Consider the following 72,089-nt stretch of genomic DNA (forward strand, 5'->3'; position numbering starts at 1 on the left):
TGTGGGAGAAAAATCATGCTCTAAGACTGATGACATAGCGTCATCCAGTACCCTTTCAGTGAGCTTAATCACAATCCGTGGACGGGTATCGTCATTAGGTATGGTGGATCGAACACACAGTCGATAAAAGTGTTTACTGACAGCGCTCTTCTGCGCTGAGTCCGCGAATGTCCACGAGGAATCATCCATCCATTCCCATAGTACGGCCAAAAGCCGACATGAAATCTCTAAATGCAAATTATATAAATCCTTGGGTATAAAATCGTGCAGTGTGCCAGTAAAACTAACGTGTTCAAATACTAGAGCAAAACTGGCACGCTTCTTAATCTTATTAACCGTTTTTGTATGAGTGTGAGGGTACCTCTAGTTTATTTAGGGATTATACCTTCATTATGGCATATCAGTAAAAATATCAGTGTGCTCAGCAGCTTTCCTTTCTTCTTGCCAAGTGTATAAAAATTCTTGACAAGATTAATCATCTCCTCCCGTAAAGGCTCTTGATGTGATTACGTGGACTTTATTGGCGTAACCATTACGGGGAGGAGATGGTTAATATAAGAAGAAAGGAAAGCTGCGTATAAAGGGTGATTCACCTAACGTTACCGCTGGATATATTTCGTAAACCACATCAAATATTGACGAATCGATTCCACAGACCGAACGTGAGGAGAGGGGCTAGTGTAATTGGTTAATACAAACCATAAAAAATGCACGGAAGTATGTTTTTTAACACAAACCTACGTTTATTTAAATGGAACCCCGTAAGTTTTGTTAGCACATCTGAACATATAAACAAATGCGTAATCAGTGCCGTTTGTTGCATTGTAAAATGGTAATTACATCCGGAGATATTGTAACATAAAATTGACGCTTGAGTACCACTCCTCCGCTGTTCGATCGTGTGTATCGGAGAGCACCGAATTCAAATGGCTCTGAGCACTATGGGACTTAACATCTACGGTCATCAGTCCCCTAGAACTTAGAACTACTTAAACCTAACTAACCTAAGGACAGCACACAACACCCTGCCATCACGAGGCAGAGAAAATCCCTGACCCCGCCGGGAATCGAACCCGGGAACCCGGGCGTGGGAAGCGAGAACGCTACCGCACGACCACGAGATGCGGGCAGCACCGAATTACGTAGGGATCCAAAGGGAACGGTGATGGACCTTAGGTACAGAAGAGACTGGAACAGCACATTACGTCCACATACTAACACCTTTTTATTGGTCTTATTCACTGACGCACATGTACATTACCATGAGGGGTGAGGTACACGTACACACGTGGTTTCCGTTTTCAATTACGGAGTGGAATAGAGTGTGTCCTGATATGTCAGGCCAATAGATGTTCAATGTGGTGGCCATCATTTGCTGCACACAATAGCAATCTCTGGCGTAATGAATGTCGTACACGCCGCAGTACATCTGGTGTAATGTCGCCGCAGACTGCCACAATACGTTGTTTCATATCCTCTGGGGTTGTAGGCACATCACGGTACACATTCTCCTTTAACGTACCCCACAGAAAGAAGTCCAGAGGTGTAAGATCAAGAGAACGGGCTGGCCAGTTTATGCGTCCTCCACGTCCTACGAAACGGCCGTCGAACGTGTACCTCACCCCTCATGGTAATGTACATGTGCGTCAGTGAAAAAACCAATAAAAAGGTGTTAGTATGTGGACGTAATGGCTGTTTCAGTCTCTTCTGTACCTTAGGTCCATCACCGTTCCCTTTGGATCCCTATGTAATTTGGTGCTCTCCGATACACACGATCGAACAGCGGAGGAGTGGTACTCAAGCGTCAACTTTAGGTTACAATATCTCCGGATGTAATTAACATTGCACAATGCAACAAACGGCACTGATTACGTATTTGTTTATATGTTCAGATGTGCTAACAAAACTAACGGGGTTCCATTTAAAAAAACGTAGGTTTGTGTTAAAAAACATACTTTCGTGCATTTTTTTTTAATGGTTTGTATTAACCAATTACACTAGCCCCTCTCCTCACGTTCGGTCTGTGGAATCGATTCGTCAGTATTTAATGTGGTTTACGAAATATATCCAGCGGTAATGTTAGGTGACTCACCCTGTATATGTTTTGAGCCAACTGACAGAGTTTCTACAGAAGTCCCCTTTCTCCATACTACCTAATCTTTTCTTTGGAAGACCTTGAAGACATGATGCTCAGGACTTCTCTTCTTCAACCACCTGTTTTTGGAGATGCGTTGACTGTACTTTAATGGTTTGGCCTCAAGAGTTTGACACTTTGAGTAGCTTTTTACATAATTTCAACTGTGTCCATGCGAGTATCAAATTAAGGACGGAAGTTAACAAAGGTGGCAAAGTTCCTTTTCCTTTTGTCTTAGTTCGCAGAAATGACGATGGGGCTTTGAGGCCTTGTGTATAGCGTTCACCCTCACATATTATTCGCTATCTTTATGGGATAGCTGCCGTCCGTCACACCAACGCACGGGGTTCTTGCGGAATTTGGTGAAGAGAGCCTATGGCACTTCCGACGCCGAAAATTTTATAAGCGATCGGACCATTTTCAAACTGTTTTTAAGCAGGCCGGTTGTACTGACCAATAAATATGTCCTTTCCCTCACTTCAGACCATCGGGGATAGCGTCAGAGGATGGTTCCAAATATTTCGCTTTTTTTGCATCTGTCAGCAAGTATATCTACATCTACATCTACATCTACATCTACATTTACACTCCGCAAGCCACCCAACGGTGTGTGGCGGAGGGCATTTTACGTGCCACTGTCATTACCTCCCTTTCCTGTTCCAGTCGCGTATGGTTCGCGGGAAGAACGACTGTCTGAAAGCCTCCGTGCGCGCTCTAATCTCTCCAATTTTACATTCGTGATCTCCTCTGGAGGTATAAGTAGGGGGAAGCAATATATTCGATACCTCATCCAGAAACGCACCCTCTCGAAACCTGGCGAGCAAGCTACACCGCGATGCAGAGCGCCTCTCTTGCAGAGTCTGCCACTTGAGTTTATTAAACATCTCCGTAACGCTATCACGGTTACCAAATAACCCTGTGACGAAACGAGCCGCGCTTCTTTGGATCTTCTCTATCTCCTCCGTCAGACCGATCTGGTACGGATCCCACACTGATGAGCAATACTCAAGTATAGGTCGAACGAGTGTTTTGTAAGCCACCTCCTTTGTTGATGGACTACATTTTCTAAGCACTCTCCCAATGAATCTCAACCTGGTACCCGCCTTACCAACAATTAATTTTATATGATCATTCCACTTCAAATCGTTCCGCACGCATACTCCCAGATATTTTACAGAAGTAACTGCTACCAGTGTTTGTTCCGCTATCATACAATGATACAATAAAGGATCCTTCTTTCTATGTATTCGCAATACATTACATTTGTCTATGTTAAGGGCCAGTTGCCACTCCCTGCACCAAGTGCCTATCCGCTGCAGATCTTCCTGCATTTCGCTACAATTTTCTAATGCTGCAACTTCTCTGTATACTACAGCATCATCCGCATGGAACTTCCGACACTATCTACTAGGTCATTTATATATATTGTGATTTTTAGGTAGCTACGTCATCAAAAGCGTATTATGCCACCGGCTAAGATTAGAGCCCTCCTGGGATCTATAAGGGTTGACTTGGGACTAGGAAACTCGGAGTATACAAAGTTGTCTGTAACTGTGGCATGATTATAATGGCCAGACTGACCGTGCTCTTCGAGACTAATACGTAGAACACCATTGTTACATTTGTTAGTTCTTACCCGAGAAATCTGCAATGGCAGAACACTCAGTTAGTGAAGGACATAAGACGTCATGTCAATAGATGCAAGTGATCGCTCTTCTTCCCACCACTGGGAATGTGTTCCAAAAAATCTATTGAAGTTCGACTACCTGATTATCTTGTTGACGGGGATAAGGGTTTTCCTTTAAGTAAGGTGTGGAGTTTGATTTTATCTTCTATTAAAAACAGTCTTCATTTCGACAAGCGGACTCTTTTAATTAGAGTTCGCGAGCGATACGTCTCTTGCCACATTTCTTCCACTGGTGCGCTACTTGTCCATTGCTGGTGCTCACGCGCATGCCGCGGGCCGGCCATGGTGTGTAAAAGAGCTCCCGATTATGTTGGATACTCAGTTCCAGCGATATTGTGCTTCAGAAAACTCACCTGTAGATGGCGGCCAGCTCGTCCGTTGAAATATTGTCTCAAGATGACTACATTATCCAGCTGCATACCCAAGAAGAGTATTATCAACATTCAGTCTTCTTGGATCTGAGTGTCGATCTCTAGGGACATAGACAAGTGCAGCAAATGCGTCTTCACAACGTCTCCCACCTCAACAACCACACAGTACCATCTTTGTCAGCAGCAGCACAGGTCCTGTGATACTGCTTGAGGACCCTAGAGATGCCTCAAGTAAGCATCCCATGTCAAGGCTGAGCTGCGACGTCTGCTGTTGTTGTACAGAAGATGGCATGGTAATCCAACTCCCCAGAATTTTACACCGGAGGACGGATGGTAGCCAAGGGCCTGGGCAGTGTGGCTGCAGTTGAGGATTGGAGACTCAGTGTCGGTGGTGGCTCCTGTGACGTTGTACGTCTTTGTCTCCACGGTAGCATCCAACAGAGGCCGGGTGTCATAATATAGCATACCTGTCTGATGCCGAATTGATGGCACCAGGGAAACGAATGATATAAATAATGCTAGCTGGAGCTGACCACGTGGAAGATGTTTTTCCCACATTCCTACAACATACAAAACGTTCTCAAAGGGTGGTTAGTTTCCATGCCCCCAGTAATTGCCTCGCTGAAGTAGGCTGAAGCACAGTAATTGTACACGGTGGGGGGTACTCTGTCAGGCTTAGGTCATGACGGCAGCTGTCAGTGCCAGAAACACAGTGTTCTCGCTACAGGCTCCATTTGTTTCATGACACCCAACCTTATTTAGCTGAATTCGGCCAATATATATGTACCCTTATTTACACTTTGTGCTCCCCTACTGAGGGCGTTAGAGATGGTAGACTTCACTAGCACCCACAATATCGCCTTACAACGTTTACACTTTCTTCATTGTTTCACTAGTACCAGATACAATCACAGAGACTTCAGTACATGATATGCACTGCCTTATGAGAATCAGTAGTTAGTTGGAGCTCATACTACTAGTTTGAAGCCTTCAAGGTGGGTAGGGAAGTAATTCTGGGAAATTTCATGCTGAAATTGGCAGTAAGTAATGCCTGTTATGACTAGAATTATGCATGAAACTCACTTTCTGGTTCTAGGGTTACGAGTTTGTGATGATGCTCTGTGTGATAGTTTTCACATGATGTAGTAGGTTTTCCCTTAATAAGTGGTCATTTTGTCGGCTAACTTCTGATCTAAGGAGGCAAGAAGGTTCATATCTAAAGTGTTACTCAGGCAGTTCAATTTTTCAGCATGTAATATCTCCTATGATATGTCTGGTAGGTGAATTAATACACAGGTGATATTTAGTGTGGTGGTGCCAGTGATGGTAACAGGGTGTCTGAAATTTTGTCGGAAATGTTACATTGGATTCTACTGATCAGTAACCCTGGTCTTTGTAGCTCTGTGCGCTCTGTGCCATTATAACGTTCTTGGCTGTAACAAGTACAAATGATGACCACAGAATCTGCCATGAAGAGCAAACAGTTCACTGATATCACTTGGAAAAATTTCATTTGATCTGTGATAATCTCTTTACGGAATTGCCACACATTTCTTTGACCGCAACAGGATGAATTTACGACGTGGTGACAGAGTGTATGTAGCCTTTGTGTGGGACACGGTGATGATGTTTGGATTGTGGCGCGCTCATCTGCGCCTGTACAAAGTCCCAGTTTTTACACAACCCAGTTTTTGTCCACAGCCTAGTCTACCCACCGTCACGAAATACGATGATGAAATGACAAGGACAACACAAACACCCAGTCCCTGGGCAGAGAAAATCCCCAACTCGGCCGGGAATCGAACCCGGGAACCCGTGATCCAGAGGCAGTAACGTCAGCCACTAGACCACAGTTGTGGACTTTGTGTAGGACAGATGGTGACTGGACCATGGTACCACTCAATCCCTTAGAAAACCAAAATTACAATCCCACCACAGGTATTTAAAGAAAATTAGGAAGCCCGGGATCGCTGGTGATCGACAAGCTTGTGATTGTCTTACAATTTTAACTTAACTCAAACAGACTTTATTATAAACTTCAATTCGGACACTTGCCCTCTTACTGATGCAAAATACAAATTTTCACTTTAATTGAATTACATAAACACGAATAAGAATCATATCTTGCATCCGCAACCAAAAACACTGATGGTAGGCACGGTGAGGATCATAACAATCGTTCTTCTTCAACCATATCTCAAAAGGCTAGTAACATTAAACACTTCAACCCAAAATTACACAGACACATAATACCACAACTTCATTAAAAAACAAAGATCTTAAAGATTAATAAAACTGAACTGCCCACATAAAGGCCCACAGTGAAACATGCTTATACTAAAAATGCAAGGTGGGCAACCAAGGTCGCAAAACTGGCATACAGGAAAAATAACGAGTGGCACTTTCATTAAAGATACACAAATGATTGACGAAAGCGTTGAATAAGAATGGCTAGTAATAACCAGTAAAATAACTCACAGAAACCCCAATATTAAGAATGTGTCCTCACTTAACTTGAGAGAACAGCGTTAAAGCACACAGCAGTATTTGGAAGCAGTAACGCTACGGCCGGCAGGCAATACGAGCGTTCACTTCTCACAGCTTGTGCACAGGCTCACTAGCAGGCGGTTTATATTTATACATAGTCAGGCCGGCCTCACAATGCGTGGTCCTGACAAGAATCCATAACCGCACCGACGCCATTAAACGAGCAGACTTAACAAATGGCCTGCAGCATAAATAGATTGCAAATGAAAACAAGGTCAAATCACAGCCACACTGGAATATGTAATAAGCATGCCCCCAAATTATTATGGAGCAATACTCTAACATTACCAGTCTCCCAGTAAATTAGCAGGAAACTTAGAGACCACTTGCAGTTGCCTTAAAGGCACTTTCAACGTTAAATAAGCATACCTAATGCTGCCGTGACAAATGATTAAATCATTAACTCTGCGAATGCCGGGCGAGTACACAGCGACAACCAGTCCCCAAGCGGTCAGTATGTCCTAAAACAAGTTAAAACTTGCATGAAAACCACTTAAACCACACACTCCACAAATGATGAGAAACGAAATGAGGAGCATCAGCCTCCTTAAAATAGCCAGTGTGGAACCCAGTTCAGAACCATCTCCGGCAGCTACCCATGCTACAATAAGTTTCAACAATCTCCTTAGTTAAACACAGAGTAACTTGGAGCTTGCAAATTACGACCTGGGAAGCTGTTCAGCGTGAGACGACGAACCCACCGCAATTTTGCACGTCAAGGCGCCAAACAATAGGCACCGTATATCTGGAGCGACAAAAGATAAGGACGGCAAGCACGGCGAGGCCCATGCACCACGCTTAGGGATGCCGGCTTGTTTTCCACACAAGTTGGCTCGATGAACGCTGACCGGAGACTCTCCGTCACACGTTCACCCGGAAAACTCGCCAGGGGGGGAGCAGTCAAAGATGGCAAGACAGCCGAATATCGATATCAGTGATACAAGTAGAACACCCTAGCGCCTGTTGCCACGGCTCAGTGACTTTGCCCTGTTCGGCAGTCCAGTAATTTCTACGTGGAGAGCAGTTTGTGGGCTTTCTCGTCTCTAATATCCGTCATGTTACATGAATAAGCTGATCTAGCAAACACTCACTATTATGAATATGTAAAGCTAAATACTTACGAGCAACACACATGTATACTGACAGAAACTCAGACTAATTTGATTATATAGTTGATACTACAAGCCTGTACAGAATCGACAGCTGCTTTGACATCAAGCAAATGTATACTCTTCACGAAATAATTAACATAGTGAATGGCGTGGATGTCCCCTCCGCGGCAAAATACGCTAAGTTTCCACTACGATTAACAAAATTGCAAATAAAAAGTTCACACAAAAGTTTCTTCAGCCTAATAGCTTTTTTTATTTTTCCCAGGTACCACTCCTCACCATTCAAAGGGTGCTGCTGTTAATGTTGGACGGGCCTCTTGGGTTGTTCTATATAGAAGAATGTTGGACGGGCCTCTTGGGTTGTTCTATATAGAAGAATATAGTCTATGTGCACTACTTGTTGTATGTCGTGAGTTTCAATTTAACATTAACAACTGAGGTCATTTCTGCTACTTGGTGGGGTCCTTGTTAATGTGAAACGAGCCTTTTAACATTACCTGCAGTCCAATATGGTACTTTGGTTATGTTACTCTGCTATTCTGGGTACCTTCCTCTACATTCCGAGCCCTTAGCATTCATCCTTTTAACCTGGCACAAATATTTCTGTGACACTAGTATCATATACCACTATAAGACGTAATTTCATTTTCTGAAACTATTTCAGGGCTGTTAATTCATGTGTACTGGACGTGCTTGGGAGAAACTATTTGCGTTTTTCGTATTGGGCAAAGCGCTACCTGTGTTGTTTCAGGGCCGTGTTGCTGTCAGAAAGCGGTCAGGGTATCGGAAAAGGAGAGTCAGCGCCTCCCTAGAGAGACGGGCAGTTTTCACTGAAGTGAGTCTGCTTCGTGCTTTTGTAAACACAGCCGATGGCCTGTTATAGATGATGGAAGGGAATACCAGGCCGCTATGAGGGTTCCTGCAGAATAACTGACATTTTTACCTTTGCTACGCGAACATCAAAGACTGAGACTCCACGACATTGCCTGGCCAGGGTGAGCTTTCACTCCATAATTATTTCAGTTATCCGGTCGAATTGACTCACCACACCACTGTCATTGATGCAAAGTGCCCAACCAATCAGCAAAACACTGCTACAGGCTGGCACTAAGCTCGTATTTGTTAAAGTGCATTTTGTGCATCAACAGTGGGAAGTTTTTGCTGTGTTCAAAAAATGGTTCAAATGGCTCTGAGCACTGTGAACATCTGAGGTCACCAGTCCCCTAGAACTTAGAACTACTTAAACCTAATTAACCTAAGGACATCACACAGATCCATGCCCGAGGCAGGATTCGAACCTGCGAGCGTAGCAGTCGCGAAGCTCCAGACTGTAGCGCCTAGAACCGCTTGGCCACTACGGCCGGCTTTTTCCTGTGTTCCCCTCGTTTCTTGCGAAATAAGCGATATTCTTGTCTATGACGTTGACAACGATCTAGAGTCGTTCCCTCCATTTAGAGGGTTTTGAAAGCAGAGCTGTGAATTTAGACGATGGGCGTACTTCTCCGGCGATCATTGAGGTATATTCGTCTCTGTGCCGGAGTTGAAACGGACTTGTGTCCTGCGACCGTGTGGTGCAGATTGGTGAACAATAATTGATTTGGAGAAATGCAGGTGCAACAAAGTTTGATAACGTGATCTACATTATGAGCAGTTTATTACTTTCTCACTTAGCACTGCAACATAGTTGTTTAGCTCAGTTAAAACTTGTAGCATATATTTGTGTCATTAATTTTGATTTCACAAGCTGTGCAGATGAGCAGATCTTGTTGCGCCTTCTCCCTATAGTCTCCCACACTTTTTTGTACATCCCCACATGCCGTCATGCCGGCACTGTGCACTAACTTTGGTGCCACTAACCTCCTTTGCCGGCCGGGTTGGCCGAGCGGTCAGGAACCGTGCGACGGCTACGGTCGCTGGTTCGAATCCTGCTTCGGGCACGGATGTGTGTGATGCCCTTAGGTTAGTTAGGTTTAAGTAGTTGTAAGTTCTAGGGGACTGACGACCTCAGAAGTTAAGTCCCATAGTGCTCAGAGCCATTTGAACCATTTGAAGCATCCCCACATTCCGTAATAGTTTCTGAGCTGATTTCTGTACTGACTTTCCAACAAGTTTCATGAATAATCCAACACTTTTCCCAAGGTTTTAAGGAGATTGTCTCAGTATGTTAACAGGTTGACTGATCCACCCATACTTTTTGTAAGTAGTCAGCTGGTCATATATACCTGTGTCGCTGTTTTAGCTCCTCTGTTGTTTTACTTATATTTTAATCCCTAGGGTAGTAGCTTTTACCCATTCTCTGTTGTCTTAAAGCGTATGAGGTAGAGTGTGTGTGAGTGAATGCGAGGAGGGTGGGAGTGCATCGACGAGTGTCGTCTTGTAGGTTTCTTCTACAGTGCGTCCAGCAGTTTTAGCGATTTTATGCTCATTCGATTGTTTTAGCATGAGTCAGGTCGCTGATAAACTCCTCGTTGAGCGCATGTAAAGTTGAAAATACATGGAAATGGCCGGGTGATACGGAAAGATTTCACTTACATTACATCATGGTCAGACAGATATTCCGAAATCAGATATTGGATTGCAAGGCGTGCTCAGGAGCAGATATAGACTCAGATCACAACTAGTAGTGATGAAGATTAGGCTGAAGTTTAAGACATTAGTCAGGAAGAATCAATATGCAAAGAAATGGGATACGGAAGTACTAAGGAATGACGAGATACGCTTGAAATTCTCTAAGGATATAGATATAGCAATAAGGAATAGCTCAGTAGCCAGTACAGTTGAAGAGTCATCCCTAAAAAGGGCGATTAGAGAAGTTGGGAAGGAAAACACAGGTGTAAGGAAGGTAATAGGTAACAGAAGAAATACTTCGATCGATCGATGAAGGGCGGAATTATAAATATGTTCTGGGAGACTCAGGAATACAGAAATATAAGTCGCTGAGGAATGAAATAAATAGGAAGTGAATGGAAGCTAAGACGAGAAGGTTGCATGGAAAATGTGAAGAAATCGAAAAAGAAATGATTGTCGGTAGCACTGACTCAGCATACAGTGAAGTCAAAACAACCCTCGGTGATAACATTATTAGTGCAACGGGAGTTCCTCTGTTAAATGCAGAGGAGAGGGCGGAGAGGTGGAAAGAATACATTGAAAGCCTCCCTGACGGGGAAGATTTGTGTGATGTGACAGAAGAAGAAACAGGAGTCGATTTAGAAGAGATAGGAGATACAGTATTAGAATCAGTGTTTAAAAGAGCTTTGGAGGACTTAAGATCAAGTAAGGCAGAAGAGATGGAAAAAGTCCATCAAAATTTCTAAAATCGTTGAGGGAATTGGCAACGAAACGGCTATCCACGTTGGTGTGTAGAATGTATGAGTCTGGCGACATATCATCAGACTTTCGGAGAAACATCATTCACACAATTCCGAAGACGGCAAGGGCTGACAAGTGCGATACTTATTGCACATTCAGCTGAACAGATCATGCATCCAACTAGCTGAAAATGGTTCAAATGGCCCTGAGCACTATGGGACTCAACCTCTGAGGTCATCAGTCCCCTAGAACTTAGAACTACTTAAACCTAACTAACCTAATGACATCACACACATTCATGCCCGTGGCAGGATTCGAACCTGCGACCGTAGCGCTCTCGCGGATCCAGACTGTGGCGCCAAGAACCGCAAGGCCACGCCGGCCAGCTCCAAGTAGCTGACAGGAGTAGTATACAGAAGAATGGAGAAGAAAACTGAGGATGCGATAGGTGACAATCAGTTTGGCTTTACGAAAGGTAAAGGCTCAAGAGAGGCAATTCTGTCGTTGCAGTTCATAATGAAAGCAAGGCTAAAGGAAAACCAAGACACTTTCGTATGATTTGTCGACCTGGAAAAAGCGTTGGACAGTGTAAAATGGCGCGAGACGTTAGAAATTCTGAGTTAAATAATGATAAGCTATTGGGTGAGACCGGTCATATACAATATGTACAACAACCAAGAGGGAATAATAAGAGTGGACGACCAAGGACTAAGCGCTCGTATTAAAAAGGGTGCAAGGCAAGGATGTAGCCTTCCGTCCTAGCCCGCATCTCGTGGTCGTGCGGTAGTGTTCTCGCTTCCCACGCCCGGGTTCCTGGGTTCGATTCCCGGCGGGGTCAGGGATTTTCTCTGCCTCGTGATGGCTGGGTGTTGTGTGATGTCCTTAGGTTAGTTAGGTTTAAGTAGTTCTAAGTTCTAGGGGACTGATGACCTAAGATGTTAAGTCCCATAGTGCTCAGAGCCATTTGAACCTTCCGTCCTACTGTTCAATCTGTACATCAAGGAAACAATGATGGAAGCGAAAGAACGGATCAGGCGTTGAATTAAAGTTCAAGGTGAGAGGATATCAATGATACGATTCGCTGATGACATTGCTATCGTGAGTGAAAGTGAAGAAGAATTACATGATCTGCTGAACGAAAGAAACAGTCTGATGAGTATAGAGTATGGATTGAGAGTAAATCAACGGAAGTCGAAGGTAATGCGAAGTAGTAGTAATGAGAACAGCGAGAAACTTAGTATCAGAATCGATAGTCACAATGTATATGAAGTTAAAGAATTCTGGTGCTTAGGAAGTAAAATAACCAGTGACGGACAGAGCAAGGAGGACATCAAAAGCAGGACTAGCAATGGCAAAAAGGACATCCCTGGCCAAGTGAAGTCTACTAATATATCGGTCTTAATTTGAGGAAGAAATTTCTGAGAATTTATGTCTGGAGTACAGCACTGTTTGGTAGCGAAACATGGACTGTTGGAAACTGGTAACAGAAGACAATAAAAGCATTTGAGCTGTGGTGCTACAGACGAACGTTGAAAATTAGGTGGGCTGATAAGATAAGGAATGAGGAGGTTCTGTGCAGAATCGGAGAGGGAAGGAATGTGTGGAAAATACTGATAAGGAGAAGGAACAGGATGGCAGGACATCTTTTAAGACATGAGGGAATGACTTCCATGGTACTAGAGGGAGCTGTAGAGGCTCGTGACGGGCCTAATCAAACTAGTCAGAGGACCGATGACACACCTGCCCCCCCCCCCCCCCCCCCCCCGAAAAAAAAGTCCAACTCACTCACACACACACACACACACACACGCACACACACACACACACACACACACACACACACACACACACGCTCAGGAGAGGAATGCCTTGCCGCGAGAACTGGCTACCAATACAATGACTAGTTTGGGAACACACTGCACATCATGTATTGTTGTCCGTGGTGATCACACACGCCATTAATAACCATGTTCCTCTTTTTGTAATGTCCGGGGTGCCACGATAAATCACGGCAAGACCAGTGCAGTTATTATCTGAATAACAGTGCCATTTCTAGTCGTCTAATTAGTATTTATGCTTTTTTTCTTCTGTACTGTACTTTGGCAGTTCTTATTATGTATGGTGATGTTTCATAGAGCTAAGTTACTGCATAGTGACGGGTCATGCGTAGGTTGCTTGCGTCTTTAAGGTTTCCATGCCATAACGTATACATACGCATGGCCACCGACAGTTCTTAGTGCAAATACACGGTACAGACATTAGTCACTGAAGTGCAAAGCGCCATGCGCTGCAGGTCGTAGAGCACCGCCGTAGCCTCGTACAGGAGTTACGGCCGCCGTCCACGCGCTGACGCTTGTCCCAGCAAAGTGGGGACCCAGCGCCGGACGCCGGGGCCGAGCCCGCATTATTTATTCGCGACACAGAAATGCAATAGTCCATGTAAATGAACCCGTGCTATATTTACGTTGTGGCGGCCCGTTTTATGGGGTTCGCACTCAATAGCAATACAGCTGCGCCAGGGGCACGCTAAACGCTGCCATGCGTCACCGTGGGAGCGGCGCGCCCCCCTTAGTATGCACCGCGTTCTCCCAACGAACGGTATCCGCACGTTGCTAACGGTCTTCACGTTTTCACCTGTTGAATTGTACGTAGCTGTGCAGAATATGTAACCTACCCCTGAGAACCATTTTGGAAAACAAGTCGATTTGCACTGTTTACTGGTGACGAAATTTAACAAGATTTAATTGCAGGTTTAAGTAATCGTTTCCACCTGCGACTGGTTTTATTTTGGGCATTTCAAAGACTCACCAGTACCAATTTCTATGACCTTGCATATAAAGTATTGATCAGCCGAGGTCGTAATGATGGTTTCAAATCTGTAACACACGCTGCCCGACAAAAAAATATAAGAAACACCCGGAAGGAAAGTTCAGTTTGCAACTTAATTTCTATTACGTACACTTCATTGACAGGTATGTCGATGATTAGCATTGCAGTTCTCTGTCGCAAGTACAACGGCCACTAAAGTGACGTTTAGTGTTCTACTGTTGTTACCATATGGGATGTAAAGGGCAAGAAATCGTGAGACGTTGAGTGATCACCGGCCGGAGTGGCCGAGCGGTTCTAGGCGTTACAGTCCAGAACCACGTGACCACTAGGGTCGAAGGTTCGAATCCTGCCTCGGGCATGGTTGTGTGTGATGTCCGTAGGTTATTTAGGTATAAGTAGTTCTAGGTTCTAGGGGACTGATGACCTCAGTGGTTAAGTCCCATAATGCTCAGAGCCATTTGAACAATTTTCTGTTGAGTGATCACCTTGAAAGAGACGTATATACCGTGCTGTCATGGGAGACACTACTATCAGCACCTCTTGTACGGTGCCGAGCCGGCCATTGTGGCCGAGCGGTTCTAGGCGCTTCAGTCTGGATGCGCCCTGCTGCTACGGTCACAATTTCGAATTCTGCCTCGGGCATGGATGTGTGTGCTGTCCTTAGGTTGTCAGGTTTAAGTGGGTTTAAGTAGTTCTAAGTTCTAGGGGACTGATGACCTCTGATGTTAAGTCGCATAGTGCTCAGAGCCACTTGAACCATTTTTACCATGCCGAATTGTAGGCCTCCATTTGCCCCCTGTTCCAATGGTACGAAATTCAGATTTGTGGGGCATTCGCATGTGACAGACGCCCTTGTTGGACTTGCAACGTAACTACCCTTGTATCTCGCGAATTATATCTATGAACGATTCAAACTCGATTACACTGAGTGGGGCGATCCATGACCCAAATGTTTAGCTTCGCTAGCCGATGTCAGTACTGGATGGTCGAGCACCGTTGCTTTTAAGCGACAATCCTAATACAATGTTAATCCCCAGTCATTTTACTATCATTAAAAAAGTAAAATAAGCAGCAATTAATATTTGAATCAGTGTGAAATATGTCAAACCGATCTCGTAGAGTAATATTGTTACCTGACTCAGACTGTTTTGGATTTTAAAGAAAAGTTTATCTCAATAACTAAGTAATTATACCGATCAGTCAGAAAATTATGACCACCTACCCTCTAGCCTGCACGTCCACCTTTGGCACGGATAACAGCGGCGACGCACTGTGGTTTGGAAGCAGTGAGGGCTTCGTAGGTCCGTGCAGAGAGTTGGCACACATCTGCACATGCAACTCACCTAATTCCTGTAAATTCCGTTGGGGTCGAAGGGCTATGGATTGGGGGGGGGGGGGGGGGGGGGAGTGGGAGAGAATGAGCTCTAACGCTGCGTTCAATCATATCGCAGAAGTGTTCGATCGGGTGCAGATCTGGCGAATTGGTGTAGCCAGCACATCAATTACAACCCGCAACTGCGTTCCTCTTACCAATCCATCAAACTCCCGACCTGGTAATATGGCCCATTAACTTGTTAAAAAATTCCACCGCCTTCGGGAAACACGATCGTCAGAAGGTGTGTAAGTGGTCTGCTATCAGTGTACGGTACCCCTTGGCTGTCATGCTTCCTTGCACGAGCTCCACTGGACGTATGGATGCCCACATATATATTCCCCAGGGGTTAGTGCACACACTGCCAGCTTGTTTCCGTCCCGAAGTCAAAGTGGTGAGGAGCTGTTCCGCTGGAAGATGATGGCATGATGAAGAAGACATTGGAAAACATCAGACCATGCAGTGCTCTGCCACTGGGCAAACGTCCAGTGCCAATGGTCACGTGCCCCAGTCAGTCGTAGTTGCCCATGTCGTGGTGTTACCATTGGCACGCGCATGGGTCATCCGTTGCGGAGGGCCATCGTTAGATGTGTTCACCACACTGTGTGCTCAGACGCACTTGTACTCTGTCCAGCATTAATGTAACATGTTAGTTCCGCCAGATTTCGCCACCTATTTTATTTTCCCAGTCTCTCCAGCCTACGACGTCCGACATCTGTAATGATGGGTGGCCGCCCAATCTCATGAATCTGGAAGTGCTTTCATCTTGGTTTAGACAAGCGCTGAATAAACTCACCACAGCACTCCTCGAAAACCTGACAAATCCAGTTTCCGAAATGCTCGTACCGGACCTCCTGGCCAACACAGTCTGTCCTAGGCCAAACTCAGACAAGCCGTGTGCCTTTCCGATTCTACACACGTACATCACCCTCAATTATACTACATGCACAGTGCGTGTGTCTGACTAGCAGTCATTCCTCGCCAGTTGACGCTGTTATCGGCTAGACGAGTTTATATCGATAGCAGGTCGGTGGTCGTAATGTTCTGGCTAATTACAATATATTTGTGAATGGTGGCCCTACATAAAATTGATAAATCGACTGAAAATTATTGAAATAACAGTGAAAACTGCAGTTGAGCACTGCAAGCAGAGTATTTAGTGACTATAATATTTGCAGAAAATATACGTAAATCCGGTCATTAATTCACCAAGAACCAGTAGCAAATGCTCAGAGGTTGTTTGCACGAAATCTCACTAACACTTACGGCGAAATACAAAGTTCATAAACATCAAGACTATGGCGACTATTGCTGAAGAATTTCATCACACAATATGAAATCATAAAATTCAACAAAATTACGAAAGTTCTCAGCTGCTTCTTTTTTTTCTTAAGCCTCTAGATATTTACTCCTGGACGTACGCTTCTTCTTAAGATTTCCATGCCGATCTTTGCTGGGTGGCCTGGTTCTAGTTTTATCTCTTCCAGCATGTCACTGGATTTCGTCTCCCCATCTCGCCAGATGACGTCCGACGCTCCTATCTGACTCTCTCGGATGCTTTTGTATCAGTGCTTTTGTTCCATTCGAAGTTGATGTTGGCATCTACTTACCAATGTCACTTCAGTCACGCTATCCGTTTGATACCGTCGTAGACCTTCGGTCTGCTCCTTAGCAACTTCTTATTGATCCTCTCTCAGAGATTCACTCAAAGCATTGGTCTTTGTATTCCGTTTTGATAGACTCGGAGTAATTTGCATTGATTGTTCCGTCATAGTTTGGAGCCCGTTTATTGTTGCAGGCATGGGGAATGCGACAAAAATCTACCTTTTTAAATTTTGCAGGGCTTCTAGTTTTATAAAGAATATAATCAAACTTCCTAAATACCATCCACATGAAGCTGATTCGCCGTTTCAGTGGTTTCTTCCTGCGTTCTAGACGCCAAATTGCTTTACCACGGCCTATCCGACCAGACAGCCAACCATGGAATACTACACACCGCTAAATGTTATTACCGGACATCACTCACCTCGTAAAATGTACTCATCACTACCAGAAACTTTGCAAGCTAGCCACTTGTAGTGTCAGAGACTGTATTGGAAAGTGAGGGCCAACCCGTTGTCATGGTTGAGTCAACCACGTCTGACCACCACAAGGGAGGACCACTATATTGTGCCCGAAGTACATTGTAGGCCTTTCAAATCAGCACTTTCCATCGAGGAACAGCTAACGGACTTCGTGCTACCTTCTGCGTTATCCCATACGAATAGTCAGAGTCTAGCAGCAACCCGACAGCGATATTACCGCCGGATGCATAGTCGTCCTCTCAATGAAAGAAAATAAGGGGAAAAATCGTGTAGTAGCAAACTTTCGTACTGTGGAAGCAGGGAGTGCAATGAGACACGTACTAGCAATTCCTACCGGTGGTGTGTGAGGTTAGGGTTGGGACGGTGGTGGTATTTAAAGGTCGCTATCTGATGTATTTCTTGAATAATTTCTAAAAATGCGGCATCTAGTAAAAATGTTCCCTCTACAAAATTAAACTAAATTCAATTTCCTACAAAAAACACCTTACTCATGTCATTTTTACTCTGACACTAACAGTTTGCCCTTTGCAAGGGAAGTGTAAGTCGCATATTATTGAAAATGGTATTTTAACGGTATAGAGTTACTGTCTACTATTGTTAGCAGCAAATATGAAATGTGTGTACCACGTTTAAGTGGTATATAAACGTAGATTATTACAATTAGTGATTTAATGCTACATAATTACAGTTTACTGTTTTAAGGAGTGGGCTAACATCAAATATTTAATGTCTTTACCACGTTCAAGTGCATTGGAGCCGTATTAAGCGATAGATTTTGTTCTGTGTGACATGAGGGTAGGATGATGAAGATCATGCTCCTAGACTTCGTCCCATCATACGTCTGCAAAGTGAAGAATGGGCAAGTGATTCTTCACCCTGTCTACGCCACTATGTCACGAGAAGCAATGACAAAGTGAGGCACAAAAGTTTTACCTATCTTCCGCAGTGCGCCTTATGAATCACAGGCGATGCAGTGTGGAGACATGCATTGGGCTGCTTATTTCCGCAAACTGCAGTAACAGTGCATGACTTACAACTAACATTAACACAAAAGACGCAAAAGGGCAGAATCTACGTAAACCTCTGCAGACTGTTCTACACTGCTAGAGTGAGAAACGATTCTTAGTCGACGTGTACGGCACGCGTTTCTACCACTGTACAAAAATTTGTGACTACAGAACTTTGTCCACTATTTAGCCTTTCTTTGGTCTTCATTGAGTGGGCTGTAGGCTGGCATTAACACCACAGAACGGGGGAGGTCGTATTCTGTCAGGGTTATAGAGGGACACAATGATGCCACTCCTTGTGACGTGGTGTGAGGGTCACGAATGGCAGTGCCCGAAGATACTCTGATGGCTCAACAGTACACACCACGGAAATCATGCGCTCTCATGTCTTACCTCTTATGTGACAGTATAGTCGTGCTACGTTTCAGTAAGAGCATGCTTTTCCAGACCTGACAAGCACCTTTATGACCTGTCTGCTTACATTGAGGTGCTCCTGCGACCAGGAATATACACAGCTCTATCTCCTATGTAACACTTGTGCACTACCTCATATCTCCATCCCACTGCCAGTGTTCTGGATGCCAACTACTGCAGATGCGGGCCACCTTACCTTCCCTGAGAGAATGTGTGGCCAGCTCATTATGCAGGCCCAGTGCCATTGTCCTGGATATCATCTTGCCTCCCCCAAGAGAACATCTGTGGGCAAACTGTGATGTTAGTCCCAGTGCCAGTGTCCTGGATATCATGTACTGTAGGTGCAGGCAAGCATGTCTTTCCTGAAAGAACATGTGTGGACAAGCTCGGATGTCAGTCCCAGTGGTAGTGTCTTGGACGTCATGTTTCTACAGATTTGCGCCAACTTACCTTCCTCGATCGAATTTTTGCGGGACAAGCTCAGCTGTCTGACCGAGTGTGAGTACCCTGGATTTCGTGTGCTAGTTACTATAGGTGTGGACCAGCTTGACTTAGGAAAGGATGGAGGATGTAACTGTTCTAATACATCCTTCTCCACCAAATCGTTGAATGCATCTAGGTCAGTGTGTAAAGTAACAGCACATCCACAAGTCTCCATATCAAGTTGGTTTTCTATTTAGTTTCAGTTTATTGTAGTAACTAAGCATATTTGGTTACTTAGATTATAAAAAATTATATACATAAGAAGTCTTTATACCTTCATTAAGCTGGTTACCATTATCTCAGACTGCATAAGATTTTACTTTCATAAGATCATCATAAAGATAAGAGGTAGGGAACCAAATGACAGTAGCACTAATTTTATACTTCCATCACACTTTTGTCCCCTATGTGTAACATTTGAATGAAAAATTAAGAATAGTACAAGTGAAATCAAATTACAAATTCAAAATAAATTTTGTGGTTTAGTACATCATAATAGAGAAGATCCTCAATGTGTTCTAAGTCTAAACACTTTCCTTGCAAGTAGAAATCAATACAGCCATAAAGTCAATTTTTAATCTGTTTCTAATATACTAGCAGAAAGTGGTATTACCTTTTGTGCTTATCTGTTCAAACTTTATTGAAATAATATACTTTTCCATATATGATCGTGTTGCAAAGATTTCGCAAATTATAGTGTGTAGAATCATAAGACAAACAAGACATCGGCGTATAGAGCATGATAGGTACTGTGAACAAAAAGACAATTAATAATATAATTTATAACGAAGGTACTACAAATTCCAATATGATGTCAAGTTCTGGGAATATTCAATATTCTTGTACGTCTGTATGATGTGACACACAAATTCATTGACAGAGTCAGATATTGTAGGGAGAGCCATTTCAAATCCATGAGCACAAACCTGGGGCTGTCCCCATCACGAAACATAAATGTTTGCATCGTAGTTACAAAAAAAAGGAAGAAAATTTTGCTGTATGTGATAAAATAACAACATGAAATATCCATTCAACATAGTCTTCAATGAGAACTTTAGTTTACAGATTGGGAGAAATTTTAGCTTTTGGAGAAAGAGTAGGTCTCACATTCACCCAGTAAAACTGCTGTAGCATATTTATGTAAGTCTTTAGAAGGTTAAATACATGCCCTACATATCATTAGAACATTCAGTAACTTTAGGAAAGTAAAATAGAAAAATTTTTAAGAATATTTGTGAAAGATTTGTAGAATTTATGCATAAGATTATGGTGATTAAAATACAATTTCCAGGAATTTTCTTGTACAGCAGACAAACTACGAATGACTACAACTCAATCAACTGATAAACAACCCACAGTCACTCAGTTACAAAGAAGGGCACAATTGTGGTATGAACACTTCTGCAGCACTATGTTTCTTCTGATATTGACGAGCTCCATCCACATGGTGAGAATTGTGCTGGTCAAAAATCTACATTGCTTCAAGGATGCATCTGTATTTACAGTCACAGAACTGGGCAGATACTAAATTATGACATTAAAGTGTCTTGTCGCTTGAGACACTTTGATAAAAACTTTGTTATAGGTAATCACTAAGTAGAGAAACGTAAAAGGTTTTTCACAATACTGACTCACAGTTATGCAATACTTTTTAGAAGAGTAGATCTCCATTTGGCTGTGCATTATTACATTTATATGTATTATAGAATATATAATTCCTAAAAGCTTTTAAGCATTAAAATACTTTCGATACATTATAAAAAGAGAGCTAGGTCACAGCATTTCAAAAACTTATATATGTTTAAGTTTTTGCATTTAATTAGAGAATCCACTGTTAAATTTCTTCCTAAATTAGAATGTATTTAATCAAAATATTCATAGTTCTGTGTACAATTCTTGTACTTAGTAATGTTCCCTTAATTTTCCTTATTATTTTAAGAAATTATTTCACAACTTTTAATGTTGAATCTTTTACATGATTATATTTTAAACAAATAATGAATAAATTATGAATGTAATTTATCAATACCGTAAGATATGGTTCATCTCATAGTGGCTCATAATGGAAAATAAAGCGTTCCTGAGAAATCTCGTGAAATTTATAAACCTCACTCACAACAGTAAAGAGAGATCATGCCATCATTTTTCTTTTCGACGTTCCCACCATCAACAAATGACTGACAGGTTTTGAAGCAGGTACTTCAGGGAGTGCTGGTGATAACATGGAACCTGTTTATATATTAACGTATTCTTCAGTATCAGAATATATGTGTCAGAAACACATTAGCATGCGACTGACTAAGTTAACAAGTTGTGATTAAAACCGTCTTGGCCACTTAATTTCTTTATTGCACTGTTTCAGCTACTGCTATTATCAGATTTCACAAACTTGAAACTTAAAAACGAAGGTTCAGTGTTAGTTTTAAAAAGCCATATGCTAACACAGAATCCCTGAGTCGGTGTAGGCTTGTAATAAAGATCTGGAACTTGTTTTCCAAGTTCTAAGTTGGTAATATCTGATGATAACAATGTGAAAAGTAATATATTAACAGATAGGACATTTTGTTCATAATATTTTTCACAATGACTGCAGATTCATGTAGGAAATTAATTACCTTTTTAATAATGCGACCCATGTTAATTGTGTAATATAATACACTGTAATTCTCTTATATAGCTTGTTTCGGGATGTGCCACTCTCTGGAGTTCATGATGTACTTTACAAATAATAATGCATGCTAGATGATTTACGTCGTATAGCATCTGCAACTGTGGCTTACATGCTGGTACTACATCGTATTGTGTTGTCGTTTTCCGACTACCAGTAGACTTTGTTTCATACATAATCACTTGTGATTTTCAGGCACAGCTACGTTTCTAGTGGTAGAAGTTTCTCTTCAGTCTAAAGAATTTATTATAGAAATAAGCCATAAGGTTGAAAAGAGTAATCGAAAAATTAGCTGGCTGTTTAAAATTTTAGAGGTAATTTCTCAGCTTTTCTAGTAAATAAAAATACATCTGTGTTTGCTGTAATATGGGATATAGTGAGACTTTAACGTATTTCGTTCATTTTGTGACCCACTCACTTCAGTTGTAAGATTTTAACGAAGGTTCTAGCTCCTCAACGCCCAGCTCGAAGTGGTAACCATCACAAAATTTCTGCAAGCGTTAAGAGCAAAAAAAACCATCTGCGATATTCTGGTCGGGTAGTAAGAGCAGTAGCAGTTTCTCGCTATCTGACGCAGATCATGCAAAGGTACTGTAACTGTTAGTTTCGGGCATCGTTCCATAGTCGGTACCGTTATGACGGCTTAGGTCGTAATAAACACTGCCAGTCCTAGCGAGGAGGGTGCTACTGGGCTGGGCACCGGTGAGTCTCCTGGGCTAGCTGCAGCGTCTCTACCTGTAACAAGCCAAGGTCGTTATATGAGTGGTCAGTTGATCATAAATCGCTTTCACAGTGTAAAGATTTTGGTTGGGTTTGTTTGCCTTTAATTGTACAATACGGCTTACCTGCGTTTCTGGTTGGTCGTCTGGTTTACAGCTGGAAGTGCCATTTAGCTTTGCTGCACTGCAGGGTCTCACCTGAATTTGCTACGTCTCTGTGTTGGTGCTACTCAGAGGTGGTTAATTGTCCCTAACTTGCAGTATTTTTGACGGTTTTTCCACCTATGGCTATGATCGTAGTTTCCCAGGTTCAGGTTGAAAGGGCTGTTCGAAAATCTCATATTCCTGTGCAATCGTGTGGCGAGTTTTTTCAATACCTTCGCTAGAGTCTCAGTTGGATATTCACAGTGAAGTTCCGCGGTGCACTTTGTTCTGTTTGATCTGCAGGCGCTGCAGACGTGTTGGAGCCGCGTATCCCGAGACTAGAGCTGCATAGCTCATCAGTGGTCTAATTAGTGTTGTGTACACGAACATTGACACAATGTGCTATGCCTGTTGGGCATAGGGTAAAGCTGTTTGAATTTCGCGTCTAATCAGTTGGTCCCCACACGTAAATTTCTGGCGCAGCCATCCACCAAAGTATCTGACACTCTTACAAGGACGTGTTGGACGTGTGTGTAATTTTATTTGTTTGCAACACTGGTGTTTGTGCTGACGTCTCAGTTTGTGTGTGAACAGAAAATCCTGGCACTTGTCGAAGTTTAACTTAACACGCCATCATTCCAGCCAGGACTCGACAGTCCTGAGTGCTGTTTGTAGTGTTGAGTTAATGTTTATGATGAATTCCAGTCTCGTTGTAGTATGACTGTGTCATCTGCGTAGACGGCTACCAATGTATTTTTTGTAGCTGCTAAATCATTGATGTAAAGGTTAAACAAGAGGGCCCTAGGATACTGCATTTGATACCTCAGGTTGTATGCCGTGTTTTGTTTTACTGTTTGCCCTGGACGTCAGAGTAGAAGCATCTGTTGGTGAGATATGAGTGTATGAAAGGTATGACGCCATCGGAGAAACCAGCATCGCTGAGTTTGCGAGTGAAATGGTTGTCCATAGACGGTGTTGGTGTTGTGGTGTTGTAGCCGTCTGTGATTGCTCTACTGACAGCCGGAGTAACTGAGCGGTTCTATGCGCTTCAGTCTGGAACCACGCGACCGCTACGGTCGCAGGTTCTAATCCTGCCTCGAGCATGGATGTGTATTACGTCCTTAGGTTAGTTAGGTTTAAGCAGTTCTAAGTTCTTGGGGACTGATGACCTCAGATGTTAAGTACCATAATGCTCAGAACCATTTGAACCATTTGATTGTTCTACTACATGGAGGAGTTGTGTTGTGGAGTATCTTCTCTAGCCACAGGGTGTTATTGGTGATGCAGTGTCTTGCGAGACGTTCGAAAATTACCTTCTTAAGAACCTTGCTGAGCGAGCACAGCAAGTTGGAGGGTGGGTAATTTTGTGGGAGAGGGTGGTCTTCCCCTAGATTCCTAGCTTCCAATATTCAGGGAAGTGTTGGTGCTGTAAGATGACATTCGTGATGTGTGTTAGGTACTCTATAGTGTTACCCCCAAACTCCTAGAGGACACGATTTTGAGTGTCATCGTGACCTGGAGCCTTTCTAGCTGTGTTGTGACTTCATCTGTGCTAGTGCGTCTTATTAGTTCGCTCATGGGCTGGGTAACAAATCGTTTGACCTCCTGGTCTGATTCAAATTTAATCGGAAAGAACCATACTCGATGTGTATGACGCTGCTAGTGTCCTGTCCATCGATCCAGCCTTCTCCTGGTCCATCAGGTCCTAATAGAGTTGGTAAGTAGTGTTTCTCCTCGTTGAAGTGACACCAAGCTGAGTGGCATCTAGTCCTGCGAGGTGCCTTTAAATATTTGTATTTTTCCCTGTATGATACCATGGAGCACGTTAATGTGCTTGTTGTGCAGCAGGCGCCTGGTGTGTTGCCAATATCTCCTGAGACGGTTTCCCATTCAGATCAGCCCCTCAATTTCTGGAATCAGGGCCGCTGAGATTGGTTGTGGGTTGAGTACTGGATTGGATGTTGTGTCCTGAACAACGACGATGAGTGATTCGACAGCCTCATCAATTTGTGCCGTTTGCGTAGTCTGCTGAGCCTCTGGTGTATGATTAACAAGTGTTTCCGTGACCAGTACCCGATTCCCGAGCTTATAGTACAATATCCTGCGTGATTCAATGCACTCTTTCGTGTGGAGCATTGCAGGAGTGTGGATTGTGGGCAGAACAATTACAGCTTTAGCGTTGAGTATGGCTGTGATTCTCTTGATGAGGGCCGTTGCAGCATCCCTGAATATGGAAGTTAATAGGAATATAAAAAAGGGAGGAAGGTTTATCTGTTTAGCAAGAGTAATAGAAGGTAGATTTCAGACTACCTAACAGATCAAAATGAAATTTCTTTTCCGACACTGACAATGTTAAGTGTTTATGGAAAAAGTTGTTCAAGGCAATCGTAAAATGCGTTTTAGACTGGTACATTCCGAGTAAAACTGTGAGGGACGGGAAAAACCCACCGTGGTTCAACAGCAAAGTTAGGAAACTACTGTGAAAGCAAAGAGAGCTTCACTCTTAGTTTAAACGCAGCCAAAACCTCTCAGACAAACAGAAGCTAAACGAAGTCAAAGTTAGCGTAAGGAGGGCTATGCGTGAAGCGTTCAGTGAATTCGAAAGTAAAATTCAATGTACCGACCTGACAGAAAATCCTAGGAAGTTCTGGTCTTACGTTAGATCAGTAAGTGGCTCGAAACAGCATATCCAGACACTCCGGGATGATGATGGCATTGAAACAGAGGATGACACGCGTAAAGCTGAAATACTAAACACCTTTTTCCAAACTGTTTCACAGAGGAAGACCGCACTGCAGTTCCTTCTCTAAATCCTCGCACAAACGAAAAAATGGCTGACATCGAAATAAGTGTCCACGGAATAGAAAAGCAACTAGAATCACTCAACAGAGGAAAGTCCACTGGACCTGACGGGATACCAATTCGATTCTACACAGAGTACGCGAAAGAACTTGCCTCCTTCTAACAGCCGTGTACCGTAAGTCTCTAGAGGAACGGAGGGTTCCAAATGATTGGAAAAGAGCACAGGTAGTCCCAGTCTTCAGAAAGGGTCGTCGATCAGATGCGCAAAACTATAGACCTATATCTCTGACGTCGATCTGCTGTAGAGTTTTAGGACATGTTTTTTGCTCGAGTATCATGTCGCTTTTGGAAACCCAGAATCTACTCTGTAGGAATCTACATGGATTCCGGAAACAGCGATCGTGTGAGACCCAACTCGCTTTATTTGTTCATGAGACCCAGAAAATATTAGATACAGGCTCCCAGGTAGATGCTATTTTCCCTGACTTCCGGAAAGCGTTCGAAACAGTTCCGCACTGTCCCCTGATAAACAAAGTAAGAGCCTACGGAATATCAGACCAGCTGTGTCGCTGTATTAAAGAGTTTTTAGTAAACAGAACACAGCATGTTGTTAGCAATGGAGAGACGTCTACAGACGTTAAAGTAACCTCTGGCGTGCCACAGGGGAGTGTTATAGGTACCATTGCTTTTCACAGTATATATAAATGACCTAGTAGATAGTGTCGGAAGTTCCATGCGGCTTTTCGCGGATGATGCTGTAGTATACAGAGAAGTTGCAGCATTAGTAAATTGTAGCGAAATGCAGGAAGATCTGCAGCGGATAGGCACTTGGTGCAGGAAGTGGCAACTGACCCTTAACATAGACAAATGTAATGTATTGCGAATACATAGAAAGAAGGATCCTTTATTGTATCATTGTATGATAGCGGAACAAACACTGGTAGCAGTTACTTCTGTAAAATATCTGGGAGTATGTGTGCGGAACGATTTGAAGGGGAAAGATCATATAAAATTAATTGTTGGTAAGGCGGGTACCAGGTTGAGATTCATTGGGAGAGTCCTTAGAAAATATAGTCCATCAACAAAGGAGGTGGCCTACAAAACACTCGTTCGACCTATACTTGAGTATTGCTCATCAGTGTGGGATCCGTACCAGATAGGGTTGACGGAGGAGATAGAGAAGATCCAAAGAAGAGCGGCGCGTTTCGTCACAGGGTTATTTGGTAACCGTGATAGCGTTACGGAGATGTTTAGCAAACTCAAGTGGCAGACTCTGCAAGAGAGGCGCTCTGCATCGCGGTGTAGCTTGCTCGCCAGGTTTCGAGAGGGTGCGTTTCTGGATGAGGTATCGAATGTATTGCTTCCCCCTACTTATACCTCCCGAGGAGATCACGAATGTAAAATTAGAGAGATTCGAGCGCGCACGGAGGCCTTCGGACAGTCGTTCTTCCCGCGAACCATACGCGACTGGAACAGAAAAGGGAGGTAATGACAGTGGCACGTAAAGTGCCCTCCGCCACACACCGTTGGGTGGCTTGCGGAGTATAGATGTAGATGTAGATGTAGACATGGTTATCACGTTTGGCCTGTGTTCCCTGTCGTAAGGCATGTGCGTTAGCTCAGCCTGCACTAATGTAATGTTGTTTCGGCCCAGGGCATGTTCGTATAGTTTTTGCAGGAATTCCAGTTGGAATGATCAGCGTTAAGATCGCCAGTGGCTTTTTCTTGTGGATCTGTGTTCAGCATTGAGCTGATATTGGGTGTTATTATATTACCAGGAGAATTGTATATTAATATCAGTATAGGTTAGCTCCGCTGACGGCCCATGGACGGTAATCTTTCATATGCTGGGAAAGCGATATCTGCGTATTGTGCATAAACCGCGTTCCAACCGCAGCCGCGCCGTTTGATCGGTCTCTACAGTAGACGCAAGAGCCTGGGAAGCATAGTTGTCTGTTTGGCTGGAGTTAAGTTACGTTTACGGATTCTCTCCTCCTCCATGAATGTGACCAGTTCATTCCTTTTGTTACCGATTCCGTCTGCATTCCAGAAAATGATCTGTAGCAGTGTATCTTTGTTTGCGTGTTGCGGCGGCTGTGGTGTATTATCCATGGAAGAGTGAAGGCAGTACGATGGGGGCCGTTAGTATGGCAGCCATGCGTGGGCCGGGTGCGACCGCAAAAAGCTGTGTGCCTTGTGTGATGACAAAGCTTAAGACCCTCAAGGATCTTAACCCACATATGAGTGACGAATAGTGTATCCACCGCTCCACTGTCGTGAGGATGTTGGTTACGATGGCCGCTGTGTTGGCTGTAGTACTGGTGGCCGCTGGTTCTTGTGTTGGCGTTCTGGATGGGCTGACTTGATTGTTTGTGTTTTGTGTCTCATTTGAGGTCGCCTGTGTTACTGATGTGGGGGTTGGGGGGGGGGAGGGGAGCAGAAATGTGAGTTGTGATTTGGTGTTCTGTTTGACTGTGTGCCTGAGTTTACCTCTTTCCTTGTTCGATCCTTTGTTGTCCTGTGCAAGTGATTGCGTTTTTGTTTTTCAGGTTCCTTTTCTTCCTTTTCTGGGTTTTTGATTGCCCTTGAGTTGTTATGTCATCTGTGATTTCGTGTGTATCGCTGCCTGGCGCGTCGGAGTCGACTCTGTTTTGTCTGGGGTGAGTGGTGTTGGTACTGGTGTGGGAGTGGTGCCAGTCGTTGTGTGTGTTTGTTGTGATTCTGTTGTTGTGGGAGTGTTTTGTGTGTTTATGAAGCTCTGGGCGTCTTCTTCCCTTGGCCTATCATTTAAAAGGCTGGCAAAGGAGATACTGCTCTTCCCTGGTGAGGAGGGGGGGGGGGAGGGGGCTAGGATCAGTTCTAGCACTCGTTTGATTTTCTTTGGCGTTTTTACGCCCCAGAGCTTGTTTGTTTGTCTGTATTTCACCACGCGGGCAACACCACAGTTGGTGCTTTCTATAGCTGTAACTGGTTTGCAGTGTTGTGCTGTATGGTTGCACACTTGCAACATCGATGGGTCGCGCCACATCGAGTGGCCCCAAGGGGAAACTGCTGGGAACGATGACAATGTTGGAGAGGGGGAGGGGCGCGAAGGGGAAGAGCACGCGGTGGTGTTTATATTTCTACTACTACGACGATATGAAGCTTCAGTGTCTGCTTCAGAAATTCATGGGATTGAAGAGCTGGTTAAGAAGAGAGCGAGACAGGGTTGTAGCCTATCCCCTACGTAAGTAAATCTATAGGGTAAACAAGCAACAGAGGAAACAAAAAAAATGTATAAAGAGAATTAAAGTTCAATCAACAGAAATAAAATCTTTGAGATTTACTGATGGCATTGTAATTCAGTCAGAGACATCAAAGGACTTGAAACTTCAGTTGAAAGGAATGGATGACGCCATCAAAAGAGGTTATAACATGAGGATCAACAAAGTAAAACAAGTGTAATGGAATGTATTCGAAGTAAATGAAACAGGTATGAAGGAATTGGATTAGGAAATAATACACTAAATATTCTAAAAGTTTTGCTATTTCAGTAACTCATGATGGCCATAGTGGAGAGGATGGAAGAAGCAGTCTGACAATAACATTAAAAAATGTTCAAATGTGTGTGAGTTTCTAAGGGACCAAACTGCTAGGGTCATCGCTCCCTAGACTTATTACTTAAACTAACTTATCCTAGAACAACACGCCCGCCCATGCCTGAGGGAGGATTCGAACCTCTGGGGGGAGGGGCCGCGCAATCCATGACATGGCGCCTTACACCGCACGGCTACACCGCGAGGCAACATTAAAAGTATATCTGAAAAAGAGGAACCCGCTAACACCTCCTAAAAAATTATGTCTTGGAAAGTCTCTTCTAAATGCATTTGTCTGGTGTGTAGCCCTATGCAGAAGTGAAAGTGGCCAATACGTTTCTGTGGCAAGAAGGGAAGAGAAGCTTTGGAAATGTGGTGTTACCAAGGAATATAGAAATTTATATGAACTGGTGGAATAACTAATGAGGAGTTTCTGGATGGAATTGCGCCAAACAGAAATGTACGTCACAACGCCACTAAAAGCAGAGAACGATTGATAGAACACATTCTGAGGCATTAATCGTCAATTTGGTATTAGAGAAATGTGTGTGTGTGAGGGGTTGGGGGTAGGGGGGGGGGGGGGCTTGTAGAGGGAGACAAAGGTAGGAATGGTAGAACCTGTGCAAATGGATATAAGTTGAGCAGAGGCTGCAGCAGGAGGGAATAGCATGATGAGCTGCGCCAAACCAGTCGTCATATTTAAGACAACAAGAACTACGAAGTATTAGCTATGAAGAAGAACAAATGTGGGATATCCAGGCTTCCTCCACATACTTGCCTCCAGCTTTCAAGGCTAACAGGCAAGTGCGAATGCAACATGTGATATGGGGAATACTGGTCAGAAATCGCGGACTTAAAAGCAAGAATCCGATAATCTGGAACTTCCCCTTAGTCGACTGACGATGAGAAAGGTCCTCGTAGATATATATACGTAGTAATTGCACTTATCTGCACAGCTTGGACAAAATGTTATATTCACATCAACTGTTCAAAGTGGCGTACGCGAACGTCATTTCAGGCCTGCCATCAGTAGACAAAGTTTTGTCATATGTGGTGCTGTCTGAGGAACTTGACAGGCAGAGATAATCCTTAGGAGACGGTCATTCTCATTATCGAGGATCTGGTTATGTACCCGTATTTGCTGCTTGCTTCTGGCTCGTATTGCTACTAAATTCAGTGATTCGTGGCATTCTTTCTTCAGCCAACATAAATCTACTTTTTTCTTATCTGGAGATCGAGCAGACGTACTGAGTACCTGAAAGTCTCCGTACCAGAAGCTATGCACGTCTTTTGATACTTCAGCAAAAGTGATGGAGTGAATCGAATGCTTTTCAGTGCGAAGAAACAGAGTAACAAACTCAGCTCCTCCCTCTGCTGCCTTATAGATACCATGAACGAACAGAAAAAGCTCCTTAGGTCTTAACACTATAGTTGCTTGCAGAGTCCATCTTATTCCGTCTAAAAAACAGCAACAATTAATCTAAAAAAGTTGTTCTATACTTCTGCAATTTACTAGTGTTTGTGGTGTAGCTCTGTTGTTCTGAGCGTCTGTCTTACGACACTTTTACAATGGAGCGATCTAGCCGTCGTCTTATCGCTTATAGCCTGGACAGGATGAAGCAAAAGAGTACGGATGCGAAAGGTATGTCACCAGTAGAGTCATCATTAGCAGCTTCACTATTGCCCGATAATGTTCATAATCTTCAAGTGCAGCACTAAAGCCTCTGGCGTCGTTTCTGTCGGTAATTTCGAGTTAATGTAGGGGACTGCAGTAGGGATTTTGATACAGTTTGAACTTACGGACTGATCAGTGAGAAGGGTTTGTGAACGTAGGAAATACGAATAAGACTGTTCGACTAGAGCGCCGTGCTAGTTCGAGTTAATGCTGCCAGAAGGGCAACAAGAGCTATCGCCGACTTCCTAAACGACCTGCGGTGTAGACAGTGGCAGGTAATAAGCTGATGATAAATGATTTTTTAGTATATAATTGATGTTCAAGCGATGTGAAGAAAAATGTGTGAAAAGGTCACACAGAAAATGTTGCCTGCAGCAAACTGGCTATGCAGTCGTATGAACCAGGCGACACCGCAGCTCTCAGTTACTCCAAACGTCTATTGTACACTCCTGGAAATTGAAATAAGAACACCGTGAATTCACTGTCCCAGGAAGGGGAAACTTTATTGACACATTCCTGGGGTCAGATACATCACATGATCACACTGACAGAACCACAGGCACATAGACACAGGCAACAGAGCACGCACAATGTCGGCACTAGTACAGTGTATATCCACCTTTCGCAGCAATGCAGGCTGCTATTCTCCCATGGAGACGATCGTAGAGATGCTGGATGTAGTCCTGTGGAACGGCTTGCCATGTCATTTCCACCTGGTGCCTCAGTTAGACCAGCGTTCGTGCTGGACGTGCAGACCGCGTGAGACGACGCTTCATCCAGTCCCAAACATGCTCAATGGGGGACAGATCCGGAGATCTTGCTGGCCAGGGTAGTTGACTTACACCTTCTAGAGCACGTTGGGTGACACGGGATACATGCGGACGTGCATTGTCCTGTTGGAACAGCAAGTTCCCTTGCCGGTCTAGGAATGGTAGAACGATGGGTTCGATGACGGTTTGGATGTACCGTGCACTATTCAGTGTCCCCTCGACGATCACCAGTGGTGTACGGCCAGTGTAGGAGATCGCTCCCCACACCATGATGCCGGGTGTTGGCCCTGTGTGCCTCGGTCGTATGCAGTCCTGATTGTGGCGCTCACCTGCACGGCGCCAAACACGCATACGACCATCATTGGCACCAAGGCAGAAGCGACTCTCATCGCTGAAGACGACACGTCTCCATTCGTCCCTCCATTCACGCCTGTCGCGACACCACTGGAGGCGGGCTGCACGATGTTGGGGCGTGAGCGGAAGACGGCCTAACGGTGTGCGGGACCGTAGCCCAGCTTCATGGAGACGGTTGCGAATGGTCCTCGCCGATACCCCAGGAGCAACAGTGTCCCTAATTTGCTGGGAAGTGGCGGTGCGGTCCCCTACGGCACTGCGTAGGATCCTACGGTCTTGGCGTGCATCCGTGCGTCGCTGCGGTCCGGTCCCAGGTCGACGGGCACGTGCACCTTCCGACGACCACTGGCGACAACATCGATGTACTGTGGAGACCTCACGCCCCACGTGTTGAGCAATTCGGCGGTACGTCCACCCGGCCTCCCGTATGGCCACTATACGCCCTCGCTCAAAGTCCGTCAGCTGCACATACGGTTCACGTCCACGCTGTCGCGGCATGCTACCAGTGTTAAAGACTGCGATGGAGCTCCGTATGCCACGGCAAACTGGCTGACACTGACGGCGGCGGTGCACAAATGCTGCGCAGCTAGCTCCATTCGACGGCCAACACCGCGGTTCCTGGTGTGTCCGCTGTGCCGTGCGTGTGATCATTGCTTGTACAGCCCTCTCGCAGTGTCCGGAGCAAGTATGGTGGGTCTGACACACCGGTGTCAATGTGTTCTTTTTTCCATTTCCAGGAGTGTATATAGAGCGGACAACATTCGTGCCTTCCCACACATTTCCTGGCGCGTTTTGATTAAATCGATTAACTCATATGAAGTTTCCTCACATCTCTGAATTTTAGCCATAACTATACGCAGTGGCTTGAAAACAAACTTACCACTACACTAGAGAAGTAGCCCGCTGTAAATGCTTAGCGCTACTTATGGGAAGCTGGGGCTGGTCGCTGGTTCTGTAATAAATCTTGTCTAGTACCTAGTATCTATCCCATGAATTTTCGTACACGATGGAACGAACTTGGCTTTTTCCTGTCACGTAACACGATATGGTCCTGCTGCATATGTAAAGCTAATGGTAGAAGAGGGACCATTTCCTTCTCCTGTTCAATACAGAATTCATCTTCCACACCATATGTCCAAAAATTTAAGAGACTGATTTTATTCCTGGCGTGCAAGCGACGTCTGCTCAGTAACTACTGTGTCATCAAACAGATGCGGATTCTACCAGTCAGCTTTGAGTACAGAGTGTTAAGTAGTGGACGTGCGGCCGTTGTGCGTCAACGCTGTTGTGTTAGAAATGACACTGGAGCAATACCTCGAAATCAAATGCTCGAGACATTCTCCAGAAAAATTTGATGAAGTGTAAAATGTGTCCAAAGTTTGTCCAACCACTGCCACGTGTACGGTTGCTGCGACTTGACTGAAATGAAAAACTCTGACAATTCTACACTGGAAGAAATCATCATGGATGACAAGATTTGGTGTCACCAGCACGAACCATAAAGGACAGGAATTCACGTGAAATGTCACCAATTTAATGAAATAAACGAGATTCAAGCCGACGTGACAGGTGAGTTCACGAAAATCCAATAGAAGGACTTTTCTGACTGTTTCAAAAGGTTATTTTAACCTGTGCGTTGAACTCAAGTGGGGGAAGACTATGTGGAACACATAAACCTTTAAAACGACGATCTTCAATTTTTTCTATTTCTTTTTTTAAATTTAGACTTGAAACATTTTAGAATAAAATAGATATAGCTCTTATTTCCGCATCCCAAAGGCGATTGAAAATAGTAATTATGTTACGGCCGGTATAGCAGCTATAGATGACAAAAAAATTTCTTATTTCGTCTTCCATGACGGTCCTACGAGATACTGGACTTTTTCTCCATAGACTGAGTGTTCATATGATAAGCTTTTGGTCTTGGTTTCTGTCAATAGCTGCGAATCAAAGTACATCGTTTCTAGCCTAGTAAAATCTATTGAGCTAGACGCGAATACGTGCAGACACTAATTTACATTTTTTTTCGAACGCTGTTGCCTCCCATTACTTACGAAACTATCTATCTTTCCTCGCAAATACGTTCCTAATCACCATTTGGTGGCGCTAAGTAGTAATAAGTAGTAACAGGAACGCCTGAAGATATGCCATCGTCTTTCATTGCGCCACCACTTGACTGTCGATGAATGAATTTGTTCTTGAATCTCATGCATAACTGATGAAGCAGAAACAACTACACAAGAAACTTTTCCTTTAGCCATGTATTTTTAAACATCTACAATCGCTGCTCTGGTATAAAGCACAAAGGAACAGAATTTAATGGAGGGCAAGAAAGTTAAATAACACGAGTGGAACGTTCTTACTTACTGGCAGCAGACGAGTCGTTCTGGCAAAGAAGCCGTCCTCCTAAGTACAGTGAGCTGCTGAAGTTCCACTGTATCGCGTAGAAGTGAATTTTCCCAGGTAAGCGAAGTTCGCGCTTCTTCTTCGCTCGAATATAAAATGCACACTATTAACTCACCGTCAAGATCGCCTACAGTAGTGGGAGCTAAAACGTTCTTACTGGCATTTCACGGCATACTGGTCTCATTGAGTCGTATTATTCACCCTTTTTATGTCAATAGTTATACTTACAACACATTTATCATTCTCTTTTTTAATTCCGAAACAGGTGGATGACAAAATGGTTAATTTAATGCTTTTACTATCTAATGTATCCCCAGTTTGTGGCAAAATTATATATCTGAGGCGTAGTCACGGAAATATCAAATATTTTCTGATGACTTATGTGCTCTTAAGAATTGTTACTACAACGTTTCCGAGAGTTCATAGCGCTAAAATTCCTGTACTCCTTCTTTGAGCCACAATTATCGTAATACTCAGAAATATGGTCATCGTTGTTGATGGAAAGTAAAATTCAGTAGCTATTGAGGAAATGAATAATAGTAAATTTTCCCTGGTGTGATATAGCACTGTCGTAGGGGTCTTAAAAACGAGTGTTGCTTACAGTTGCGTTGTCTGAAGGCCTGTCATAGTACGTATAAAGTTTATTTATCTTTTATATATTTTAAAAGTATCTTCTTCTACTTCAAGGGACGTCCAATCGAACTGAGCCCAAATAGCCGTCAGATATGGCACGTGAAATGTTTCATGGAACGCGAACTTATTGCCCACATACACTACTGACCATTAAAATTGCTACACCGCGAAGATGACATGCTACAGATGCGAAATTTAACCGACATGAAGAAGATGCTGTAATTTGCAAATGATTAGCTTTTCAGCGCATTCACACAAGGTTGGCACCTGTGGCGACACCTACAACGTGCTGACATGAGGAAAGTTTCCAACCGATTTCTCATACACAAACAGTAGTTGACCGGCGTTGCCTGGTAAAACGTTGTTTTGAAGCCTCGTGTAAGGAGGAGAAATGCGCACCATCACATTTCTGACTTTGATAAAGGTCGGATTGTAGCCTATCGCGATTGCGGTTTATCGTATAGCGACATTGCTGTTCGCATTGGTCGAGATCCAAAGACTTTTAGCAGAATATGGAATCGGTGGGTTCGGGAGGGTAATACGGAACGCCGTGCTGGATCCCAACGGCCTCGTATCACTAGTAGTCGAGATGACAGGCATCTTATTCGCATGGCTGTAACGGATCGTGCTGCCACGTCTCGATTCCTGAGTCAACAGATGGGGACGTTTGCAAGATAACAACCATCTGCACGAACAGTTCGACGACGTTTGTAACAGCATGGACTATCAGCTCGGAGACCATGGCTGCGGTTACCCTTGACGCTGCGTCACAGACAGTAGCGCCTACGATGGTGTACTCAAAGACGAGAGTCAAAGAGAAGTAAAAGAACTTCTGCCTCCACATCACAACAAAACTTGGAATTACTTACCTACCAAAAGACAGTGACTCTTTTAAGTGTGCGCCAGGTTCGTTACCATGTGTATCAGAATCTGATATGATGGAAAGGAGTTTTCGTCAGCCTTGATATTTGGAAACTAATGAAAGACGAAAAGCAAAATGAGTAAAATATAATGATCATCTTGGAAAACCTATAAACAAGTGGGCAGAAAGTTTCTTGGGAACTGCGAAGACCTTTATTACGGGGGTTATTAAGTAACATGCTGTATAATTTCAAAGTGTTAGATGCCTCAGTGAGCTTGAAGCTGCATATTAGAGTCTCATGTATCAGCTGTTTCCTAGAGGATCTTTGTGCTGCTGGTGACGAACAGGGAGAAACGTGCCATCAAGACTTCAAATCAAGTGAAGGGGTGTAGCAAGACCTATGCGACGTCAGCATGATAGTTGACTACAGCTGGATCCTGAAATATATTTGACCTCAGTCAGCTGAAATAAGAAAGAAACAACGAATATTCTAGTGGAAAAAGAAGAATGCCTAATTTTTATGTTTCTTCAACAAGTTTTCTTGAATATACTTATTTTTTGGTCAGTTTTTGTCTTTATTTGTTTCCTACGAATTTTCTGAATCTTCATCGTTACTTTAGGAATAGACGGATGCACTTAACATTTCTGATCTTAGCGTATCGAAAATAGTATTAGAATAACCTAAGATGACATCAGTACTATTGTGTTACACCAAGGCCCAGGGTCGAACCCTTGAACTCGAATACTCTAACACAAAACTCCGGCTACTGTACCAGATGTGCAGCAAAGGCAAAAAGTACTGCATCAAGATACCTGTCACACAAATGATTATAGTGTTGCCGGACTGGCTTTCTTTCACTTCCATTTTCATCCGAATATACTGTATCCATGCGACAAAAACTTATTACGTACGTTTTTGTCCTGTTAATGTGCAACGAATCGTGCTACAGCATCCGTCGGCACGACCTTTAGTTCACTCTGTGTGATTCGTCGGAAGATTTACAATCAGGTTACCTTCCATTCGGATTGGTTTTCAAAGAACTGTGACTGATGCCCAAACAACGTGGAACTAACATGCATCGAGATTAGAAAATAATCGCTGGCTGGATTGGCCGAGCGGTTCTAGGGGCTACAGTCTGGCACAACGCGACCGCTAGAGTCGCAGATTCGAATCCTGCCTCGGGCGTGGACGTGTGTGATGTCCTTAGGTTAGTTAGGTTTAAGTAGTTCTAAGTTCAAGCAGGCTGATGACCTCAGAAGTTAAGTCACATAGTGCTCAGAGCCATTTGAACCACTTTTTCTTAGAAAATAATCCATTGATGATGGCTAGGCACTAGGCAAACTCTGGATGTGCGTAATAAAACCTGCAAGAAAAAAGGACGACTGATTGCTGCGCTCTATAATTTATAGAAGATTTCTAATGTTTTAGTACTGAAGGAGGATCGAGAGAGGAAACATCCTTGTGTAAATATGCGATATGGCTTTTCAGTGACCTCTGTGATGATACATTGAGTGCCATTTACTTTCTGTAGTGGTAGCGATAGTAGCGGTGATGGTGGTGGCTGTGGATGGTATTGGGAGAAGAAAGAAAAAATAATGAACTGGTAATTAATAAGATACACAATTTCTTATCAGTAAAACTTTCATGTAATAACTACTTCCGTTTTGAGAATGTTACTATCAACGTTCGTTCTGATAGATACTAATATTAGTTACCTCTTGAAGCAAGAAGCAAATATTATATCTGGTGTACTTGTGATAGTGATGGTTGCACTTGAAACGTGTGCGGCTCGTGTTGACGCCGTTCATAGATTAGCATCTTGTAATAGCGATAGTGGTGTCTTGTTTGCTTAATGTGTTCACTGGTGCCACTATGTTTGCTCGTCTTGTCTGTCCGTGAGTGGAAACAGCAGCGCTTATCGATGGCGCGCACTGTGGTACCATCTTTGGAGCGGCCTCTAGTATTTCCGGGTCGTTGTGTGTCCAGGGAGTGGAGCTGGAACGGAGCAGCAGGGAGGTCCGGACAACCAGTACTCGCCCGACCGCTGGCGACACACATCCACTGTCCGACGGAAGGATGTGGTGGCGAGAGTGAATGGACCGTGATATTCGAATAGTGCCCTTTCACCTGTGTGTGTGTGTGTGTGTGTGTGTGTGTGTGTGTGTGTGTGTGTGTGTGTGTGTCCGCCCATAGAAGGGCCCTCATGGCAATATGTTGTCAGTTGACGATTTATACTGGGATCTTTTCTGCGCCTGACTTGAGTGAGGAACACCGTTGGTTGGTCGTTCAGGCAGTCGTCGCTGTGGACGACGTGCATTTGGTTTTCCGACCGCTTTTGGCTTGTCTGTGCCGACCTATAATTCGTCCGTGTTGTTTCACAGTGACTAGCATTAATATTGTTTAAGACATTGTGGAATTGTCTTCGCCGATCCATGAGTATCTTGTGTGGTTTTCAATGTGCAGTTACCTACATGCTGTCTGCGTTCAGGGTCGTCGTGTGTGCGAGGCGTTCGGCTTCGGATGGAGCAGCGAGGAGATCCACAGCGCAAGGGCAGGGCAGGACCACTGGAGGCGTGGAGGCACTGTCGGGCTGGGGCTGAAGCCGACGACCGAACCCAGGGCATCTGCAGCTAAATGTACCTTTCCTCGTCGTGCTGATGTTGTCCGACACTGCGTGTAGTTCAACAGCCCCTTGAATTGTACTGTTTTTGGTGGTGTACCTTGGTTCTAGCGTTTCCTTTGGCCTTGGGCGTGTTTCTACAGACGTGGTGCTGTCCTTCTCTTCGCCCTTGCCTAAAAATATTCTATCATTGTATCAGTGATCGGACGTTAGGCGGATTGGTTAGTCGGTCGGTCGGCGCTTAAGCTACACCTAGTGTGAGTTGCCATCCGTTACGTGAGTACAACGATTGGCTGCCTGTGTCACCACTTACACAGGTGTAGTCACCTTCCTCAGGTCGATCCAGGGGGCACTGTCTGTGGATCACTCCGTCTTATTTGGACAAGTTCTCATAATTGTTTAAAATTGACCCTAATGTTTTAACACGCTATTGCCTCCCCCACTTGTAATTCCAGCCTTCAGACGTTGATTGTGTGTAACATTGTTTGTGGCCTTGCAATTCTTTTAATAAGGCTTTCAGCCACCAATGTAGTAAAGTTTTAGAAAATGATCGTTGAGCGTTTTTTTTTAATGAAGAGTATGTTTTATTTTGTGCAACCAACCGTAACAAATAAGGCCCCATCCACACCTTTCCTGCTTTCCCTAAGTTCCACGTCTCATTACTATGTGAAATATTATCTTCAGATTAAAGAATTACAAAACGGTTTTGCCGAGTCAAAATAAAACACTGCTCTTTTTTTAGGTCATTTGTGATTTCCTGAACTGAAAGTCCAAAATGGTTCAAGTGGCTCTGAGCACTATGGGACTTAACAACTGAGGTCATCAGTCCCCTAGACTTAGAACTACTTAAACCCAACTAACCTAAGGACATCACACACAACCATACCCGAGGCAGTATTCGAACCTGCGACCGTAGCAGAAGTGCGGTTCCGGACTGAAACGCCTAGGACCGCTCGGCCACAACGGTCGGCCTGAATGTCCACATGAACTTCGCTTGGATGACCACACTATATACAAATCTGTAAGTGCATTACAAGCCATAAACGAAAACTCTTCACGCAGTACACAGTGCAACTACACTGACTGTCAGGTACAGGCAGACGCACAAATATATAGCTCCACTAACAAAAATACTACACAAAGTATTTCGCAAACATGACGGAAAGGCACGACATATGGTATTAGTACGTTAATGTACACAACTGGCCATTAAAATTGATACACCACGAAGATGACGTGCTACAGATGCGAAATTTAACCGACATGAAGAGGATGCTGTGATATGCAAATGATTAGCTTTTCAGAGCATTCACACAAGGTTGGCGCCGGCGGCGACACCTACAACGTGCTGACATGAGGAAAGATTCCAACCGATTTATTATAGACAAAGAGAAGTTGACCGGCGTTGCCTGGTAAAACAATGTTGTGATGCCCCGTGTAAGAGGAGAAATGCGTGCCATCACGTTTCCGACCTTGATGAAGGTCGGATTGTAGCCTACCGCGATTGCGGTTTATCGTATCGCGACATTGCTGCTCGCGTTGATCTAGATCCAATGACTGTTAGCAGAATATGGAATCGTTGGGTTCGGGAGGGTAATACGGAACGCCGTGCTGGCTCCCAACGGCCTCGGTATCACTAGCAGTCGAGATGACAAGCATCTTATCCGCATGGCTGTAACGGATCGTGCAGCCACGTCTCGATCCCTGAGTCAACTTCTGGGAACGTCTGCAAGACAACAACTACCTGCACGAACAGTTCGACTACGTTTGCAGCAACATGGACTATCAGCTCGGAGGCCATGGCTGCGATTACACTTGACGCTGCATCACAGACAGGAGCACCTCTGATGGTGTACTCAACGAGGAACCTGGGTCCACGAATGGCAAAACGTCATATCTTCGGATGAATCCAGGTTCTGTTTACAGCATCATGATTGTCGCATCCGTGTTTGGCGACATCGCGGTGAACACACGTTGGAAGCGTGTATTCGTCTTCCCCATACTGGCGTATTATCCGGCGTGGTGGTATGGGGTGCCATTGGTTACACGTCTCGGTGACCTCTTGTTCGCATTGACGGCACTTTGAACAGTGGACGTTACATTTAAGATGTGATACGACCCATAGCTCTACCCTTCATTCGATCCCTGCGAAACCCTACATTTCAGCAGGATAATGCACGACCACATGTTGCAGGTCCTGTACGGGCCTCTCTGGATGCAGAAACTGTTCGACTGCTGTCCTGGCCAGCACATTCTCCAGATCTTTCACTAATTGAAAATGTCTGGTCAATGGTGGCCGAGCAACTGTCTCGTCACAATACACCAGTCACTACTCTTGATGAACTGTGGTATCGTGTTGAAGCTGCATGGGCAGCTGTACCTGTGCACACCATCCTGGTTCTGTTTGACTCAATACCCAGGCGTATCAAGGCCGTTGTTACGACCAGAGGTGGTTTTTCTGGGTACTGATTTCTCAACGTCTATGCACCCAAATTGCGTGAAAATGTAATCACGTATCAGTTCTATTATATTTGACAATGAATACCCGTTTATTATCTGCATTTCTTCTTGTAGCCGTTTTAATGGACAGTAGTGTATGTTACGAAACGACTATCCCGAAGCGTGGGACACATGTCGTACCCATTTGCAGGCTGACTATCCCAGACTTCAAAGATCAACAAGATATTGATTTTCTGTATTTCCCGTAGTTATTGATGTAAAGAATTTAAAATGCTTTTATAATCTACTCATTAAGAAATATAAATGTTAGTTACAAGTTTAACAAAAGTGTTACGTTTAGATATTGTATGTTTGCCTCGTGGCAAGGTAACTGAATGCGGGCAAAAGTCCGGATTTCATTATCTCGTACTTGAGATCGAGAGAACGTAACGACTTCCACTTTCCGAAACTTCTTCATACTTTTGTCGCCGCACAATGTGATGAAAGCGAAAAAGGTAAAGCCTTATTACATTTCCGCTGTTGGTGCAGTTAAGGAAAACCATAAGGCACGACGTTTTAATGTATTACTTCTCCACTACTAAATTACTTCGCAATAAAGTCTGAAGACAGTAACCACATGTACCACAGAATATACCCACACTGTTATATCACTGAATGACACAAAATTCAGGAGATATAAACATTTATACGCGTGAAGACCTAGGTGTTTGCTTGGAAAGGCGCGCAGTAAAACACAGTATCACATACAACGTCTTAATTTATTACATCTTTACTACTAACTCTATTCATAGCACACTCTGCATACAGTATCTAAATACATCGCTTAATATACATGCAGAATTACATCATTATACGAAACACAGTTAAGGAGATACAAAGTCATAAACTAAGACGCGTGGAATACCAGCATTTACCTGAAATGGAGCGCAAGTTATCCAGTTTACATTCATCATGGTTTTCATAACGAGAGCACTCAGCGACTTCCATCAGAACTTTAAGCATAATTTCAAATCTTGGCTAAAGTTTTCATCGCTTCCATGTTTAAAGGCAAATATTTAACACATTAACTCATTAGCAAAGTAATCAGACGTTTGAAGCTATTTCACACAAGTGGGTTCGATACTTTATAGATTCGTGGCAGTGCTGGCATAACGATACTCGCGTACGGAGAGGCTCGAAGTTTTCCGGTGCCTCACAGCGTTTGTTCCAGTACCGAGCTTTTTCGAAAAATGACGTGACATGTGACACGCGCGGTGCGAGTGCTGGTGATACAGAAGTAACTACGACTATCCGCAAAAATAAACTATGGTTCTGCTTAAGATTTTACAGTTTTTTGAGACACTCGAGAATATAGCATTAAATCCTAATATTGCACAACGTCCTATTGTGTTTAAGCAGATTTATGAGTTCTCATGCAGTACCGGTATGTACGGACATACAAACATTTATGTTGATTTCTAAGTAAAGATAGCAAAGACAAAAACGCTGTCTTCCAGTAAATATTACATGACTGAACTCAGTACAATGTTTTGATTGTTTAAGACAGGCGGTAATGATTTACCATGTAGATTGTAAATGAACAGTTCAATGCCTGTTCGGCTACTAGGATAAGACATATGAATGTTACCGTATTTCTATCAGTTTGAAAACAAAGCGGCAACATTCAGATGGAACAGTCAAGATCATTAAAGAAGAAGTGTATCGTAATTTTTATCGCGAGAGTGAATTACAGTGGTAAGACCCGTCTTGGAGATAGTAGCATCAAACCTCACTAGATCACGGGACGAAAATTAGGAAATTGCACAGAATCTTGATTGCAATGTTTCACTTATTTATTAGTTGCCGTTTAATGGATCAAAGGAGAAAATATAACAATTCGTCAAATGAAGCAGGCAAAAGGAAACATAGACCCCTAAAAAATGAGATTGGCAGTACAGTAAGTGCAAAACGGCTAAGCAAGGATGGTTGGAAGACAAATGTAAGGATTTACAAGCATATTTCGTTAGGGGAAAGGTACATACCGTCTATAGGAAACTTTAAGAGGCCTTTGAAAAAAAAGAGAAGCAGCTGTCTGAATAACAAGAACTGAGATGGAAAGCCAGTCCTAAGCAAAGGAGAGAAAGCTGAAAGATGGAAAGAGCATGTAGATGGTCTATACAAAGAGAATGTACTTGAGGACAATGTTATAACAATGTAAGAGGACTTAGCTGAGGATAAGATCAGAGATATGATACAGCGAGAAGAATTTGAGGGAACACTGAAATATCTAAATCGAAACAAGACCCCGAGATCCACGAGATCTACTGATAGCTTTGGGAGAAGCAGCAATGACGAAACTCTTCCTTCTGACGTGCACGATTTATGAGACAATCGAAATACTCTCAGGTTTCTAGAAGAATATAATAGCACCAACTCCAAAGAAATCAGGTGCTTACAGCTGTGACTATAACCAAACTATCAGTTTAATAAGTCACAAATTCAAAACAGTAACATTTACAAAACACTAACATTTACAAAACACTAACTAACATTTACAAAACACTAACTAACATTTACAAAACACTAACTAACATTTACAAAACACTAACTAACATTTACAAAACACTAACTAACATTTACAAAACACTAACTAACATTTACAAAACACTAACTAACATTTACAAAACACTAACTAACATTTACAAAACACTAACTAACATTTACAAAACACTAACTAACATTTACAAAACACTAACTAACATTTACAAAACACTAACTAACATTTACAAAACACTAACTAACATTTACAAAACACTAACTAACATTTACAAAACACTAACTAACATTTACAAAACACTAACTAACATTTACAAAACACTAACTAACATTTACAAAACACTAACTAACATTTACAAAACACTAACTAACATTTACAAAACACTAACTAACATTTACAAAACAGTCACATTTACAAAACAGTAACATTTACAAAACAGTAACATTTACAAAAGAATCGAAAAACTCGTAACAGCCGAGCTCGAGGAATAAATATAGTAACACGCGAGGCAATCCGTAGCCTACGGCTCCTCTTAGAAGATAGGTTAACGAAACGCAAACCTACGTTAAAGCATTTGTAGACAATGTTGACTGAAATGCTCTCTTTGAAATTCTGAAGGTAGCAGAGGTATAATACATGGAGACAGAATCTATTTACAAATTGTACAGGAACAAGATGGCAGTTATAAGAACCGAGCAACATGAAAGGGCAGCAGTTGTTGAGAAGGGCGTGAGACAGTTGTTGAAGTTTGTTTCCCATGTTATTGAATCTGTAGCTTGAGCAAGCAGTAAAGGAGACTAAAGAAAAATTTCGAGTAGGAATTAATGTCCACACAAGAGAAATTAAAACTCTGAGGTTCACAGATGACACTGTAATTCTGTCAGTGACAGCAAGGGGCTTGGAAGAGCAGTTTAACGGAATGGACAGTGTTTGAAAGGAGGCTGTAAGATGAAAATCAACGAAGAAAAAATACGAATAATGAAGTGTAGTCGAATTAAATCAGATGATGCTGAGTGAATTAGTTTAGGAAACGCGGCACTTATAGCAGTAGATGAGTTTTGTTATTTGGGCTGTAAAATAACTGATAGAGGCGGAAGCAGAGAGGATGTAAATTGATAAATGGCAATTGCAACGAAAGGATTTATGAAGAAGAGAAAGTTGAGGGCATCGAGTATATATTTAAGTGTCAGGAAGTCTTTACTGAAAGTATTTATGTGGAGTGTAGCGACGTATGGGAATGAAACGTTGACGTTGAACAGTTCAGACAAGAAGAGAATAAAAGCTTTCGAAATGTGGTGTTACAGAAGACTACTAAAGCTTAGTTGGATAGATTACATAATTTTTTACTATAGATACTGTTTTAAATATGTAATCGAATGACTTTTTGTGGCCAGAGAACGCAGGTGTAGTGGACATCAGTTGTGGCAATGTAAATTAATAAAATGCCATCTCTGAATTTTTCTAAGTTATTAATAACTTGTTTCTGTCACACTCTCCCTCGCTTGTTCTTTAGCGACTGACACTTCTCTTTCTGCTGCTTTGGCCATTGGCTATGAAGGAATTTGTAATTATCATTAATAATATCTACGCTAACAACAATTTGTGTAAGTGTATTTATTTCAAAGAATTATAACCACCATTCTCACAGCTGAGGGATGAAGTGTCGATTTTTTGTTAGTACTTGTACCCCTTTCCGGAATAACGGCTTGCAGAAGAACAACTAGCAAACATGTTTTACATCTCATGCAGTTCGCTATTTATGGAAGCAAACTTTTTCAGATCCTGCAGTTATTAATTCTCTACGAAGTCTGACGCGATCAATAACGCGCTTGTAATAATTATTATTCTCGCTGTCGCGAGTAGTAGCCTATTGTCCCGGAAGCGGCCAATGATTCTACATATCTCAATTTCAAAATCACAATAATTGACAATTGTTCCTCTGTACATACAATTCTTCCGCTCACTCTGAATGGGAGAGTTAGTTAATGAACAGAATAGGGCGAAAGGAATTTTGTGGCTCAGCCTTACTAGAAGAAGGGATCGGATGTCATGGTACATTCTGCGGCTTGAAGGGATCACCAATTTAGTACTAGAGGGAGATGTGGCGGGTAAAAGTCGTAGAGGGAGACAAAGAGATGCAAACAGTAATCAGAGTGGGAAGGTTGTAGGTAGCGGTAGTTATTAGAAGACGAAGGGGCTTGCAAACAGCAATAACAATTTCCATTGCTACGCAAGAAGATATTTCTAACCATGTCTTACAGTTATTTTCATCATGAAAATCCATAGTGAACTGAAAACTATGAGGCAGGTCATAGTGATACTACCAACAAGCGTCATTAAATCGCAGGACGATGTGAAAATCGAACAGAAGCCGAGATCCCCCAGCTTTGACATAAACTGTTCGAGCTATTGCAGTCGTATTCAAACACAGCACTAGGTGAACCGTCGTACGACCCAATCTTTAGAGAATGAAAATTGCAATCTCACCACAGTTATTTAAAGGAGATAGGAAGCCTTGGACCACTGATGATGGGCAAGATTGTGATTGTTTTACAATTTTAATTTGACTCAAAACAGACTATTATAAATTTCAGTTCGGACATTTGCCCTCTTAATGATGCATTATACAAATCTTCTATTTCATTTAATTACACAAACACGAATTAGAGTCATATTTTGTGTCCGCAAACAAAATCATTGATAGTAGGCACGGTGAATAATCAATCACAAACAATCGTTCTTGTTTAACAATAACTCACGAGACTAATAATAGCACTACACACTACCAACCTATGTTACACAGCCACATAATACCAAAACTTCATAAAGAACAAAGAGATGTTAAAGCTTAATAAAGCCCACATAAAGGTCCACAGTGAAACATGCTTATACTAAAAACACAAAGTGGGAGAACGAAGGTCGCAACTTGCACTCAGGAATAGTAACAAGTAGCACGTTCATTAAAGATACACACATGATGAACGTAAGTGTTAAATAAGAAGGGTTAGTAATAACTCAACCAATAAGACGCCAATATTAACATAGTGGCCTCACTTAATTAACGGACATAATGACTGAGTGATTTCCAAATTGCACTTAACTTTAGAGAACAGCGTTAAGAGACATACCAGTGTTTGGAGGCAATAACGCTATGGCCGGCAGGCAACACGAGCGCTCACTCTCCACGCCTTGTGCACAGGGTCACATAGCAGGCCGTACATATTTATATATAATCCTACCGGCCCCACAATGAGCGGTCGTGACAAGAATCCATAACCGCGCCGACACCTGGGAAGGAGCAGTCTTAACAAATGGCCTGCAGCACGACTAGATTGCAATGAAAACAAAATCAAATCACAGCCACACTGGCATATATAATAAGCAAGCCCCAAATTCTTAAGAAGCAATACTCTAATGTTACGCGTCTCCCAGTAAATTAACAGGAAACTTAGAGATCACTTTCAGTTGCCTTAAGGCACTTTAGACATTAAATAACCTACCAAAAGCTGCCGTGGCAAATGATTAAACCATTAACTCTACGGCTGAGAGGCACGTACACAACCGCAGCCAGTCTCAAAGCGGATAATATGTCCTAAAGCAAGTTAAAATTTACATGAAAACCACTTAAAACACCACTCTTGATCAAAAACGGAATGAGGAACATCAGCCTCTTTAAAATAGCCACTGTGGAACCAAGTTCAGAATCATCTCCGGCAGCTACATATAACACATTAAGTTTGAACAGTCTTCTTAGTTGAACCCAGAATAGAAGTCATACGTTACTTGGAGCTTGCAAATTACGAGCTGGGAAGCTGTTCAGCGTGAGAAGACGAACCCCCACCACAATTTTGCACGTCAAGGCTACCAATGATCGGCACCGTACACCCGGCCCGCAGCAGGGGACAGGGGCGGCGAGCACGGCGAGGCCCGAGCACCACGGTTAGGGACGCCGGCTTGTTTTCAACACAAGTTAGCTCGTTGAACGCCGACCGGAGACTCACTCGCCAAAACCAGGAAAACCCGCCGGGAGAGCAGTCAAGGATAGCATGAAAGCCAAATATGGGTATCAACGATGTTAGTTAAACACCCTAGTGCCATATGCCATGGATCACTAGGATTTACTAGTAGTATATTTAAACTTAAAGCAACTGTGAAAAACAACGATTATAAAGCACATTGATTTTATATATGCTGCAGTCTGTTTTCTCGTATTTCTGAAGCGATTACTTGAAAGGATTCAGTTTAACTGCCTATCAGTATAACCCATCAGAATGTAAAAGCTGTTTTTCTGGTTGTATGAAAAAAGTGATGTAAATAACGTTTCAAACTCAAAGATTGTTTGGATGCAGCCTGATGCGTTGTGAAACGCTTCCAATGACACATTAATCTACATAATTCACCACTTTGATAACGGACGTTATATTGTTTACAGGTTTCGTGTTAGTTAAGCAACGAATATGTATTCAGCATGACAGTCATTCAGACATATATGCGAAAAAATAATCGAATGTCCCTTGTAGAACGTACGCTTGTATCGAGGCAATGTCCGCCCCCGGTAGGTGAGTGGTCAGCGCGACGGAGTGTGAATCCTAAGGAGGAGGAGGAGGAGGAGGAGATTAGTGTTTAACGTCCCGTCGACAACGAGGTCATTAGAGACGGAGCGCAAGCTCGGGTGAGGGAAGGATGAGGAAGGAAAGCGGCCGTGCCCTTTCAAAGGAACCATCCCGGCATTTGCCTGAAGCGATTTAGGGAAATCACGGAAAACCTAAATCAGGATGGCCGGAGACGGGATTGAACCGTCGTCCTCCCGAATGCGAGTCCAGTGTGCTAACCACTGCGCCACCTCGCTCGGTAATCCTAAGGCCTCAGGTTCGATTCCCGGCTGGGTTGGAGATTTCTCCGCTCAGGGACTGGGCGTTCTGTTGTCCTAATCATCATCATTTCTTCCCCATCGACGCACAAGTCTCCGAAGTGGCGTCAAATGGAAGTAATTGCACCCGGCGAACGGTCTACCCGACGGGGGGCATATATCGTCATCATCAAGCACCTTACACGGTAACAATGTACACCAAATTGCACGAGATATGGCATACAGTTGAAATTATCAATGCACATGTGAAACCACACATGAATAGCAGCATGCTATGTGTCGAATACGGTCGAAATGACAGTAAAATATACAAGCGATCGATGTACAGTATCAATTGAGAACAAATATACCGTTCATTAGCCACTGAAACACATTATATCACGTGCAAACCAGAACTAAGACACTATTAACGTCGCCATACAGAATGAATCAGTTACTTACGGATGCAGTGTGTGGTATCGATAGCTACGATGCCACAACGTAGTTCCGCTCTGTCCGCCGCTCGTGGTCTCGCGGTTGCGTTCTCGCTTCCCGAGCACGGGGTCCCGGGTTCGATTCCCGGCGGGGTCAGGGATTTTCACCTGCCTCGAGATGACTGGGTGTTTGTGTTGTCCTCTTCATTTCATAATCATCCAGGAAAGTGGCGAAATTGGACTGAGCAAAGATTGGATAATTGTACGGGCGCTGCTAACCACGCAGTTGAGCGCCCAACAAAACCAAACATCATCATCATCAGTTCCGCTCTGCTAGATTCGCACCACGAGACACCGACCACAGCACCCTCTAGCCTACGCTGTTGAGGTCTACGAGCTCCGCGACTGCTTGAGCCCATTTTATCAGGTGCAGACAGCCAGGACACTTCCCTTTAACTTCACACCACCTTGCAAGTTATGTGATACGTCTGCATATGTTTATCCACTAGTAAAGGTGCTTAAACCGTATTTGCAGTACCGAGACATTAGTACCTTTTCCTGTTCCTTACCCACTCGCCGCCTCCCAAGCGGGATACAAAACAGTGGTTGGCATGTAATATGATGTGGTTCTCTAGAGAATGGACGATATCTTCGTCCTCAGATTATACTGTACATGGATCTTTTATATATTTTATTGGCCCTTCGATTGTATTCGATCATTCATGTGTGGCTTCACATGTGAAATGACAGATTTGCGCCGCGAGGGATTAGCCGAGCGGTCTGAGGCGCTGAAATCATGGACTGTGCGCCTGATCCCGGCGGAGGTTCGAATCCTCCCTCGGGCATGGGTGTGTGTGTTTGTCCTTAGGTTAATTTAGGTTAAGTAGTGTGTAAGCTTAGGGACTGATGACCTTAGCAGTTAAGTCCCATAAGACTTCACACCTTTTTTGATAGGTTTACTTTTTAAAACAATTAGGAAGCTGTGGACCCCCATTCAAACAAGAGCATTTGTCTATACTTTGAAAATGGAGTAAAAAACATTTTACAGAAATGTCTGAGTTGCGAAAAATGAAGAATATTAAAATGACAAATTTGTCTGTAACGGAATGTTCGTCCCCACCATGACGACACTAAAACATTATATTTGAAATTATTACTAATGGAATCTATATCGCACAATATTAAAGGTTTATCAGAGCTGCTCACCGTGTTCTTACCAGAATAAATTGTTGTGGCGTAGCAAGACAGCCACGCCACGGAAGTAGCCGAAAGGCACGCGCTAAGCTCACGCAGATGGGCGTGAGGTCTGAAACAGGATACGTAATGAATGCTATAAAGAAAAGTACGTAGCTTCTGGAATACTTAACTTTAATCCATACTTGTAGTACATCGCTCTTGACGATACAAGTGAGACTCTGTAAATACATGCAATGTTACTAATGGCGCCTTGCTAGGTCGTAGCCATTGACTTAGCTGAAGGCTATTCTAACTATCTGCTCTGCAAATGATCGAGGCTTCGACAGTGTGCATCGCTAGCTACGTCGTCCGTACAACTGGGGCGAGTCCTAGTCCGTATCTCGAGACCTGCCTTGTGGTGGCACTCGGTCTGCGATCACACAGTGGCGACAAGCGGGTCCGACGTGTACTAATGGACCGCGGCCGATTTAAAGCTACCACCTAGCAAGTGTGGTGTCTGGCGGTGACACCACATAAATCTTTTGAGTCCCTAGAGTACTATCATTACACAGTACGTTCCAGAATGGCGTTTACAACTTCGAAATCACACTCTCCTCTATTTTATTTTACTTACTTTTTTCTCTATTGTAGGTTCGTTGTTGACGGAAACACCCCTACCCCCATCAGATGGCACTGTGTGCGGAGTGGTTGATAAGGATCAGATCTGACACCCAGGTCCTGAGGAACTTCCGGACACGGTACAGAAACACACCTCTATTGCATCAGACCATCAAACGGTGGTTCAACGAATCTGGAAGTCTCAAGGTTGCCGCTATCAGCAACTAAGGCGCACATGGTTTTACACAAAAGATTGCAATTGAGAGTCTGAGTCGCATCGATGACAACGCAGACTATCCGTAAAACATGATGTTCACAGACGAAGCTACCTTTCCAGCGTCCAGAAAGGAAAATCAACATAATAGGAGTATCTGGTGCTCTGAGAACTCGCACTTTAGCATGGAAATCGTGCGCGACAGCCCATGGCAAACGTGCGCTGTGGTCTGCTTGATGACCGTAAAGTGGGACTGTTTTTCTTTGCAGAGGCGTTACCTTCACCTTTTACATGGAAATTTGCTAACAGTTAGCATCACCGCAGATCGAAGAACTGCTTCATGCTGCAGCACACTGTGCCTCGATCGTTAGGAAGGCTGGCCCCAAAGGTCTCCAGTCTTCACCCCCTCCGACTTTTTTTTAACTTTTATTTGTTTGAGCTTTGTGAAGAATGCTGTCCACCAAATCCTACTGTTGGATCTGCAGGAACTGCGTGAGCTTATCAAAGCAGCAATTTCGCACGTTAATGAGAAAATGCTAGACCGGACATCGAAGGAAGTTTAATATTGGTTGGATATCTTGATTTCCACAGGTAGCACACAACTGTATTAAACGGCTACTAAGACATCATGTGTGCCTGAACATTACGCCTCAATCCCCAATATTTTATGGATCCCCATTTCTGAAATATATGTGATCAAGTTTGTAAGGATCAGTTTGGAACACCTTGTAGAATATAATCACAATATGTTTGCGTCTACATTCAAATTTCTGTCAGTCACAAATGCAATATTCATTGTGACATTTCAGTCCCTTTAAAGTACATTAAATGCATTTTTTCCAGATTCCGCTAATAGCTACATATGTTTCAGCCTTATCACGAATTAACTTTAGCACTACTACTCCGCCGGCTGCAGTGGCCAAGTGGTTCTAGGCGCTTCAGTTTGGAACCGCACGACTACTACGGTCGCAGGTTCGAATCCGTCCTCGGGCATGGATGTGTGTGATGTCCTTAGTTTAGTTAGGTTTAAATAGTTCAAAGTTCTAGGGGACCTCAGATGTTAAGTCCCATAGTGCCTAGAGCCATTTGAACCATTTGAAAAACTACTACTCAATCCTCAGCTACATCTATCCTGCCCTGATATCACATAGATGAATATCACTGTAATGGTCTTCGAGGGGCTTTGTAAATTCTACACTTATGTACTCCAGCGATGTACTGATCTGCAAATACTATACTGTGTACGAGATTGGGCATACCCTTTAGAGATATGTGTTTCTAACCTGATTACAATTCCACAAAATTTTAGTTAAATCCTCAAGTGTTTGCTTTTCATTCGGATGCTCACAAACGTTGTCTAGTCATAAATATAATAGCTGCAATGTATACAGTTTAAAACGTTAGTCAATACCCTAAAGTAATGCAAGTACAGTAAAATTTTATTCTGACGTACTTTCATGCCCGTTTCTATTCCTTGTAGATGGCGCTATAAATGAATCTTCTTATTAACTAACGGTACACCCAATTCGCCAATCATCTATAAATGGCGCCATTGTGATTGCTATGTATCTTAGGCGCACATAAGAAATGATTTACGGTAGACATGGTTTGGTCGAGTTAGTTAAAAGAAACCACAGAAAGAAGTGTGCAGTATAAGGAGTTAGGGGAAACTCTGGAGAAGGTTTTAGTGTAGATTAAAGAGATTTGGGAAAATCTATGGCTGACATTTGTGCTCATTTCTCAGAAGTAAAATACTTTTCCCCTCAATTATTCCAGAATAAATATAGCCAACTTTTAGCCAGCGAAGATCTGTTTCGTACAAAGGTGGTGCGTAATTGCATGGTGTCGACAAAATGGAGATTCTATTCTAACATTATAAGTTTTCAGAAATTTACCATTTAATATTTCCCATTTACCTATACCATTTGCCAATACGTATGTTACCACATCCTCCAAAACTCGTTCTCGTTCTCAAAAATGTAAGCAATATTGGAATAAACGTTTTCCGAGTACATACAGAAATGTATTTGTTGTCTGGTTTGTGTATAATACATCAGGGTGCTTTAGATCTGCTGCGTGAAATTAATATATGCTTATTATTGTTTGTAATTGACGTAGTGAAGCAGTGTGTTTGAACACATTTATACTGCGTCAGTTGGCAGGTAACGGATGGAGTGTGAAGTATAATGAAGCGTTTTATGCTAAGTACATGTTGTTAACATTTCATTTCACAGGCGCTGTATTCCCGAAATAACACGGATCTACAGAGCTATCTTTTGAAACCGGGTTTGCTGCTACATTTGCCTGCATAATGAACTGTTTAACGAACGAACCTTTGTGAGTGTTATTGCGTAAACTATGTTCCATAGTAGCAGGCAAAGTTTAGTCAGAGCTACGTGAATTTCCATACCAGCTTTCGTCTGCTTGTATTTAACTGCCCCTGGTATTACAGAAACACAGAGTGGGCAATGTCACATGTGACCACACAACTGGAGCTATTTGCCTTTAGCCACCACAGTCCGGAATGTGTACAGTGTGTATGGTATCGCTATGTGACGACTGTCTACCACTATTCTGTAGGTAGTTTTCATCGCATCATCTCCTCATCACTAAAAGATATATAATTATATAGAATTCGAACTTCACAGAGAAATACCCATACAATTTGTATCGTTTGGCTGCCTGGAGTTTATAAATCCATCAAGGATGCAGTATGCAGAAACGCGTCGTAAACGGTTGGTCCTGACTAGTATTACTCCGCAATCTGACTGCCTAGAATAACAACAAAGAATGAAAGAAAACTTCCGTTAACATAATTAATTAATTAAGTCCCCAGCAACTATAAAAGCTACGCAACAAAAACTACAGAACAACAAAATACAAATGTAACTGTTTTGTGTGTGGAAGTGTGATGCAACGTACACATCTGGCACGGTTCTTCCTCAATACGACAAGATGCTTTAAACGCCATCTACAATGAAGTAATTAAAAAAAACAAAAATACTATAATTGCACAAAAAAACCAGAATTACACTCTAATACATGAACACAAGCCAGATGCTTTGTTGACTGAACCTGTGACCAAGAGACATTGTTAGTTAGGACATTTGAAATAATAAAAAAAAAATGTATTACCTTCATGTATTTTGACGAAACATACACTCTGATCATTACAACGTCCGCCATCGAACAGCATCGGCTGTCTAGCCCATCAGAACAACTGCATACAACATGCTCACAACTAGTCACGGCTACATCGGAACTCCTACTGGCCACTTCTCAATAAGCACTCTCCACCACGACTTCTCGACAGGAACCACATCTCAACAAGCACTCTCCACGACGACTTATCGACAAACACTCTCCACCACCACATCTCAACAATCACTGCCAGTGGAGGCGGCTGAATAATACTCTTTGGCGCAATCCCTGGCGCTGTGACTCAGTGTAGCCACCTTTCATATGCCCCTCCTCCACGGGCTAGAATTTGATGGTATTTTTGCCAGCATTGGTGGTGAAAATACCACCAAATTCGTCCAAAAAATACAGTCAAAAATTAGAAACTAATATTAATAGGTAAATATCACATAACTAAATAAATTTTGGCTTTACACTGACCCTTCAATAACCTAAAATATTAAATACAGTAAGGAATACAAATGCTTGCATACATATGACTTTACATAATAGTTTACACAAGTGCCATGTGGTTAAACAATTCAATGAGTAGCGTCAGCAATGACGAATAGGTGCAGGTAAGAGTCTCATAACATCTCATAAACAGTAAACACACAAAAAATCAATTTACACAAATATTCACATAAAATCCTTTCAATAGTTCAATAAACAAGTAGAACTCCTCAGAGTAGTTGACAGTTCCAACAGTTGCACCCAGCAATGATCAACAGGTGCAAATAGCAGTCTCATAACATTTCATCAGCAGTATTTAAACAGCTTCAACAGTGGCACCCAAAAATGGCGAGGAGGCGCAGACACCAACAAGTGACATCACTTTAGTAGAAGCAGTCCATCAGTGGCACCCAGTAATGTTGAACAGGTGCAGACACCAACAAGTGACACTTCAGTAGAAGCAGTTCCATCAGTGACACCCAGCAATGTTGAACAGGTGCAGAGACCAGCAAGTGACATCATTTCAGTAGAAGCAGTTCCACCAGTGGCACGCAGCAATGTTGAGCAGGTGCAGACAGCAACAAGTGACATTATTTCAACAGATGCAGTCCATCAATGGCACCCAGTAATGTTGAACAGGTGCAGACAACAACGAGTGACATTATTTCAGTAGAAGCAGTCCATCAGTGGCACCCAGTATTGGTTGACAGGTGTAGTCAGCAACAAGTGACATCTCATCACTGGTTGAGCAGTTGCAACAGTGGCACCCAGCAATGTTGAGCAGGTGCAGACACCAACAAGTGACATTATTTCAGTAGAAGCAGTTCCATCAGTGGCACCCAGTAATGTTGAGCAGGTGCAGACAGCAACAAGTAACATCATTTCAGTAGAAGCAGTTCCACCAGTGGCACACAGCAATGTTGAGCAGGTGCAGACAGCAACAAGTGACATTATTTCAACAGATGCAGTCCATCAATGGCACCCAGTAATGTTGAACAGGTGCAGACAACAACGAGTGACATTATTTCAGTAGAAGCAGTCCATCAGTGGCACCCAGTATTGGTTGACAGGTGTAGTCAGCAACAAGTGACATCTCATCACTGGTTGAGCATTTCCAACAGTGGCACCTAGCAATGTTGAACAGGTGCAGACATCAACAAGTGACATTATTTCAGTAGAAGCAGTCCATCAGTGCACCCAGTATTGTTGACAGGTGCAGACAGCAACAGGTGACATCTCATCACTGGTTGAGCAGTTGCAACAGTGGCACCCAGCAATGTTGAGCAGGTGCAGACACCAACAAGTGACATTATTTCAGTAGAAGCAGTTCCATCAGTGGCACCCAGTAATGTTGAGCAGGTGCAGACAGCAACAAGTAACATCATTTCAGCAGGAGCAGTTCCATTAGTGACACCCAGTAATGTTGACAGGTGCAGACAGCAACAAGTGTCATCTCATCACTGGTTGAGCATTTCCAACAGTGGCACCTAGCAATGTTGAACAGGTGCAGACATCAACAAGTGACATTATTTCAGTAGAAGCAGTCCATCAGTGGCACCCAGAATTGTTGACAGGTGCAGACAGCAACAAGTGACATCTCATCACTGGTTGAGCAGTTGCAGCAGTGGCACCCAGCAATGTTGAGCAGGGGCAGACAGCAACAAGTGACATTATTTCAGTAGAAGCAGTTCCATCAGTGGCACCCAGTAATGTTGAACAGGTGCAGACACCAACAAGTGACATCATTTCAGTAGAAGCAGTTCCATGAGTGGCACACAGCAGTGTTGAACAGGTGCAGGTAACAGTCCATAATATTCACAATCACTAATTAGACAGTTCATCAGAGTTCATCAGCAGAAATTAAACATCTCCAAGTGGTACCCATCATGTTGAACAAGTGCAGATAACAGTCCATAATATTCACTATCACTAATCAGACAGTTCATCAGAGTGCATTAGCACAAATTAAACATTTCTAACTGGCACCCATTAATGTTGAACAGGTGCAGGCATGAACAACAGTTCGAATGCACACACAATTGCTTTTACAAAATTATTCTCAATGCTCTTACACTAAACATAAAAATAATAATAAACACACAAATGATATCAGATAATTGGCATATTAAATATTACAAATACACAAATATCAGTAAACCTACAATATTTATGGGTGTCAGTGCAAGCCACAACAAACAAGTAAAATAATATTTAGGAGATAGGTCAGTACCAATTATTTGGGATTAGGAAAGGAAAACACACAAAACACATCTTTCATCCACATTAAGTACTACTGTGTAATTGAATAGTGTTAACTGTGTAAATGCAATTCTGTCCAAAATTTTATGTTCAACTTGTGTATCAAGTAGTAGTGGCAGCAATGTATAACAGTCAATAATAGTTAGTCAACGTCGTAGTCATCATGTCAAGACCAATGTTTGCCAAGCCAAATCAAAATGTACGGTTGCTGAACAACTGTCAGTGTGCCAAGATATGCAATTACTTCCTCTCTCCCAAAAATATATATATATATATATATATATATATATATATATATATACTGCTTATTGATTTAACAAAGTGTGTGTGTAGACAATCTTCCTTCCACTTGAGTGTTCTAGTCTGCTATCTTCATCCTCCTTGTTCCATATAGAGCAACAAACAAACAAAAAAAAAAAATGCTCCTCACTTACTTCACCTCTTATCCACCAAAACTCCAATAATCATTATCATCACATAATCTTAATACTTCAATAATACCTCATACGTTGATACATATAAACCTTATCATCAATATCATTTACCTTACCTCTTGTCCACCAAAACTCCAATAATCATCAACTTCACACAATCTCAATACCTCAATAATACCTCTTCAATATGTCGATACCTATAAACCTTATCACCAATATCATTTCACTTCCATAACAACTCTTTCCTCTAGTCAGTCTCCTCGAACAAGTACAGACAAAATCCTAGTGCAAACTTCAATTTATCATCCCATGCAATCTGAAGGCACAATGTCCACACACCACCTCTGTGAAGTCCACCTGAGCCAAATCTTCTACTCATTATGAATTATAAAATACATTTTGGTTACCTTGTCCATCATAAAATAAAAGAAATGCATACATGACCTCTAACAGCCTTCAGTTTGAATAACTTTCAGTAATTAGGTGCGAGTACAGTATGAAAGATCACATAAGACTTTGAGTGAATAAATCGTAGTATTTCACAGTGTGTACACCACTTCAAAAATCATGGCAAAACAGTAGCAAACATGTGGAGTATTTCTTGTGTCAAGTGTCACTTACTATTTCAATTGCTCACGAAGAATGCAGTGTAATAACTTTCAATGGTCTAAACCTAGTGTTGGTATTTCATGTCCTTCCTTTCTATTAGCATAAATTTATACAGCTTCCATAAAACCTCCAGCTCATGGCAGTTCATTTTCTTATCTTAAAATATAAGGCACTAAGCGTAAGCAAAACATGAAATAGCGAGTAAATATACCAGTAGAGAACAGAATGTCAAGCACAATCCCTATAGCGAGGCTCTGCCAAGCGAACACTCTATAATTAATACCATAGTGTGACCTAAAATCCATGTTCGTACACTGTATATCAGCATTTCTATATACCAAATTAAAGAGTAGTTACGACAACAAAACAGAAATGTATAAATGTGCAATCCATACGCAAAGCAGCAAATATATATCTTACATAATAAACAGGTCATTAGTATCATATCAGCATAAGCAAATAAATGTTCATATGTAATCTTAATAAATAAACATGAAGGCGCAAGCAGATAAATCACAAAGTATAACTTACATACATAACCATATCAGCACAACTAATCAGGTGACAATTATAATTTAAACAAATAAGCACAGCAGACACATAATAAAAAAATGTGACATCAGTGAAAAAGCAGTGCAGCCAAGCGATGCATAATATACATAATTAACAACCCTGTTCATTAATCAATCATTGTCAATATCAGTTAACACGAAGTATAAATCACGTAATTGCGAGCAGCAAATTACGTCTAAAGTACGTACCAAAGTGGAAATATGTTACCTGAAAAATAAACTCAATTAATAGTTACCTTTTTCGTTTATTACTTTCTTCTTCGAAATTACATACTTCCTGAAATTTTCTTGATAGCAAGTCCTCTTAACGTCGGACACATACAGAATTTACCTGAAGTTCTTAAATATTTTATACAACCGTATCCTGAAAAATACTGAACGTTAATAACGTAATTAATCATGTCACTGTAGCTTTATACTGAATTTAATCAGAGAAATTAGACTGTGTATTTGTTTACGGCTGTCAGTGCATTCGCACTGAGCGCTCGGTCAGCTGTAGGTACGCGTGACGTAGGAAGTAATTGTTTGCGGTCAACGACTGCCTTGTGCGCCGCGCAGACTTGAGACTGTTGCTTTGAGTATGTGCCGCCGCCGGAACACAGCGCGGTATCCTTGTATTCTCTGCATGTTTACGTATAACTGTTGGTTTCTCGAAAGTATGTCATTCCACAAAAATTTTAACGTTCGATATGTGATGTATTCCCTTAGAGCGCCGAGATTTAAGAGTTTCTACTTCGACAATGTTATCATGAATAATTTTGCGAACTCTATATATGGACCGTTATAAAGCAGAAAAAATTTGCAACACAAGCCCTTTCCTTTGTGAGACAAACGGTGAGACTTAATTAACACCTTTTGACCAACTGACAAGGTTTTTAAACGACCAGGACGTTTAGCTGATTTCTCTCTTCTAGCAGCCGCAGATGCAATATTTTGTAGAGCCAGATTGACAACTTCAGAATGCCGCAGTTTCCGTGAAGCCGGAAAAGGAACGATTTCAGAAATGCGATTTGTCAGTGCTTTATTTTTTAATATCAATATAGGCGGTAAAGAAGTTGAATCATTAGGGAGTTCATTCAGAATGTTTTGAAAAATATGAAGATACTGATCCCAAGTTCTGTGGTTCTGATGACAATAAAGTCGACACAATTTATTGATTTCCTTCATCCACCTCTCTGAAGCGTTAGAATGAGGGTGAAAAAGTGAAATGAAAATTGGTTTAATCTTACGACGCCTTAGAGTACCGAAGCCAAATTTTAGAACGAAACTGTGATCCATTATCTGATATAACCTTACCAACATGACCCACTTCTTTAAGAAAATGTTTGGTGAAAGCGTTAGATACTGAACGAGCTGTTGCTTTGCATAAAGGTGTAAAACACACATATTTTGATGTCAATTCCACTGCTACCCTAATGTACGCAAAACCATTAGTAGAACGAACCACTGGACCGAAAAAATCGACTGCAGCCATCTCCTTTAATTTCGCTGGGATGATAGGAAACAACGGTGTTCTGTCAGAAACAGTTGGCGGCTTAGCCTTTTGACATAATTTGCATTTGGCAAGAACAGATCGAATACGTTTTTCCATATAACTGAAGTAGCAATTTTCTCGTAATTTATGAAAGCATTTTCTGGGACCAAAGTGTGCATAACTGAAATATGTGTATCAAATCAATTTATTAATGCATTCATCAGGAATGCTAACTAACCAAACAGAGTTGTCGACCGATTTTAGTTTAAAAAGAATATCATTGCGAACTAAATAATACTGTCTAATCGCTACGCATTCCTTTCTCCTCCACTTCTCCTTAATGTCCTTCCAGATTGGATCCTTATCTTGCTCCTTAGCGATGTCCTGGAGCGAAGACGAAATAAAATTCTCAAACACAACACCTTGAATATACGTCAGACAATAACTGTTTTCTTTGTAGTCCTCCTCAGCACTTCGTTTCAAACCCATAGGTGCACGTGATAAAGCATCAGCAATAATATTTGAAGAACCCTGTATGTAAACAATACTAAAATCAAATTCCTGTAGATACAGCGCCCATCGTGACAATTTTCCATGAGTTAATTTTGTGGACATAAGAAATTCCAGAGCCTGATGATCGGTTTAAACCTTAGTATGTCTGCCATAAAAAAATATGTGAATTTTTGTGAAAGCCCATACAACAGTCAAAGCTTCAAGTTCCGTAATCGATTAATTCTTTTCTCATTTAGAGAGAACACGACTTCCAAATGCAATAGTTTTCTGTACTACAACGCCGTTTTCTTCTATCTCTTGAAATAAGTGTGCACCTAGGCCTTTGTATGATGAGTCCGTCGCCAAACAAAAATCTTTAGATAAATCCGGGTGAGAAAGAAGTGGAGCAGCAACTAAAGCATCACGAAGTTGTTCAAATTCTGATTGAGCTTCCCCATCCCAACACCAATTAGAATTCTTTCCAGATAGTTCACATAAACGAGGTGTGGTCAAATCGTCCAATTTAACAAAGCGTCTAAGAAAATTACAGACACCAAGGAAACTACGAACATCACGTTTTGTAGTAGGAACAGCATAATTACGAACAGCATCTAGTTTCTCTGGATCAAGAAGAATACCTTCTGTTGAAATAATATGACCAAGAAATTTCACCTGAGAACGACCAAATTCAGATTTTTTCAAGTTCACTGTAATGCCAACTCTTGCAAAAATACGTAATAATGAATCCAAAATTTTGTTATGCTCACTCCAAGAACGTTTAGTATTAAGAATATTGTCAACATATGAAGTAATATTGTCACGAAGATAAACAGGTAAAATTTTGTTTAAACTACGAATGAATGCTGCTGAAGATACAGTAAGCCCAAACGGGAAATTCCGAAATCACTTTTGGGTAAAATAATCATATCCGGTTATTGTTTATCGACTCTCTAGATAGATTGATAGTCGAAGAGTTGTTTTGATAGATACAAAGAATAGTAGAAGAGTAGGCAGCGGTGCAGAAAACTAGGAAAATAGCACCACTACAGCTCGGAGCCCTGTGCATGTTACAGCACATATTCACTTAGTGTAGTGAATCCTCTGAGGACTTTAACATCTTCCGGCTAAAGCAATTTGTCTTATCGATTGTGGCAGCTTAGTTAAACAAATGCGAATTAATTCAGTCGGGCTATAAGGGTTGGACAGGAATTGATTCTTTCGAATCATGTCTTCAAAGTATTCTGCCGTAGTGCGGAACTCAAGACGGTTTAAAATTACGCTGCATAATAAGACTATGTTAGACTCTGTCTTGCGTGTTTTCGGACCAATATGCCGATAGAAATGCATGATAAAAATCATTTAGATTATTACAATCTCTAATAAGTGCGCGCATGTGCGTCGCCGGTTCGTTTTCTTAATAACCACACATAAATTTCAGTTTGTGACTTAGTGGCCAATTTGGTGGAAGTGCGTACATAAATTGATCTAACCATGAACATGGATGTATGTCATTCTTAGAATTGCGAAAGATCTTAAATTTCGGAACACTTAAAAAGTGTTTATAGTCAAAGTTTTCTCCTCGTGGCGACAAAGACCTACCGCGTCTGTCCCAGTCCCAATGTCGATTATTGTCAAGTTCGCGCGCCTGGCGCTCTCTTGTTGCATCTCGTAAATGAAACAAATTATTTTCTACAAACCCCTCTGCTATCTGTGATTCTAAATTTCTTCTGCTGCCTTTTCCTACGATTTCGCCTTCAATTTGTTTGACTTGCTTTCGTAATGCCTCAGATTCCCTTTTGACGCGTTCATTAAATTTTCCCTGATTTTCAACATGCTTATTTATGTTCTGGTACTCTTCGGTTTCTGCAAATGGTAATGGAGCTGTATCATCCGAATCTCTGTCTCCATTTAAACTACGACTTGTCAATTTATCTGCAATCTCCTCAACTCTTTGCGATAAGTCACCTATTTGTTCTTTCTGTTTATTTACGTCTTCCGTAAGTGTCGCGACTCGGGTTTCAGCATTGACACATCTAGTAGTTAACTGTTCATACTGTTGTGTTAGGTTATTTAGTCTGTCATTAGGTACGGATTCCTCGATTCTTTCAAGTATTTCTTCCTTATCGTGTGCACGTTGTAAATTTACCTCTGAAAATTTTTGTACTATCGCGCGATCTCTTTCTTCCTGTTCTCTATCCTGTTCCTTTTGTCTGATTTCTATTGAAATTAATCTATTATTGTGAACATTCAAAATCGGTTGTACTTCTTCTCTAATTACTTTTTTTAATTCATCTTTCATGTTTTTGAAACATGTCACTATCCGTGAGTCTAACCATGTTTCCATTGTTTCCATCTCCGTTTTAATTGTTCCTATTTGTGATCCCACTGTTTTTAATTCAGATCTTAACTGTGTTTCCATTGTTCCCATCCATGATCCCAGTGAGTCTAACCGTATTTCCATTGTTCCCATATCTGTTTTAATTGTTCCTATTTGTGATTCTAACCGTGTTGCCAAAGTTCCCATATCAGTTTCTAACTGTGATCCCAAATTTAATATTGCACTCATCAACTGCTCCATGTTAACTTGTTCGAAATTCTTTTCGCCCCTAACATTTCCCGTAAAACTAATTTCCTTCGACATTGCGTAAAGCTATCTGTGTTCGATACTATTCCAGAATCTTCTGCCGTTAATCTCGAATTCTGAAAATTTTTTGACTGTGAAAAATTTTGAACTGGTTCCGGACTATTTTCCCGACTTATTAAATTGTTTTCTACTTCATTATTCATCATACTATTCTCATGTGTTGGCGAGTTCGCCATGTTAACAATTTCGTCATTCTCACTATCCATTATTTTTGCCTTTTTCATCGATCGCGTAATCATTTACAAAACATACAAAACTCGTCACTGTACGAAAATTACACACAATGACACTTTATCTCCAACAATACCATTCACACGAAATGTTTCCCAACAATCACGTCTAACGTACAATTAAAACCTTCACAACTGCACAAAATTGTCAGACCTGTATAGAAGACATCAAAAATTAAATTCTGCCAAAATACCATTAAAAGAATGACGAGACAACTACAAATGTTCAGTTACCAAATCTACCCATGCAATATAGACTACAATTACTAAACTACAAATTACTACCACAATACTACTGTCTGCTATTTTTACTATCAGAAGATTCCAAGGGACGATCCGAAGCTGCGGTCGCCACGTGCATGGGGGCTTAATTAAATTGAACACAAATATTTTTAATTTTAGTAGCTGTATGTACGATTACGCAGTCTCGTAACCGGTTGACCCTGACTAGTATTACTCCGCAATCTGACTGCATAGAATAATAACAAAGAATGAAAGAAAACTTCCGTTAACACGATTAATTAATTAAGTCCCCAGCAACTATAAAAGATACGAAACAAAAACTACGGAACAACAAAACACAAATGTAACTGTTCTGTGTGTGGAAGTGTGATTCAACGTACACATCTGGCACGGTTCTTCCTCAATACGACAAGATGCTTTAAACTCCATCTACAATGAAGTAATTAAAAAAAAACAAAAATACTATAATTGCACAAAAAAACCAGAATTACACTCTAATACATGAAAACAAGCCAGATGCTTTGTTGACTGAACCTGTGACCAAGAGACATTGTTAGTTAGGACATTTGAAATAATAAAAAAAAATGTATTACCTTCATGTATTTTGACGAAACATACACTCTGATCATTACAACATCCGCAATCGAACAGCATCGGCTCTCTAGCCCATCAGAACAACTGCATACAACATGCTCACAACTAGTCACGGCTACATCGGAACTCCTACTGGCCACTTCTCAATAAGCACTCTCCACCACGACTTCTCGACAGGAACCACATCTCAACAAGCACTCTCCACGACGACTTATCGACAAACACTCTCCACCACCACATCTCAACAATCACTGCCAGTGGAGGCGGCTGAATAATACTCTTTGGCGCAATATATATACTTCTGACCAGTAAAATTGCTACACCAAGAGAAATGCAGATGATAAACGGGTTTTCATTGGACAAATATATTATAATAGAACTGACATGTGCTTCTATTTTTCGCAATGTGGGTGGATAGATCCTGAGAAATCACTACCCAGAACAACCACCTCTGGCCGTAATAACGCCCTTGATACGCCTGGGCATTGAGTCAGAGCTTCGATGGCGTGTACAGGTACAGTTGCCCATGCAGCTTCAACACGATACCACGGTTCATGAAGAGTAGTGACTGGCGTATTGTGACCAGCCAGATGCTCGGCCACCATTGACCAGACGTTTTCAGATGGTGAGACATCTGGAGAATGTGCTGGCCAGAGCAGCAGTCGAACATTTTCTGTATCCAGAAAGGCCCGTACAGGACCTGCAAAATGCGAGGATTATCCTGGTGATATGTAGGGTTTCGAAGGGATCAATGAAGGGTATAGCCACGGGTCGTAACACATCTGAAATGTAATGTCCACTGTTCAAAGTGCCGTCAATGCGAACAGGAGTTGACCGAGACGCGTTACCAATGGGACCCCATACCATCACGCCTGGTGATGCGCCGGTATGGCGATGGCGACTACACGCGGATTCATCCGAAAATATGGCTTTTGGCCATTCGTGCACCCAGGTTCGTCGTTGAGTAAACAATCGCAGGCGCTCCTGCCTGTGATGCGTTGTCAAGGGTAACCGCTGCCATGGTCTCCGAATTGATAGTCCATGCTGCTGCAAACGTCATCGAATTGTTCGAGCAGATGGTTGTTGTCTTGCAAAAGTCCCTACTGTTGACTCAGGGATCGAGACGTGGCTGCACGATCCGTTACAGCCATGCGAATAAGATGCCTGTCATCTCGACTGCCTGTGATACGAGGCCGTTGGGATCCAGCACGGCGTTCTGTATTACCCTCCTGAACCCACCGATTCCATATTCTGCTAACAGTCATTGGATCTCGACCAACGCGAGCAGCAATGTCACGATACGATAAACCGCAATCGCGATAGTTTACAATCCGGCCTTTATCAAAGTCGGAAACGTGATGGTACGCATTTCTCCTCCTTACACGAGACATCACAACAACGTTTCACCTGGCAACGCCGGTCCACTGCTGCTTGTGTACGAGAAATCGTTTGGAAACGTTCCTCATGTAAGCACGTTGTAGGTGTCACCACCGGCACCATCCTTGTGTGAATGCTCTGAAAAGCTAATCATTTACGGCATCTTCTTCCTGTCGGTTAAATTTCTTGTCTGTAGCACGTCATCTTCGTCGTGTAGCAATTTTAATGGCCAGTAGTTTTTATATATATATATATATATATATATATATATATATATATATATATATATATATATATATATATCCGTGCTAATGGGTGATGACTTCAGGGGATTTCCATCATTCCATCATTTACTCTAGATTTTAAAGAACATGTTGAATTCATTCTCGTTATTAGCGGGGCGTGAAAACATGGCATTTACAGTTTCCGCTATCCTTGGCCTGCTATAATTGGACGAGGTGGATGTCGGACACGCGCTATGCGGTATGGTCAGTCGCGTGAGACCTGCGAGAGGCCGCCCGTTCTCACATTCACCATAGCATAGTCTTTGACAAAATTGGCAAAGCTCGGGGAAGAATGCACTTGTTCGCTGACTTCTGCCAATTGACCCTATCCTCACCAGTTGGCGAATATGAATATAGACGCTTCACCGAAGGTCAGACCACTCACTCAATTGGTTCTCTCACACGATAACATAGGAATGTTGTGCAGGAGCCAAGGGGCGCCTCTAGAGGTGAGTCTTTTTTCTAATGCAGATGGGCCGTTGACCCATCGAGCGTAAACATTTAGATGACAAAGCTACGGGGAAGTTTTGGAGGTACACCCTTTGATATGTCGGAATACGGAATCTTCGGAAACGGCGATGTGCCATACTGAGGAGGAACTGAATAGGTCGGTTTTGTATGCTTCCAGATAGCTGCGCCGAAGCTTCCAGAACAAAAGTTTTAAGAGGTTCTGCATTGTAGTAATAAAGTTCTTGTTTTCAGATTGGCCAAAATGGCAGTTTTGGCAGGCTCACACTGCGAGGGAACAGGAGAGGAAAGTGTCAACTCTTCGTCGTTGAGAGGCGCAGGATACACTTACTCGACGAGAGGCGCAGAGTACACCTCGTCGTTGAGAAGTGTACAGAACAGACTTCTTCAGCGCGATGTGTCGAGGGAAGACACTTAGTCTTGTGCGGGAAAAGAACGGACGTGGAAAGGAGCAGTCGGTTCGCGAGCTGACGTGCCCCGCCTTGCCAGCGCCCGTCGCTGCCTGTGAACTCACCTTGTCTCGTCTCCCGTAACTGATGCACCACAGCAACGGCGTACAAATTTCGTACAGGGTAACAGGCGCGCTGTTTAATATTAATCAGTCAGTCTTTGTGTGATGACCTTTCGGACATGGTTTTACTCTTTAGGATTCTATTTCTCTTTACTCACTAACTTTCCAACGGAATAATCACCAACACTTTAGCTTCGCGGTTAATAGTTAGTTAATACGATTTCTTGTTCATTCGGCCTAGTTTATGACAACTTTCCCAGTCCTTTCCATCTGAAGTTCCATTATTTCTCCTGTGATGAGTACTTGATCCTTGTTTCTTCTGATCAATCACTGAATTCACAACTAATAAATGTATGTGACTCACAATCCTCATTTCATTGCAGTAGCTGATAGTTCCCGTGGTAATTAATAACGTTTAAGCAGGGCACAAAGTTACAGTCCACGTATTCGTGCCAACGCTTTCCTTTCGTTTCTCTGCGCGCAGTACCGTAACATACACCTGAACCGTAGTGGGGACTTACATCTTGGTAGGGGACAGTGAATTTCAGTGGAAAACCAGATTTACTAGAACCTTAAGCCAGTTGCGCATTGCTACGCCCTTTATCTGAGTTTCTACATAATCTTGATATAAAAATTTTCCTGTCCGTTATGAAAAGTACGGAGTTCGGCTGCCAAGGTATCATAAAAAGCAAAATACAAAGACACTAATCTAGGGTAGAGCGAAACTGTCTCTCAATGCTTGAAAAACAAATTTGTTATCAGAGACCACGAACGAGTGCAATGCTTATTTTGTTACCTCTTCTGAACATTTAATAACTGATCGCTACGTTTGGTCACCGTAAATAATGAATGCGCCGTCATAATTAGAACAACAAATTCTTTGTACAATAGATTATATTTGTGGGTCGTCTAGCCCTGTTTAAGTTGTAGGGATTTCGAAGTCAATATTGAACTCCATAAATTTTTCTTTGCTGTACTGAATGAACACGATTCACATAAAAATGGTCATAGAGCAAAGTACTCTAAAACCGCAATTGAAGTTACAGAAATCGACGCTACCAATATGAGGGTCATCATATTAGTTGGAAGACTGCATGGAGAAAACGCAACTATATTTCTTCTGGTGAATTCACGATTACAAAGTCAGCGAGGCAAAAAAAAAAAAAAATAAATAAATAAATAAATAAATAAAAAAATAAAAATAACATAATCAAATAGCCAACACAAGTAGCGTGACAGAAGAACGGAAGACAGCAAAACGAAAGCTGAAATTTTAAATTTAGCATTTGAGAAATCTTTCACGCAGGAGGATCTTACAAACATACCGCCGTTTGGGTCTCTACAGATTCCCGTATGGAGGACATAGTGATAGACATCCCTGGGGCTGTGAAGCAGCTGAATGGGTTGAAAATAAAAAAAATCGCCAGGTAGTGTTGGGATTCCAATTCGGTTTTACAGAGAGTACTCTACTGCATTCGCTCGTTACTAAGCTTGCATTTATCGCGAATCTCCTGCCCAACGTAAAGTCCCGAGCGACTGGATAAAAGCGCATTTGACGCCTGTATATAATAAGGGTAGAAGGACGGATCCTCAAAATTACGGACCAATATCCTTAACATCGGTTTGTTGCAGGATTCTCGAACATATTCTCAGTTCGAATATAATGAATATCTACGAGACGGAGAAGTTGCTGTCCATGCATCAGCATGGCTTTAGAAAGCATCGCTCATGAGAACACATCTCGCCCTTTTTTCACGTAATATCTTGCGAACCATGGATGAAGGGTATCAGACAGATGCCATATTCCTTGACTTCCGGAAAGCGTTTGACTCGGTGCCCCACTGCAGGCTCCGAACTAAGGAACGAGAATATGGGATTGGTTCCGAAGTATGTGAGTGGCTCGTAGACTTCTTAAGTAATAGAACCCAGTACGTTGTTATCGATGGTGAGTGTTCATCGGAGGTGAGGGTATCATCTGGAGTGCCCCAGGGAAGTTTGGTAGGTCCGCAGACTTCCGGAAAGCGTTTGACTCGGTGCCCCACTGCAGGCTCCGAACTAAGGAACGAGCATATGGGATTGGTTCCCAAGTATGTGAGTGGCTCGCAGACTTCTTAAGTAATAGAACCCAGTACGTTGTTATCGATGGTGAGTGTTCATCGGAGGTGAGGGTATCATCTGGAGTACCCCAGGGAAGTTCGGTAGGTCCGCTGTTGTTTTCTATCTATGTAAATGATCTTTTGGATAGGGTGGATAGCAATGTGCGGCTGTTTGCTAACGATGCTGTGGTGTACGGGAAGGTGTCGTCGTTGAGTAACTATAGGAGGATACCAGATGACTTGGACAGGATTTGTGATTGGTGTAAAGAATGGCAGTTAACTCTAAATATAGATAAATGTAAATTAATGCAGATGAATAGGAAAAAGAATCCTGTAATGTTTGAATACTCCATTAGTAGCCTAACGCTTGAACAGTTACGTCGATTAAATATTTGGGCGTAACATTGCAGAGCGATATAAAGTGGGACAAGCATGTAATGGCAGTTGTGGTGAAGGCGGATAGTCGTCTTCGGTTCATTGCTGGAATTTTGGGAAGATGTGGTTCTTCTGTAAGGGAGACCGCTTATAAAACGCTAATACGACCTATACTTGAGTACTGTTCGAGAGTTTGGGATCCCTATCAGGTCGGATTGAGGGAGGACAGAGAAGCAATTCAGAGGCGGGCTGCTAGATTTGTTACTGGTAGGTTTGATCGTCACGCGAGTGTTATGGAAAGGCTTGAGGAACTCGGGTGGGAGTCTCTAGAGGAAAGGAGGCGTTCTTTTCGTGAATCGCTACTGAGGACATTTAGAGAACCAGCATTTGAGGCTGACTGCAATACAATGTTACTGCTGCCAACTTCCATTTCGCCGAAAGACCACAAAGATAAGATAAGAGAGATTAGGGCTCGTTCAGAGGCATATAGGCAGTCATTTTCCCTCGTTCTGTTTGGGAGTGGAACAGGGAGAGAAGATGGTAGTTGTGGTACGAGGTACCCTCCGCCACGCACCGTATGTTGGATTGCGGAGTATGTATGTAGATGTAGATGTAGAAATAAGTAGCGAACTGCTCAGAATATGGACTGCGCTACCGCGCTTCCGACATTTAAATGTCTCCAAAAATTAGCTGGTGTGCGCCGATCGTCACCAGACGATGTCTGGAAGACGAACATCCACAATCTTTACTCATAATGCCTGACGCCCCGACTTTCAAATGGTATCCTCATAGCAGGAGCAAAACAACGGAGAACAAAGATCTCCCGTCGGTCGAGGTCGTTAGAAACGAAGCAGAAGCTGGCACTGATTTAACGATGGTGAAGACAATCGGTCCTGTCCTTTCAAAGGAACCACCCCGGTGTTTGCCTGGAGCAACTTAGGAAACCCGCCGGAAGCCAAAATCAGGATGGCCGAAAGCGGATCTGAACTGTCGTCCACACGAATGAGAGTCCGCTGTGCCAATCACTGCACCACCTCGCTGGGTGGGAGAGTCAATGTATCGAATTACAATATTGCTTATTTTACGTCCAAAGTGGCGATCCCAGCAGAAAAATCCCTCTCTAGGTGTGGAAAACACACCATAACAAACAAGATGCTGGTGCTGGCAAGGAGCTGTGCTCCAACAATTGGTCAGCATCTTCATTCCAAGCACAGTAGTGGGTGACCCATTCGATTATAGAAACCAAAACTTTTCTGCAAAAGTAACCGACTTTCTCACTCAAGTTGGACAGCGCCATAGCGACCATCTTTTGATGTTCGTACAGGAAAGGCAAAGTATAATGCTCAATTATTCTATGGAGCAGCAGTGGCCGTTTGACGTTGCTTGCATCAAGCGATGGCAGATGCTGCCTCTCGCCGACAAAAGTGCAAAACTGCTCTCAGCTCCAGTTCTGCGGAAACTGCTCAGTTCCCCAGAGACGCTCACCCCTCCGACTGAGAATGGTTGCCACCCTTCTGGTGCAAATCAGGAACTTGGGCCATTCCGGTAGGGCAACTTTCCAAAGAAAAACTACGCTAAATTTTCTTCTCAAACAAACATCCCCACCACTCTCAATATAACAGCCGCGAATCACCAGCATAAAATGAAACAATATCACATAGCGATATGTGACAGTCATTATTACAAACTGCTGACAAGATCAGCGGAAATAAAAGGGTCGTTCGATAAATAATGTAACACATTTTTCTCAGCCAATTTCGGTTGAAAAATGCGGAATTTGTTGAGGGTCGTGGAAAATTCTCGCTTCAACCCCTATAGTTTCATTAAGTTCCGACTGGAGGCGGCGCTATACACAGCATTCAGAATGGCGTCTGGAAAGGTAGAGGTTTCAGAGAGAGGGAACTGCCATTAAAACTCTTTTCGCGGAAAGCCAGAGCATCGTGGACCTGTATAGGCTCTTGCAGAGTGTCCATGGAGACCTGACAGTGAAGAAATGCACGGTGTCTCGCTGGGCCCATGGTATATCAAGGTCGTAACAAGGTTGCACAGACCTGTTCCATCTCACGCGTGCTAGTCGGCAGCAACCAGCTGTGACTCCGGCAATGCTGAAACACGCAGACACCCTCATCCGAGGTCGTAGACGGATCACAAACAAACACCTCGCTGTCAACTGGACTTCTCTGCTGGTAGTGCTGACGCACCAGTTGGGATACTCAGAGGTGTGTACCACTGGTTTCATCGCCGCTTAACAGAAGACTGTTAAGAACAAAGTCGAAACATCTATGCTGGATTCTTTGCACGTTACGAGACTGAGCGTGACAGTGTTTTGTCGAACATCGTCACAGGTCAATAGGGGTTCATCACTTCGAACCGGAAACAAAAAGACAATCCATGGGGTGGCACCACACCACCTCTCCTCTGAAGAATCCGCGCCGTCATCCGGTAAAGTCCAGTCGACGGTCTTCCGGGTCCCTGAAAAGGTTATTTTGCTTTTTGTCCTTCCTCATGGTGCAACCATTAAATGAAGGGTATAGTGAATGAGATTTTCACTCTGCAGCGGAGTGTGCGCTGATATGAAACTTCCTGGCAGATTAAAACTGTGTGCCCGTCCGAGACTCGAACTCGGTACCTTTGCCTTTCGCGGACAAGTGCTCTAACATCTGAGCTACCGAAGCACGACTCACGCCCGGTACTCACAGCTTTACTTCTGCCAGTACCTCGTCTCCTACCTTCCAAACTTCGCAGGAGAGCTTCTGTAAAGTTTGGAAGGTAGGAGACGAGGTACTGCCAGAAGTAAGGCTGTGAGTACCGGGCGTGAGTCGTGCTTCGGTAGCTCAGTTGGTAGAGCACTTGCCCGCGAAAGGCAAAGGTCCCGAGCTCGAGTCTCGGTCGGGCACACAGTTTTAATCTGCCAGGAAGTTTCAAAGCGTAT

Source organism: Schistocerca serialis, chromosome 6, assembly GCF_023864345.2.
Source record: "Schistocerca serialis cubense isolate TAMUIC-IGC-003099 chromosome 6, iqSchSeri2.2, whole genome shotgun sequence".
Taxonomy (NCBI): domain Eukaryota; kingdom Metazoa; phylum Arthropoda; class Insecta; order Orthoptera; family Acrididae; genus Schistocerca; species Schistocerca serialis.